General features: G+C 38.0%; 5 protein-coding genes across 6 annotated transcripts in view; 1 reads left to right on the top strand and 4 right to left on the bottom strand.

The window, feature by feature from the left end:
* The first annotated feature begins 16,201 nt into the window (after positions 1-16,201).
* On the top strand, positions 16,202-19,499 carry LOC126720243 (protein trichome birefringence-like). Its single transcript, XM_050422562.1, has 5 exons — positions 16,202-17,089; positions 17,345-17,537; positions 17,724-17,917; positions 18,001-18,159; positions 18,251-19,499. Exons 1-5 carry the CDS (start codon positions 16,443-16,445, stop codon positions 18,612-18,614), a joined length of 1,557 nt encoding a protein of 518 aa, XP_050278519.1. The 5' UTR covers positions 16,202-16,442; the 3' UTR covers positions 18,615-19,499.
* Positions 19,500-31,704: 12,205 nt separating this feature from the next.
* Positions 31,705-35,292, bottom strand: LOC126720249 (peroxidase A2-like). Its single transcript, XM_050422567.1, has 4 exons — positions 34,985-35,292; positions 33,468-33,659; positions 32,534-32,699; positions 31,705-32,389 (listed from the first exon to the last, which is right to left on the bottom strand). The coding sequence occupies exons 1-4, from the start codon at positions 35,222-35,224 to the stop codon at positions 31,938-31,940; spliced, it is 1,050 nt and encodes a 349-aa protein (XP_050278524.1). The 5' UTR covers positions 35,225-35,292; the 3' UTR covers positions 31,705-31,937.
* Positions 35,293-43,468: 8,176 nt separating this feature from the next.
* LOC126716109 (peroxidase 15-like) lies at positions 43,469-44,078 on the bottom strand. The gene is made up of 2 exons (XM_050417153.1): positions 44,042-44,078; positions 43,469-43,926 (listed from the first exon to the last, which is right to left on the bottom strand). The coding sequence occupies exons 1-2, from the start codon at positions 44,076-44,078 to the stop codon at positions 43,469-43,471; spliced, it is 495 nt and encodes a 164-aa protein (XP_050273110.1).
* A 15,388-nt stretch (positions 44,079-59,466) lies between these two features.
* Positions 59,467-63,152, bottom strand: LOC126720256 (peroxidase A2-like). The gene is made up of 4 exons (XM_050422575.1): positions 62,753-63,152; positions 61,213-61,404; positions 60,330-60,495; positions 59,467-60,191 (listed from the first exon to the last, which is right to left on the bottom strand). The coding sequence occupies exons 1-4, from the start codon at positions 62,981-62,983 to the stop codon at positions 59,740-59,742; spliced, it is 1,041 nt and encodes a 346-aa protein (XP_050278532.1). The 5' UTR covers positions 62,984-63,152; the 3' UTR covers positions 59,467-59,739.
* A 2,534-nt stretch (positions 63,153-65,686) lies between these two features.
* LOC126720263 (peroxidase 15-like) overlaps positions 65,687-71,881 on the bottom strand; it is a 7,592-nt gene continuing 1,397 nt past the window's right edge. For both annotated transcript variants that reach the window (XM_050422591.1, XM_050422587.1), the window contains 3 exons: positions 67,958-68,149; positions 66,433-66,598; positions 65,687-66,309 (listed from right to left, as the gene is read on the bottom strand). In XM_050422591.1, coding sequence (XP_050278548.1) covers positions 65,852-66,309; positions 66,433-66,598; positions 67,958-68,149 — 816 coding nt within the window. In that variant the 3' untranslated portion in view covers positions 65,687-65,851. The remainder of the gene's footprint in view (positions 66,310-66,432; positions 66,599-67,957; positions 68,150-71,881) is intronic.

The raw sequence follows: 71,881 nt of genomic DNA on the forward strand, positions 1-71,881 counted from the left end.
TTGCAACAAAAATAACATCACTCTCTGTCTCTGTCCTAATTAAGGTGTATTGTTTACTGCCTAAAGCCTTGAACCTGCTGCTTATGTAATCTCTTTTTGTCATTATCCTTCGATTATAAAATAATTACCTGTACATGTTAATTTGACTGTACATGCAATCACATTTTAGGAGGCATGATATATTCACAAATCAAGGCAAATTACAGATTCAATTTGTTTTTTTCGTGAAATACTATTTTAGTTCTTAAATTTTACCAAATTTTTTTTTATCCCTAAACTTTAAAAAATTCTTTGTTCATGCTTAGACTTTGTAAAGAGTTTTTTTTTTTTTTTTTAAATAGTTTAGAGACAAAAAATAGGAAAGAAAAAAAAAAAAAACTTCTTTCAATAGTTTAAAAACAAAAAACAAACTTTTAGTAAAATTTAAGGACATAGAGTAAGTTTAGGGACGAAAAACAAATTCAAGATTAAATTTTCCAAGAAGTTTTGTAGATTAACTGACACCTCTGGTATTTTCAACAGAAACATCCTGGATTTAAATGTCTTCTCCCCCCACTATTGAATTGTCTTTATAAAGAAAAAAAAGTTCAAGCTTAGATTTAAAGCCAGATTAATATCAAGAGTTTTGTAACTTAATTAATATTTTTTAATATTTTCAACAAAAATATTCATGGTTTAAATCTCTCGTCTTCATATTGTGACAATTTGAGAGAGAGAGAGAGAGCATTCAATGTATACATTTGTGAAGTCCCACATAGCAGAAAGGTCTTCCTCCAAATTTATCAATATACTACCAGATTCAAATCCAATTTTTCTTCCAAGAGAATTAGACCATAAAAATAAATTACATAATTCACATATTTTTTAATCTAGAGTGACTAGGCTTGTTGACCTCACATGTTAGGTCTTGTTGTAATGTTATTGTTTTTTTTTTTTTTTTGGGTAAAAATTGTAATGTTATTGTTTAATGAGAGAACCCATCTTCTTGTTTATTTTCATTGAAAACGCCAAAAAGTATCTATTAAGTTATAAGATTCTTGATTACTTTAATTAAGTCTATGAATAAAGTATTTAACAATTTTAAAAATAAATAAATAAAAATTAAAGTCGTAACTATTAAGAATCAAGCACCAGGCAAGCGTTCGGCTTAGGTGGTCCATCACATTAAATATCCAAATAAATAATTAAAAAATCAAAATACTTTATAATATTCAACAGACAAACATTCTTTCTTACCCATCATAAACGCTGAAAATGATAGTCAATATTATAATATATAATTAACCTCAAGAGCACCTTCTAATTATAGGAAAAAATATTTTATTGGACAATTTTATGAGACCTACCTCGCACAATAAATGTAAATCTTATACATATGAATCTTATATGTTATGAAAGGGTCCTAATTATACCCCTATTGTTATATGGTACGAGATGTTGCATTCCAACTATCTAATTCTAAGAAGTTTCTAATTAATATATAGGAAATGCTAATGAGTGCCCTTAGGATATTTAATTAATAATCTATTTTAGGAAAGTTTTGATATCACTTTTTATGAGAAATGAAAAAAACTATCAAAATATTAATTGTTTTTTTTTCTTTTCTTATAAAAATTTCTTTAATTGGATTGTTAACCAATGCTCTAAAGGCACTCGTAGCATGACCCTTAATATATATAAGGTTATGCTAACGAATGCCTTTAGAGCATTAGTTAATAACCTATTTTCGGAAAGTTTTGACGCTACTTTTATAGGAAATGAAAAGAGCTGTTAAAACATTAATTGTTTTTTTCTTTTCTTTTATTTTCTCATAAAAACTTTCTTTAAATGAATTGTTAACCAATGTCCTAAGGGCATTCGTTAGCATTTCCCATACACACACACACACACATATATATAAAGTAAATATCTCATGCAGAAAAGTATGAGGACTTGCCAAATGACGCTCTAATTTTGCATTTAGCCGCTTTTTTACCTCTTTCATTAAGTTTTTTTTACTGTTACCCAAAAGTTCACAATAACTTATTTTACTGTTATCTCATTAATATCTTATTAATTACCTAAGTTTACACCACATATTTATCTATTATTCATGTCTTTTAGTATACCTACCATTTTAGTATTGCAAAAAAAAAAAAAAAATTAAATAATAATAATAATAATAATAATTTAGGACTAATAGTTATAACTAACCACATAAGGCCCTACAGATAGAGAGATACAAAAATTTCGTGGATTGTTAAATAAAACATACTGACTAAACATTTGAAAGAGAGAGAAAGAGGAATCTAAAAGGTCACCACCTTTGTTATACTGGTCTCCCATTACCATCAAGACGTCGAAAACTCCTACAGGTAATTTTTTTTTTCTTTTTAAAATTAGGGGTTTAAATATGATTTAGGTTTGGGTAATTTAGTTGGATTGTTTTTATATATATATATATATATATATATATATATATAAGTAGAGAGAATATTTGGTGCGCAATGTAAAAGCATATTCTACCATGGTTTAATTTTAAATCATTTATAAGACACATGAATACATACTTGCCTATATCATGTTTTAATGTCGCACTATTGATGAACAGAAGACGGTGAGAGAGTTGGGCATACTTTCATTTCATTGTATAATATATGGAACATAACACAAATTAGTTGATTTTCATGGTCCTATTATTCTTTTGCATTTATCTTTGGTTTTATGATTTAAAAAAAAAAATTAATCTTACCTTGAGAAGGCTACAAATATGTAGTGAAGTTACTAAACTAATTTTTAATATCTCAAAACGTATATATTTCTTTACTCTAATTTAGTTTACATTTTCTTTATAATATATGTAAAACATTTTCCAAAACCGTCTTGTATAAAATATATCACAAAATTATCCATGTATCACATGGACAACTTACTAGTATCAATAAATTTAGATAATGTATCTGTTTGGATAACAAACTCAAACATATTGTGTATTTGACACATGCCATTCATTAGAAGAAAAAGAAAAGGAAAAAGAAAAAAAGAGAGGCTTTTTAATGGGAGAGGAGCTGAACCCATTTGGTAAATATTATAAAGGATATAATTTTTGTTAAAAATGTGACAAAAAGTTAAAAGTTAACTTGTTTTCAAATAAGCAAGTTTTTTTAGATTAATTTAAAAAAAAAAAAAAAGTAAAAGGCTAAAATCTGAAAGTTTTTATCAAGCAAGACTAAAATGGTTCACAACTTTATTAATAATTTTTATTTAGTTTAACTGTGATTTTTTAAGGGTTATGTGGGGGTAAAATTCGCCAGTCAACGTTGGGCCATGGTACTCGTACGAAACCCAACCATAATAGGAAGCGAAGACACGGGTAGAGGACCCCCCAGCCCAATCATGTTGGGCCGGGCTTGCTTAAGGGGCGTCCGAGGAGGAGTACCTCCTCGGACGCACCAAACGGGAGTCCGATTCACACCTTTTACATGGTGAAAGGTCATCCAAAATCAAGGAAAAATGCAGGACGTTCAGGGGGCAACCACAACTGCCGCATTAAATGCAAGGAAGCTACTTTTCCAGCCGCATTAATGTGGAAAGGACAGGAGAACAGTATTATCTTGGCCAGTGCAACTCATAGAAAAGAAGGAGGATGTCCTATGGGACAGGCACTCAAGTAGAGGCCCAGATGATTAACAAGTGTAGGGTCATTATCGTTCGAAAGATGCTATATAAGAGAAGAAAATCCTCATGACCAGGGGATCAAAAGGGGAGAGAGGAAAGGAAGAAAAAGAGAAAAAGAGAGAGGAGTTCTGTAAACAAAGCATAAGATACAGTCCCACGAACTGTTGTCCCAGGAAGCTTAATGGAATATCCCCACGTTCAAATGGTTGCATGGCTTACTTATAACTATGTTTACTCTGTCAAGACCTAGTTCTGTGACCCACTCTCTATAAATTCATTGTTGAGGGTCTTTTGGGCCAGAATTGCTTGCTTGCTGGGCCTGGGCCCCAAAAACAGCCCTTACAATTGGCGCTGTCTGTGGGAAGAACTTGTGTCTCGACAAGTGAAACAATAAGGGATGGAAGGATCAGGTCCGCGCCAAACCGGACGTGTAGAATCTCAACGACAGGACAACTTTCTAAATCTCGAACGAGCGAAGGACCAAGATAATCAACGAGAGGGCAGTGTAAACACCTCTCACACGAATAGAAGCCGCTCAAAAGGAAAGGATCACGCGTCCCACAAGCACAACGAGCGAAAGGCTCTACAGCAAGAGATTGATGATTTGAAGAAGAAGCTGCGTCGAGCCCAGCGAAAACATCCTTCACCCAGCTCGGACACTAGCAGTGGTGAGGATGGCGAATACAGACGAAGGTCAAGAACCCCTCCGAGCGAGACGTTTTCCTATGAGGAAGAACGGCCTCGCAAACGCGGCCGCAAAAGCCCGTCTTACCAAAGCCTGGCCAATGACGCCATGAGCAAGGCCCTGGATCGCATCTCCCAGTCGCCATTCACACGTAGAATAGAGAGGGCAGTGCTTCCTCGGCGATTCAATCAGCCAATGTTTGCTATATACAATGGTCGAACTGACCCAGTGGAGCACGTGAGCCAATTCAACCAAAGGATGGCCGTCTACTCCAGGGACAAGGTGTTAATGTGTAAGGTGTTTCCATCCAGCTTGGGACCCTTGGCAATGAGATGGTTTGATGCCCTCCCGCCGAATTCCATAGATTTCTTTAAACAGCTGACGCAGGCTTTTGGTTCCCGCTTCATCACTAGCACTAGAGTCCCTCGGCTCCTCGACTCCCTCTTATCCTTATCCATGCGGGAAGGAGAAACGCTGAAGGCCTACTCGGACAGATATTGGGAAACATACAACGAGATAGAAGGAAACTATGATGACGTCGCCATTAGTACATTCAAAAGGGGCCTGCCGACAGAGCATGGCTTAAGAAAGTCTCTCACTGGGAAGCCAGTCACCAACGTACGACAACTCATGGACAGAATAGACAAGTACAAAAGGGTTGAGGAGGACCATCAGATTGGGAAGGGAAAGGCGAAGGTTGTCCCTCAGGAGAGGAGGGACTTCAAGTCGGACCGCTTTAGCAGCAGTAACAAGCCGAGAAGAGATTACATGGAACAGTCCGGACCTACTGGGGCTCAGGTAGTCCACGCTGTGTTCCGAGAACCATTGCACGAGATCTTGGAGAAAGTGAAGTGCGAACCTTTCTTTCAGTGGCCGAACAGGATGGCGGGCGACCCCTCAAAACGCAATCAGAATCTATACTGCGCGTACCATCAAGAGCCCGGTCACACCACCGACGATTGCAGGAACTTGAAAAACTATTTGGATCGGCTTGTCCGAGAAGGAAAGCTAAGGCATCTATTGCACCGCCCTGAGCAATCGAATGTCAAAACCAGATAAGGCGCATTGAGGCCACCCATAGGCACGATAAATGTCATTCTTGCCGCACCTGGGAGAACTGATTCCGGTCCGTTCAGAGTAATGTCAGTGGGTAGGTTCCCGACGGAGCCAGGCGAAAGGGAATCCAAGAGAGCCAGAGTGAGTGCCCCGCCATTAATCGGGTTCACAGAGGAGGATAAGCAAGGAACTATTCAACCCCATGAAGATGCCCTAGTCGTGACGCTCAGAATAGGAGGTTATGACGTGAAAAGGGTGTTAGTTGATCAAGGTAGCGCCGTGGAGATAATGTACCCAGATTTGTATAAGGGGCTGAACTTGAAGCAGGAAGACCTGTCGCCATACGATTCACCCCTGCTTAGCTTTGAAGGAAAAATCGTCATCCCGAAAGGCATGATTAGGCTGCCTGTGCAAACAGACTCAGACGTAGTGGAAGTGGACTTCATCGTCGTAGATGGATACTTCCCCTACACAGCTATTGTGGCCCGGCCATGGCTTCATGCACTAGAGGCTGTGTCGTCAACCTTGCACCAAAAAGTGAAGTATTCGTCAGAAGGTCGAATCAAAGAGATAGTAGGGAACCAAGGAATGGCCAAACAATGCATGGTGTCGGCAATTTCACGACGATCAAGCAGCGAACCTTCCACTTTAGCCGGGAATAGCTTATAGCAATCAATGACCCCGGTCCCAACTGCGGGTAATGGAGGACCGGTCATGGAGGTGAGCTGTGAGGAGCTGGAGAAAGTGCTCGTCGGATCAGACCCTGAGAGGTTTTTTCAGATCGGTTTGGAATTACCAGCACAGGAGAAGTCAGTGCTAATTAATTTTCTTCGACGGAATGAGGACGTATTCGCCTGGGATCCTTACGAAGCCCTCGGGGTTGACTCAGACCTCATACGCCATCACCTTAATGTTAATCCGGCTATAACACCGAAGAAGCAACCTCCTCGGCGCTCGTCAAAGGAACATGCAGACGTTGTGAGAGAGGAGGTCGCAAAATTGAAGAGAGTTGGGGCTATCAAGGAAGTATTTTACCCCGAATGGTTAGCAAACACAGTCATGGTAAAGAAGAAGAGCGGGAAATGGTAGGTCTGCGTGGACTTCACGGACTTAAACAAGGCCTGCTCGAAGGATCCTTTCCCAATGCTGCGGATAGACCGATTGGTAGATGCGACTGTCGGACATCCCCGAATAAGTTTTTTGGACGCTTTCCAGGGCTACCATCAGATATCCCTGGCTGCCGAAGACCAAGAAAAAACTGCTTTCGTCACCCCAGTTGGCAACTATCATTATAAGGTGATGCCTTTTGGCCTGAAGAATGCCGGGTCGACCTATCAAAGGATGATGACTAGGATGTTTGAACAACAGATGGGCAAAACCGTTGAAGTGTATATAGATGACATGGTAGTAAAGAGCAAATTGGTGGCCGACCACATCAGAGACCTCGACGAAGTGTTTCAAATCCTGAGAAGGTACAAGCTACGACTGAACGCATCCAAATGTTCATTTGGGGTGGGATCAGGAAAATTCTTAGGCTATATGGTAACCCACCGAGGAATCGAGGTTAACCCTGACCAAATAAGAGCCATTCATAGCATGCAGCCTCCTCGGAATCCTAAAGAGGTCCAGAAGCTTACCGGCATGATAGCTGCTTTAAACCGTTTCATCTCCCGCTCAGCGGACAGATGCATGCCTTTTTTCCTCCTATTGCACAAGTGGAAGGGTTTCGAGTGGACTGAAGAGTGTGCTTTAGCCTTCCAACAGCTCAAGGAATACCTCGCCCGACCACCGATCATGTCCAGTCCCGACGCCAACGAGGTGTTGTTCGCATACATCGCAGTCGCCCCTCATGCGGTGAGCTTAGTGCTAATCCGAGAGGACAATGGCACGCAGCGGCCCGTGTATTACGTAAGCAAATCGCTGCAGGAGGCAGAGACCCGATACCTCCCCCTCGAAAAGGCTATATTGGCCATCGTTCAAGCCACGCGAAAACTTCCCCACTATTTTCAGGCACATACAGTAGTTGTGCTAACCCAACTTCCACTGAAATCAGTCCTCCGTAGCGCCGACTACACAGGAAGAATAGCTAAATGGGGAACAATCCTGGGCGCCTTCGACATTAGATACATGCCTCGCACCGCCATAAAGGGTCAGGTCCTCGCTGATCTGGTAGCTGAATTTACGGAGCCCACCCTAGAAGGGGTGGAAGTGTCGGGATCACCAAGTGCCGATGGGAAACTGGTCGGCACGGTCTCTCGGCAAGAGCACGATAGGTGGAGAGCACACATCGATGGTGTAGCAAACCAAAGGGGCTCCGGGGTGGGACTCGTTCTAGTCTTTCTCGAAGGGATAACCGTAGAAAAGTCGTTGAGGCTCGGATTATCGGCAACGAATAACGAAGCCGAGTATGAGGCACTGTTGGAGGGGATGTCTATGATCCGAAAATTGGGTGGGAAATGCGCGAGCATATTCTTGGATTCGAGACTCGTAGTGGGACAAGTAAATGGGGAATTGGAGGCGAAGGATGAAAGAATGCGAGGGTACCTTGCCCGGGCTAAACACCTGCAGACCTATTTCGACGACTTCCGTTTAACGCATATACCCAGAAGTGGGAACACCCATGCTGATTCTCTCGCAACACTGGCCACCTCCTCGGCTCAGCCCCTTCCGCGGGTTATTTTAGTTGAAGACCTCTGTCGCCCAACGGAAGAGGAGCCCAACAGTATTCGGGTACACAACGTCGGGGCAGGACCTAGCTGGATGGACCCTCTGGTGCTGTTCTTAAAGCACGACTCCTTACCGGATGATAAGGTTGAGGCTGACAAAATCAGGAGGAGAGCTTCTCGATTCTGGCTGTCCGAGGACTCTAAACTCTACAGACGCTCGTTCTCAGGGCCATACTTGCTGTGTGTGCACCCAGGGGCTACGGAACGTATCCTGGAGGAGTTACATGAAGGGATTTGTGGAAGCCATACGGGGGCCGGTCCCTCTCCCACAGGGCCATGACGCTGGGTTACTGGTGGCCGAGCATGCATAAAGAGGCTTTGGAATACGTGAAGAAGTGTGACCAATGCCAAAGGTTCGCCCCGAACATACATCAGCAGGGCGGAGTACTTAACCCATTGTCCAGCCCTTGGCCATTCACACAATGGGGCCTAGACATACTAGGGCCGTTCCCCAAAGCGGCCGGGAACAAGAAGTTTCTTCTCGTCGGCACCGATTACTTCACGAAATGGGTCGAAGCTGAGGCGCTGGCAAACATCAGGGACGTCGATGTTAAGAAATTTATCTGGAAAAATATTATCACTAGGTTCGGGACCCCGCACACCCTGATCTCGAACAACGGCCTCCAATTTGACAGCAAGGCTTTTAGAGAATATTGCAGTGAACTGGGGATTGTCAACCGATACTCCACACCAGCCTACCCGCAGGGTAACAGACAGGCGGAAGCCATCAACAAAACCATAGTGAATGGACTGAAGAAGAGGTTGGACGACGCGAAAGGGAGGTGGGTTGAAGAGCTAGCCCACGTCTTGTGGACGTACCGCACCACGCCTCGCAGGTCCAGGGGAGAAACCCCCTTTTCATTGACCTACGGAGCCGAGGCCGTCATCCCACTAGAGATAAACTTTCCCACCCAGAGGATTACTGCATTCAACCCCATTGCTAACAACGGCATTCTAGAGAAAAGCCTGGACCTCCTCGAAGAGAGAAGGGAAAGTGCGATGGTGCACCTAGCTTATTATCAGCAAAAACTCAAACAGGGCTACGACGCCAAGGTGAAGTCAAGGCCCTTGACGCCCGGGGATCTAGTGCTGAGGAAAGTCCTGGGCACTGCGAGGAACCCTGCATGGGGAAAGCTTGGACCAAACTGGGAGGGCCCATACCATATCACATCCGTAGCCGGCATTGGGGCGTACTTTTTGGAAGACTTGGACGAACATGTAGTGCCACATCAGTGGAATGTAAATAACCTGAAAATGTACTGTTATTAATGAAAGACCCCACGCTTGCTGCCGTGTTACTATACAACTATTTGGGATAAGTGTTAAACAGAACCCAAATCCTGCATGGCTCCTCGGACCACAAACTTGGGGGAAATCAACCGTGATACGATTCTCAATAGGTGTTAAATAGAACCCAAGTCCTACATGGCTCCTCAGCCACAGACTTGGGGGAAATTAACCGTGATACGATTCTTAATAGGTGTTAAACAGAACCCAAGTCCTGCATGGCTCCTCGGCCACAGACTTGGGGGAAATTAACCGTGATACGATTCTCACTAAAGTGTTAAACAGAACTCAAATCCTGCCTGGCTCCTCGGACCACAGACTTGGAGGAAATTAACCGTGATACGATTCTCACTAAGTGTTAAACAGAACCCAAGTCCTGCCTGGCTCCTCGGACCACAGACTTGGGGGAAATTAACCACGCCACGATTCTCAATAAGTGTTAAACAGAACCCAAGTCCTGCATGGCTCCTCGGCCACAGACTTAGGGGAAATTAACCGTGATACGATTCTCATTAAAGTGTTAAACAGAACCCAAATCCTGCATGGCTCCTCGGACCACAGACTTGGGGGAAATTAACCGTGATATGATTCTCACTAAGTGTTAAACAGAACCCAAGTCCTGCCTGGCTCTTCGGACCACAGACTTGGGGGAAATTAACCACGCCACGATTCTCAATAAGTGTTAAACAGAACCCAAGTCCTGCATGGCTCCTCGACCACAGACTTGGGGGAAATTAATCGTGATACGATTCTCACTAAAGTGTTAAACAGAACCCAAATCCTGCATGGCTCCTTGGACCACAGACTTGGGGGAAATTAACCGTGATACGATTCTCACTAAGTGTTAAACAGAACCCAAGTCCTGCATGGCTCCTCGGCCACAGACTTGGGGGAAATTAACCGTGATACGATTCTCACTAAAGTGTTAAACAGAACCCAAATCCTGCATGGCTTCTCGAACCACAGACTTGGGGGAAATTAATCGTGATACGATTCTCACTAAGTGTTAAACAGAACCCAAGTCCTGCCTGGCTCCTCGGACCACAGACTTGGGGGAAATTAACCATGCCACGATTTTCAATAAGTGTTAAACAGAACCCAAGTCCTGCATGGCTCCTCGGCCACAGACTTGGGGGAAATTAATTGCGAAGCTATTCTCACTAAGAGTTAAACAGAACCCAAGTCCTGCCTGGCTCCTCGGACCACAGACTTGGGGGAAATTAACCACGCCACGATTCTCAATAAGTGTTAAACAGAACCCAAGTCCTGCATGGCTTCTCGGCCACAGACTTGGGGGAAATTAACCGTGATACGATTCTCACTAAAGTGTTAAACAGAACCCAAATCCTGCCTGGCTCCTCGGACCACAGACTTGGGGGAAATTAACCACGCCACGATTTTCAATAAGTGTTAAATAGAACCCAAGTCCTGCATGGCTCCTCGGCCACAGACTTGGGGGAAATTAACCGCGAAACTATTCTCACTAAGAGTTAAACAGAACCCAAGTCCTGCATGGCTCCTCGGACCACAGACTTGGGGGAAATTAACCGTGATACGATTCTCACTAAGAGTTAAACAGAACCCAAGTCCTGCATGGCTCTTCGGCCAGTGACTTGGGGGAAATTAACCGCAAATACTATTCTTACTAAGTGTTAAACAGAACCCAAGTCCTGCATGACTTCTCGGCCACAGACTTGGAGGAAATTAACTTCGCAGCCGTTTTTGTCTAATTATGAACTATCATTATTTTCACGTATTCATTCATTTATACTTAACTTTCAACAGTAAATGACAGAATAGATATCCATTCATGATGAAAACAAAAGAGAATAAAACAATGATATTTGAAAGGAAATAACCTTTATCATTCAAGCCCAAAAGTGGTTCTGTTCACAAACATTAACAATGCAAAACAGTTGAAAACACGAAAAGTAAAACAAATAAATTCCTATACTACTTTCCTAAGAGCCCTGAGTCGGAGCGGGCTGATCATCTGCTGCTTGGTTCTCCGGGGCAATCTCCTTGGCTTGTGCAAGGATCTCGCTGATACGAAGGCTGTCCTTGGGTGACTTGCCCTGCGCGGCCTGCTTCGTGCCCCCAGCCTCGGGAATAGAGGAGTCTGTTGGAAGAGGCTCTGTGGAGGCAACCTCGTCAGGAACCTCGCGTATGTCTTCCGGGAAAAAGATGTTTTCAGCCTTCCTGAGGTCAGAATCTGCTGGGACAGCTGCCCGGTCCAGGGCTACACCCCAGGACATGGTGATGTATTCCCTGCAGATGGTGGCAACTTCCTCGGCCAGCCGAACCTCAGTATCATGGACTCCACATTCATATGAGGCCGCCACGGCCTTCTCGGCAGCTTCCCTGGCCAAGCGGGCCTCCTCCTTGGTCCTTGCAAGCTCAGCCTTGAGCTTTGAAACCACCTGCTGCTCCGCTATAAGTTTCTCCTCAGATTGGCGGAGTTGTATGCGCAGATCGTCAGCTTGCTTTTCGGCATTCTTAAGGCCGGCTTCTGCACTCGCATGAGCCTTCTTCACCTCCTTTATTTCATTATTCTGGCGATCAAAATCCTGTTTGAGATTGCCAGCGGCCTTCTCGGCGGCAGAGCGGGACTGAGCCTCCCTATGCAAGTCCTCACGAGCCTTCTTGGCCCATTCCTCAGTAACAAAAATTTGTTGAGTGACCTACGCTCGGAAGGAAATAAAAACCTTATTAAAACATGACGATAAGAGGGTACACAATATAGAGACGAGATAGAAGATTCTACTTACTATGGCCATGTCCCTCTTCAATGACATGAAAAGGTCTGGCTGACGAGTCTTTCTGAGACCCTCCATATCACGAGGCAAGAGAAGAGGCTGCTGCAGGGCCTCGGCCAAGAATGATGCCTCCCCTCGTTGGGATTCCCATAGGGTCGCATCCCAGGGGATTAGGGCGCCGTCTAATTCGATCCGAGGCGACCATGTTCGTTGTTCCCTACGAATGGCCGCCTTGTCTCGGCTCAGTGGACCTAGTCCTCTTCTCTCGGGGCTCTTTCGTCTCCTTGCCCTTCTTTTGAGGCTCGGCCTTTTCACGGCCAATCTCTCCCTCCTCCGTTTCTTCTACAAGCCTTTTTCGCCTTAAGTTAGGCATAGGCTACAACGCCGCATCCGACGAGGGAGGGAGAGGAGGAGCAGGAGCCTTAAGGGCAGTTTGTTCCTTCGAGACGTCCTTAGAGGACTGCCCCTTGCTCCTGTTAGATAGAAGGCCCTTGAGGCCAGTCCTTGGCTTCAAATCCATTCCTTCTTCTTCAGTATCTTCGCTGATATCAGCTTGTGCGATGACTAAGCCAGTATCAGGAGCCGCTGAGGCACGGTCTAAATCGGCGTCGGAGTTCGAGAGCTCTACTACTCTGGCCGACACCTTTCCTTCCTCGGTAAATTGGAACTGGTCTATTTGTTCCTCTAAGGATGAATGCGAAGAACCAGCCTCCTCCTCCGGGATAACCACTGGGGGAAAGGCACGTTGGGGAGGCAGCTGAATAGGAGGTAAGTCTGTTGCAGCGAGGAACCCTGGTATGGATACGTCAATGCGTGCCAATCTTGGACTGCCAGCCCTTATAGCTTGGCCGGCGTCTACCAAGGATCGAGTGAGGGGAATGTAGTCCAAAATCAAAGGAGCCGATCGTAGTTGTCCGTCCTCGCTTACGAAAATCTCAGATCTTAGGTAGGAATTTAGAGCCGGGACGTTGACCAAGCTCAGCCGAGGGGATGTTCGCTCCTTGTCTGCAAAGGCCGTTAAAGGGTTTACGTTAGTCCGAGGAGGCATGCAACCAAACCAACAAGTTTAAAATAAAAAGAAAAAGGGGGGGAGGGGAGCTCAAAACTAAGGTCCTCCCCATGGAATCTAGTTTTATGACACCCCACCTGGCGTTCCCGCCCTAGTCGGACAGTGAAGGCCGTCATGCCATGGTCCGGAGACGATCAAATGGTCGTCCTTCAAGCCTTTGCTGGACTTGGGAAGGTAGGATATCAACCTCATTTCGTCAGTCCTGGACTTTAGGTAGTATGAGTCGCCGAGCTTATGGCATTCATAAAGATGAACCACGTCGTGCCATGAAAGGCTGAGGTTCATCTGGTCGTTTAAGGCGTTGGCACACCCCAGGATCCGGAACAGGTTCGCGGTGCATTGGTGGGGGGCCAATCTATGACCACGTAGGTAGTCCCTAGTTATTCTCTCCATTGGAATCGTCATTCCTCCTTCCACGAAAGCTATCATTGGAATTGCGACTTCCCCTGTTCTCCTCTTGAACAAAATGTCCTCTTGGTGGCAATACTCTAAACCTACCTCCGATGGAATACGATACTTCGCCCTGAAGCCCGCCATACCGGCCGGAGAGTCTACCATTTTTTCAAGCCTACCCATCCCCTCTAATCCTAGACAACGTGAAGGCAGTTTGTCTAATGAAGAATAACGAAGAAGAAGCGCGCACTTACGGGTAAGAAACTCGACAGACTCTTCAAGAGAATGGCGGCGAAGGTAAGAACGGGCTGAAGGAGAAGGCTCTGAGACGTTCTGAATACTGGAGTGTTCGTCAAAAGTGAGGAATGAACGCCTTCAAAACCTTATATACTCAGAGGGAGTTGGACAGACATACTCCCGTCTAGAGCAAATGAAACGTTGTCCACCGTTGATCCGATCTCCAACTGTTGGATTGAAAGAGTGTAAAACTCCAAAAAGCTGCAATTACTTTCCCCCGGGTCATTAAACGCCTTCAGCATTAATGAGGCGCGTGAAGGCACGCCCCCGCACGTGTGAAGCAGGAATCCACAACGAACTGTCCAGTAGGCATCAAAATCCCGTCTTTCCTCCTCGGACCAAGAAGAAAAAGCCGGAATTTTGAGGGGCTATTGTGGGGGTAAAATTTGCCAGTCAACGTTGGGCCATGGTACTCGTACGAAGCCCAACCATAATAGGAAGCGAAGACACGAGTAGAGGACCCCCCAGCCCAATCATGTTGGGCCGGGCTTGCTTAAGGGGCGTCCGAGGAGGAGTACCTCCTCGGCCGCACCAAACGGGAGTCCGATTCACACCCTTTACATGGTGAAAGGTCATCCAAAATCAAGGGAAAATGCAGGACGTTCAGGGGGCAACCACAACTGCCGCATTAAATGCAAGGAAGCTACTTTTCTAGCCGCATTAATGTGGAAAGGACAGGAGAACAGTATTATCTTGGCCAGTGCAACTCACAGAAAAGAAGGAGGATGTCCTATGGGGCAGGCACTCAAGTAGAGGTCCAGATGATTAACAAGTGTAGGGTCATTATCGTTCGAAGGATGCTATATAAGAGAAGAAAATCCTCATGACTAGGGGATCGAAAAGGGAGAGAGGAAAGGAAGAAAAAGAGAAAAAGAGAGAGGAGTTCTATAAACAAAGCATAAGATACAGTCCCACGAACTGTTGTCCCAGGAAGCTTAATGGAATATCCCCACATTCAAATGGTTGCATGGCTTACTTATAACTATATTTACTCTGTCAAGACCTAGTTCTGTGACCCACTCTCTATAAATTCATTGTTGAGGGTCTTTTGGGCCAGAATCGCTTGCCTGCTGGGCCTAGGCCCCAAAAACAGCCCTTACAGGTTACAATGGCTTTTTAGTTATTTTTCTTTTTTATAAATAGGTTTATAGTGATTAGTATAGATACTATAGGAAAAAGGTTTTTATGCAACATGGTTGCAAGAATTTTTATGCAACCACCACGTCATGGTTAAAAAATCATTCACTTGTATTATTTAAACTATCCTCAAAGCATGCATGTTGCGCGTGTGCAGAGGATAAACATTTACCCAAAAAATATGATAAACTTTAGAGATAAGCAGCATTTGTAATTTTGTTTTTGAACATATGTTTGAAAGTAGTGTAGTGATGATAATGCTATAGAGAAAAGTTTGGGTTGGAAAAATAAAATGAACATGAGTGCAAAGAAGGCTAAATTTTAGGAGTTCTCTTAATTTTTTATTTTTTAAATTGGGGTGTTTTACTTTTATTCGAATGAAAAATGAATAAAAAATGCTAAATTTTAGGGAATAAAAATGAACATGGAAGGAAAAAAAAAAGATTCCTAAATTTTAGGAATTCTCTTTATGACCCTATTTCTAAGAGAAGTTAACCTTAATTAATGAACATATTTTTAAACTACAGAAAAGTCAATTTCAAGGAGGGGAGTCCTTTTTTAGATAGTAGAGATAGATAATATGACATGAAGGTGAATTTGAAAACTAACGTGAGTGTGATCCTATTTTGTAGATAGTGTTTTACATAGCATGGGAGTTAAAGAAGTATTTTTACCAAGTTTTACCTCTACTTTAACCTACGGTGTAGAGGTGTTTTGGATCCAACAAAATGTTCATTCCAAACAGAAAAAATTCCTTAAATAGTAGTATAAATAAATCATATAACTCATTAAAAATATCATGTGACTATAAATATATATGAATAGATTTTTTTAACCGCCACGTAGTGGGTTATATAAAAACTTTTTCCTTTAGAAAAAAAAAAAAAATTTCCTCTAAGAAATAAAAATTAAAAAATTGGGAAAAATTGGCAAGACCTTTTTTCTTTTTGGTTGATAATCTATTAATCTTCAATTTAATTCAAACTACAAAGCAAGAATTATAGTTGACCTCACAGACAGTTCTTAAAACTTCTGGAAGACGTTAGTGTATTAAAATCGAAAGACTCAACTGAATTAGAGGAGAATTTAGCGGCCATATAGGCAATCGAATTTCATTCTCAACTGACCGAACAAAAAACAGCTAAGAATAGATTCTTTTAGACAAAAAATGTTACAAATTAAGTTAGCATACCCGTAAGGAGGAACATTCAAAGAAAGCAAGCTTCTCGTATTACCCTCGTAAAATTATTCAAGAATGGCAATTCTGATATTAGCATGTACTCTTAAATGTACTTCCTCTCTCTTTGTGTCTCAGTTCTTCACTCCAAAAAGCATCTCCCCAATCTCTCTCTGTGTTGGGGTTTCTAAATCACACTCCAATGGCAGTTTCACCATCATCGTCGCCAGCAATCACAACAATATCAATACCATATTCAACCCCAAAACCAGACGCTATTAAGCCTTCGTTCTTTCCCATTTTCATCTCAAGAAAAGCCATGGCTTTTGCCTATGGATCCACATTTATCTTTGTGGCCTTCACTGTCTTCTTGATCATAAACCTTTCTGGCTACTCTTCCCCTTGGTTCAAGAACATCTTCCACACCTCCTCCATTTTGTCTCACCTTTTCCCTAACTCTCCTCTGCAAAACTCATACTCTCAAACCCACCTTCCTTTTTCTCCTCCCTCAAATACCCAGTTCCCTATTTCCAGTAAAGGTTCATCTTTTTCTGGGAAAAACAATGGTAGTGACAGTGATAATGTAGAGGTTGGTTTGAGAAAGAATGGTACGAAAATTGGGGTCTTTAGCGAGGCATTGTCTGAGAAGCAAAGAAAACGGAGTTGGTTGGAGATGATGAATGGTTGTGATGTTTTTGATGGGGAATGGGTGAGAGATGATACATACCCTATTTATGTGCCGGGTTCTTGTCCTCATATAGATGAGCCTTTCGATTGTTTCCTTAATGGCAAGCCTGATAATATGTATGAGAAGTATAGGTGGCAACCCAAGGGTTGCAGTATTCCAAGGTAATTTTCAAAGCTAGTTATAGCTCACAGTTGTTATCTTTGTCTTGCATTGTTTAAAATGTTTTCTATGCATTAATCATGCTAAACAATAAAGCCCACGTCTTCTTTTAGCTGTTTATTTATGTATTTGAATGCTAATATATAAATGACACACAAACACACACAAAATGCTTTGGCCGGATTGTTTTTTATTTTGAAACTAGCTTGTGCCCTTTCTGGTCAGGGAGATTGATTTCAGATGAATCTGTTATGCAGGTTGAATGGTAGGGACATGTTGAAATTGTTGAGGGGAAAGCGTCTGGTTTTTGTTGGGGATTCTCTAAATAGGAATATGTGGGAGTCTCTTGTTTGCATTCTTAGAAATTCGGTGGAAGATAAAACTAGAGTTTTTGAAGCCTCTGGTAGATATGAATTCCGGTCAGAGGGTTCTTATTCTTTTATATTCCAGGTACGCTGATCATCATGCATTTTGTTTTATACTGTGAAGTTTGGAAATTGAAATGTTCAATAGTTAGGACCTGAGAATACACAAAAATACAACAAAATATGATGAAAGTACATGGACAGTGAAAGAAATCTCTTTTGTCAATGTGTTTTATTTATTGCTTGTGGTTGTATACTTGTATGAATATAGGATTATAATTGTTCGGTGGAGTTTTTCCGATCACCATTTCTTGTTCAAGAATGGGAAATGCCAGACAAGAATGGTTCAAAGAAGGAAACACTTCGCCTTGATGTGGTTGAAACATCCTCTGATAGGTACAAAGGTGCAGATGTTCTCATCTTCAATACAGGGCACTGGTGGACTCATGAGAAAACTTCCAGAGGGTAATGCCAATGACCTTCTCTCTTTATATCCCTGATGTTAGGACACTGAAACTGGAAACCACAATAATGTAATAATCTTGCAGGAAGGATTATTATCAAGAAGGAAACCATACCTATGGTGAAATGAGTGTTGAAGAGGCATTTAGGAAAGCTTTATCAACATGGGCGAGATGGGTGGACACCAACATTGATCCAAAGAAAACCGTTGTATTTTTCAGGGCCTATTCTCCCTCTCACTTTAGGTAAATAGAACATAAAAAAAGTGTACTTAGTTCTATAATTCCATAATCAATGAGGAAGAAGCCTCTTCATTCTCTTTTTGTCCATTTACAGAGGTGGAAGATGGAATTCTGGTGGGGAGTGTGATAATGAGACTGTGCCATTTAAGAATGAGGCATATTTGTCAGAATATCCAAGTATGCTGGGGATTTTTGAGTCAGTAATGAGGGGGATGAAGTTTCCAGTCTTCTATCTAAACATTACCAGAATGAGTGATTTCAGGATTGATGCCCATCCATCAATTTACAGGAAGCCGAATTTGACAGAGGAGGAGAGAATATCGCTTTTGAGATACCAGGATTGCAGCCATTGGTGCCTCCCTGGTGTTCCTGATACATGGAACGAGATCATATATGCTCAACTCCTCAAACATAACCAACAGCAGCATCAAGAACTGCAGAAGACACCTGCAGTATAAATAAAAACAAACGTAGCTTCTCTGCCATGGGTATAAGCATGATAAATTAATACTTATCCAAAAACTTCACCATAATGGAAAGTAGTAACCCAAGTTATTGCCCAAATTAGCAGTTGCATTGACCTAGACTAGATAGAATGTTGAAGAGGGGTGCTATCTAAAAGTTGCATTAAGCAAAGGAGTTTAAATCAATTTCCAAAGGGCAGATAGATATTGTGAATTGTTGGCTGGTTCCCATAGCTAATGACAGAATCTCCAACTATTTATGGTTGCCGACGGTTGAAATTACAGAACTAGGTAACCATAAAATGTTGAAGCTTTTTTAATACTCCCAATATCAGCCAATGATACTGTACTAGTTCAGTATAAGGACAGATAGATATCAAGAAGTATTTTCTTGCTCCCAGAGCTAATGACAAAATCCTCAACCATTATGCTTTGAAGCTGGTTCAAATTGCAGCAAAGGCCACTAAAATATTGAAGCTTCTTTGTCCAGTTGTCCTCCCAATACAATGGATGATACTGAACCAGTTCATACATGTTGAGTATCCTGTATTCACCCTCAAAAACTGTTATTGAAACACCTTTGCTTTATGCAGCTCATAATTCAGAAAGCATCCATTCCTTTGTGAACCTTTTTCTTTAGCAGAAAGCAACTGCCTTTAGGCAATAAACGTGGTTTTGAGTTATACTGCTAGTTTTAGGGATCAATGGCACTTTATTATTTATAGTGAAACGTTAGGAGCGTTTCAAGAAGTATAGAAGACAAAGTGGGATTCTTGGGTTGGGGTTGGTATGACAAGCTGTAACAAATATTTATTTTTTTGTATTTGTAGGAAAGGGGTTGGTGGTATGACAATGTGTAGCATCATGAACTTGTGTATAAATCTGTTATGATTAGCTATTCAATTTAACTGATGAATGAATTGAAAATACAATTACTATTTGGTTTATGAACAATCCGTCTACCAATTGGTTGATTACATCTCTAGATTATCTCTGATTAGCTGTTTCTTTGAAAAGTGGATGAAGTATTTCTTTGTAAAATTATGTTTTTCATGCTTCTAGATCATGCCAAAATATGTTGTTTAAATTATATATTTTGTTCATTGAGTACTCTCCAGAAGGTACTTTCAAACCCTGTAACCCTGTATCAATTATAGCATATAATGCTATAACCACAACAAATTTTCACAACTTTTTTCTTAACTTCCAAGATGGCAAGTTGAAAACCAGTAAAATTTTGGAATACAAACCATCCCCTATCTACTTTCCAAATCCCTGCACCAATAAATTATTTTCTCTTTAGCTACCCTCTTCACAACCCACCATGTATTTTCCAATTGGATTCTGTGGAAGTGAATCCAAGGGAGAGGAAGAGAAATTAATGGATAATGTTTTTAGGAAAAGAAAACCCTGATGAGCAAGCCAATATTCATATGTTTAAGGTGGGAACATATCATGAATATACTTTAGATTTGTATTATTTAATATGAACCCTGAGAATTTTTCTTCAAGGAAATGCATTAGTGTCGTATACTGGATATAATATCCAACAGGAGAGTATAGAACGAGAATGTTTGACATTTTGCAGCTTATCTTCTAACAGAACTCTCACTGGAAGTCATGCAATCTGAAATATATAGTTATATACTACAGGGAAAAAAACATCATATAGAATTTTTTGCAATCAGCAATCAGGATATATAGTAATATACTATAGGGAAAAAAACATCATATAACATGTTCTTATCCTACCAACCATTATAAGTTTTTTGCTCAGATGAAATATTCATTCAAAGAACACCAAGGGACAAAGACCACACTAAAAAAAACATCCATCAAGTTACACAACTAACACAACTCAGATACAAAATAGCCTCACTTATTTAAATTGAGCTATATAGAAGAGCATCTGATCCAGCAGGGTTGTCATTAACTTTTACACAATTCAATCTAATCTCTCCATCCGTTCCCCATTAACGGGCTAATGTTCCCCATTTTAATCATTGACAGCACAAAGCTTGCAAAGAAGGCTCTCTGATCAGCAGTAAAGCTGTTGACAATGTCAATGCGTATCTGCCCCGGTAACTGAAATAACGCTCAGGTGTGTGCAGTCGAGATTCGCCACAACAGTAGAATCTCCATTCTGGGGGCATTTTCCCCGCAGAGTTTGTGAGTAGGTTGTGTTTAAGGTCGGATCAGGATTACCAGTGCTGTTAAAATTGTATAACCGGTTGATGAAGAGGGCACATTGAGCGCGACCAAACGTGTGAGCACCTGAAAATCAATCATGAATGCCAACTTTAAATCAAAACTCAAGCAATTCTTTCATCACAATATGTCATCAACTCATTATCTATACTTCTATTTAAGAGATTTCTCTTGTTTGGGATGAACATTTTGTTAGTTCAAAAATACTCCTACACTCTTAGGATTAAATACGTACAAAATTAAAGGATAACCTGATAAAAATACATCTCTAACTCTCATATATAATATTACCTACAAAATATGACTACTTTCCCGTTTATTTAATATATATATATACACACACATATATATTACAATTTGTTATAGGATTCCTTTACTAGTAGCGCAATAACCACAAGTAACTTCTACTAAACTCAAGCTGTCAATTAAGGGTTTTTTTTTTTTTTTTTTTTTTTTTTTTTAAAAACGTGTATTGCCTTCCATCAAAATTTTATTACTTATCCATTTTTTTAGGAGTCTAATTTAGATATTCTCACACAATTTCTATAATTTAAAAAAAGATATACCTCACACATGTTTGATATATATATTTTCTAATTTTTGCCTTCCATCAAATTTTTACTACTTATCCATTTTTTAGGAGTCTAATTTAGATATTCTCACACAATTTCTATAATAATAATAAAAAATATATATATCTCACACATGTTTGATATATATATATTTTTACTAAAAATTAGCATACACTATTTTTATTTAAAAATATCTCACACCTCTCTTTTTTTGTTTCTTTGCACGGACTTTTATATTGTCTCTCCATTCTTTCCCATCCTCATTTCTCTATGTTGCCAAAACTGTATTCAACAAACTTCTCTAACTGAATTGATATGAAATTGTGGAACCAAACCAAAAATTATGGTTTATTAAATTGTTGGTTTTTAGACCCCTTAAACAATTAATTAAACCTAGGTAATTAGCCAAGTTGTTACTTAGTCCAATTAAACAAGTCTAGGTTATCACAATAATAAAGATCAAATCATGCAAAGCAGCGGAAAATAAATAACACAAGATATGATCACCCAGGAAACCAAACCGGTAAAAACCTGGGGAAGATTTGACCTAGCTATCCTCAAGGTAAACTTGAATCCACTATCTTGAAAGAATCGAAGTTCATACAAAAGGACTTACAAGCACCCCCGCTTGACTTCCTAATACTATCAACCAGTAGAACTTACTGACATGACCACGTGTAAGTTCCGAATTCACGGACTCTTTCTTTCTTTGGATTCCCACCAGCTACAAGCACCCCCGCTTGTATATTCTTTAAGCTTTAATGGCAGCAACTGAATTGATCATCAAGGTGTAGAAAATATCTCCTCCTTGAAAACCCTAAGTTTGTGTAAAGAAAAGCTCTTCTAGATCTCACAAGAGATTTACACAAACCGCAATATGAGCAACCTTTAGAGAGCCTTTGGGTACAAAACCCTAAAAATAAAAAGAGGCACAAGGGGCACTCTAATCTCTCTAAAAACCACCTTAAAAAACGTTCTAGGGTTTCCCTTATATATAGGAGAGTTTTACTTGAACCCTAATACGTTTAAGTAGAGTTTGGGCTGAACTGGAACTCTGCGGAAAAATAAATCTGCACGTGGTTCGATCGATTGAGTCTAATTTTCGATAGATCGAGCCTTGCAGATTTAGTCCAATAAATTCTGCAATCACTCGATTCCAATTTCACAAATAAACATACTTTGAGCAAGCCTAAACCTAGACTCTATGTTTTGATCATGGTTTGCCAACATAATACAAATTGAAGTTCTAATACATTAGTTCCTAATTTCTTAGAACCTAACATAAATTATTAGTAGTTTAGTACTGATTGATAGATGGGAAGAAGAAACAGTTTATTTTGTTATCGTCTTTTTATTTTATTGTTTTTTTGTCTTTTTTTTTTAAATTTTTTGTATTAAATATTTCATTTTATTACTTGATTTGGTTTGAAAATGTATATTTATCTTTTAAATTGACAGTTCTAATGTGAAAACGTAGAAGAAGAATCATTATCACCAATGTGATTGTGCTTTTTTTTTTTTTTTTTTTTTCAGGAACTTGGTCTATACCTTTACAATTTGGATAGAACTGTGGAAGGGTATTATTTTTGCAATCAATGGTTAATATGGATTTTGCATTGAACTAAAAGAAATGAATGAATGGAAAATTATGACATAGTTTTACTTTTAGTTGGTATGTGATGCAAACAATATAATATTATTTGAAATATTAGCAATAGTTGAAAGGTAGTTCTAGCTTTTCACTTTGGTTTAGGACAGTTTTCTTTTAGTCCCAGGACCTACTTAGGTAACTAAATTAAAATGTGTACAATCTTATGAATCTCATCACATAATAAGTTAAAAATATTCTTTCCAAACTAATTTGTTTGACAAAAACTTTATCCTTTTAGTTTAGCTATCATATTGTAAGATGACATCATTTTAGCATTGCATGTAAATTAAGGTAACAAACATTTAGGGTTCATTTGAGAACCGCTTATTTTGCTGAAACTGAAAACTTTTTGTTGAAAGTATGTAGAAAAATAAACTAACTTTTCTCAAATCCTAAATGAAACCTTAGTTTAGATACTTCAAAGTAGGTGTTTAAGTTATGTTACATTGGCATTATATTACATTCAATTGAGGTGATAAGTTGTAATTGGTCTAATATCACTTTTAAACATATTCACCATTGACACATTTTTTACACCCTAATCACAATCTACCATCTTAGTCTTTGCAAGTGTAAAATTTTGTGTGAATGAGTGTGTTCCAAGATTTTAGATCTCTCAAACTCTATCAAAAAATGGCCTAATTACTGTTATTAGTCCTTGTTTTCAATAAAATGTCCGTTGTTTATTACACTTCAGCATTTGAGTTTTAGTTTCCTTCTTCTTCTTCTTCTTCTTCTTCATTTTTTTTTCACTAGAGTAAAAGAGTTAATAAGAGAAAAGATTAAAGGGAAGAGTTTGTTGTTATTATACCAACTAGTAGCAGACTTGCGCGATGTGCGAGAAAATTTGATATGAATATGTTTTATTGCATAATTACTGAATTAATATATTAGATTGTATATTGTATATATTTAAAAGTCAATATGTGTTATTTGAAATTATGTTTTATATTAGAAATTTTTGTGGTGCAACAACTAACAAATTAAATATATTTAATAGTTTTTTTTTTTGAGAAAGAAATATATTTAATAGTTGGATATTACATATAGTGAGATGTGTATGAAAATACAATGCAATAAATTTTATATAAAAAAAATTTTCCATGTGAGAACTATTAGATCAAGTTCTAACCATGTATACTTTGTTTATTACTATACAGATATATGCGATTCAACACTTACAAGTATATTTTTCTCCAAAACAAAAATCTACATCTCTTTCTTTCACACAATTGAAACTAAGTGAAAAAGTATATAAAGATAACTATGCAATAAATCATAATCAATATATCATAAAGTGGAAATATAAAATAAAATAAAATGTAAAGAGCAAACTTTATTTCATTATATGAACATATGAACAAATCCCGCAAAATATAACTCTTCAAATTCATAAACTACATGATTACTTATATTTTATAGTAAAATAAGATCAATCCATCCATCATGACATTGTATTATAGTCTAGATATAATTATATAAAAATCAAGTTTTGTTGATCATGTTTCATAAACCAAAAGTACCATCCATACATCTAATAAAATCTTTAAAGAGTAACATGTGAGAATTCTTAATTTGAACAGCCGATAATTTATATTTATATATATATATATATATATATATATAGAGAGAGAGAGAGAGAGAGAGAGAGAGAGAGAGAGAGAGAGAGAGAGACATGTAGATGGGTGGTGGAGGAGGGATGGTGGGTTTTGAACCACAAATAGGGGACACCATAAAGAATGTTACTAGGCTATCACTTGAACCCCCCAAAAATTAATTTAAGAGGCTAGAGGTAAGGATAATAGGAATTTCAATAAAGAATTAATCAAATTCCTTAAGGCTCAGTTTGGGAATTCATAAGGGAAGAGAATGAAATGATCATAAGGGAATGGAAATGAATGGAATGTATTTAAGTAAGGGAAAGGAATGGAAAAAAATGAAATGGAATGGAATTAAGTAACCTTGATTGGATGTTTTAAAATAAAAGAATGAAAATGAATGGAATGTAAGTAATCTTGTTTGGGAGCAACATGGAAGGAATGGAATAGAATCATTTTATGACAATATTACTATTAGACCTCTATTTTAAAATAAAGAGTTGAATATACAGGGGTATTTTGGGAGTTTTAGTAAAAAATTCATTAAATTTAATTCATTTCCCTCCCATTCCTCCCAATTTTGAAGGGAATGAAAATTTGAGGTTTTAAGGGAATAGAGAGGAATAAGTGTTCCCTCCTACCCATTCCATTCCCTCCTACTTAAATTCCCAAACAAGGGAATGAGTTTTCCATTCCCTCCATTAAGGTTTCGTTTAGGAGTTGATAAGGGAATGAAATGATCATAAGAGAATGAAAATGAATTGAATAGAATGTATTTAAGTAAGGGAAATGAATGGAATGTAATGAAATTAAGTAACCTTGATTGGATGTTTTAAAATAAACGAATGGAAAGGAATGAAAATGAATGGAATGTAAGTAATCTTGTTTGGGAGTAATATGGAGGGAATGTAATGGAATCATTTTATAACAATATTACTATTAGACCCCTATTTAAAAATAAAATGTTGAATATATAGGGGTATTTTGGGAGTTTTAGTAAAAAATTCATTAAATCTAATTTCATTTCCTCCCATTCCTCCCAATTTTGGGGGGAATGAAAATTTGAGGTTTTAAGGGAATAGAGAGGAATGAATGTTCCCTCCTACTCATTCCATTCCCTCCCACTTAAACTCCCAAATAAGGAAATGAACCTTCCATTCCCTCCATTAAAACTCCCAAACAAGAGAAGAAAAGAATATTCTAAAATTATTCTTTTCATTCCTTTCCATTACATTCCATTCTCTCCTCCAAAACGAGACCTAAAACTCCCAAATAAGGGAAGGGAAGGAAAGGGAAGAATATTCTAAAATGATTCTTTTCATTCATTTTTATTCCATTCTATTCCCTCCTCCCAAACAAAGCCTAATTAGTATCTATACATAAAAACATTGATAGCATAATGATGCTCTAGAGTAAAAAATATTTTGTCTTATTCTCTTTTTGGATTTTTCCTTAAATATGATCAACTAAACAAAGTAAAAGTTTACCAAGAAAACTCAAATTAGCTAAAAATTTAATGGTATGGAGATGCCTAGTATTTGTAATAGAATGAACAAAATAAAAATCACAAACAGATTTGAGAAAAGACGCATAAGATTTCTAAAAAAAAATTTACCAAACACATGGGATGCAAAAATAACAAAATTACTACACTGAAAACTTTTGACTTTTTGACACTACAAATAAGCATAAAAAATTTTCATTATCAATATGTTTCATATCAACATTAGGAATTTCCACAACAATGATAGGCCAAATAAAACTACATTGACAATTCTAAGTCTCAATTAAAAATAACAAAATTCAATATCATTGAAAATTTTGGAAAGGAAAACAAAAAAGTCACTTCAAAAAATGCAAGAATACTAAAAAGAAAGGAAAATGAAAAAAGAAAAAAGAGATCATTTTTGATTGTGTGTTTTGTTTACCTCAATTTCCTATTGTTGCCTTAACTTTGAAAGTTTATGACAAAAATAATTGATGTCTTATCAAAATAGTGAAAACTAAAACTTGATTAAAAAAATATGGAGAACAATTAGTATTGTGCTAATATTTTTTTGTTGTAGATGATAGGTGATTGTATCTAGAATGTGCATTGGTATATATAACATTGTAAAACTTAAATAAATAATCAATGTATGAGTGAGGGAGAGATAAGATTGTGAAAAACCGAATTTTTGGAAGAGAAAACACTATAATAGTAGATAAACAAAGAGACAATGTTTGATGTCTTCTCAAAATGGTGAAAACTAAAGCTTGGTTGAAAAATATGGAAAACAATTAGTATTGTGCTAATTTTTTTTTTTTGGTAGATGATGGGTGATTGTATCTAAAATGTGCATTGGTATATCTAACATTGTAAAACTTAAATAAATAATCAATGTATGAGTGAGAGAGAGATAAAGTTGTGAATAACTGAAATTTTGGAAGAGGAAACACTATAACTATAGATAAACGAAGAGACACACTTAAAATGTTAATTTAACCCACTAAAAAGATAATGAGTTATTTAACTTTAACAATTACTTGAAATTAAAAAGAAGAAAACGAAAAGTTGAAATCAATTAGGGTATTTGAATGGTCAAGTATTTGTATTTAATGAATAATAATGTTTGTCCATGATCTGTATTTAATTATTTTATATAAAAAAATTTTAAAAAAAATCATAAAGAGAAAAATGATTTAAAAAAGAAAAAGAAAAAGAAAAAGAGTATGATATGACTGATGAGGTGGCTCAACAGGAGCATAACAACATTAAATGCCATGTCTTTGCTTTTAGATATATATATAGATGAAATTGATTCTTCAGCTGTAATGGTGAGAATATCAGCATAGGATACAGTGGCAAGACAAGCAGTTTCCAACGCAGTCTATATGTTATCAACAACATCATGACCTCTTGCTGAGTTATTAACTTATTACTAGTAGGTTGCCCGTGCAATGCACATAAAATTTTGTAATATTTTATGTAAAACGGTTTTGGATAATGTTGTACATATATTATAAAGAAAAAGTAAACTAAATTAGAGTAAAAAAACATATACATTTTGAGATATTAAAAATTTGTTTAATAGTTTTATTGCATATTTATTGCCTTCTTAAGGTAAGATTAATTTTTATTTAAATCATGAAACCAAAAATAAATGCAAAAAAGTAACGGGACCATAAAAATCAACTAGTTTGCATTGTGTTCACATATTTCATACCATGAAATAAAAGTATACCCAACTCTCTAACCATCTTCCACTCATCGATAATGCGACATTAAGACATGGAAGTGAAGCCTTTGTTTTCATTTTATTCTTCTTAGTCTTCTTACTATAAAACGGTTTCATTTTAGTGTCTTATGTGAGCATTCATTTCTCAGCAGCCTTAACACTCCCCCTCAAGTCCTGAATATCTTCAAGTTCTATGACTTGAACTAGAGAACAAGATTTAGAAAATTTAGGAGTAAAGATATCAATCAACTCCAACTTAGTCACTAGTCTATAGTAAAAGCTAAAATTCCCAAAGTTTTAGTAAAAACATCTGCCACTTGGGAATTATTGGCTAAATGAAAAGTCTTAACAACTCCCTCTTGAATTTTATCCCTCACTAAGTGACAATCCACTTCTATGTGCTTTGTCCTTTCATGAAAGACAGGATTGTCTACAATATACAAAGTAGCTTAGTTATGACAAAATAACATGACAGGTTTTGGATGATTGATTTTCAAGTCTTTAAGCAGTTGAAGTACCCAAGTTATTTCACAATTAACACTGTCATGGCACTATATTCGACTTCATCTGAAGACCTTGAAACCATGCCTTGTTTCTTTGATCTCCATGAGACTAAAGCTTCTCCTAAGGAAACATTATAACTTGTCTAAGACCTTTGCTGTTTGGACAACCAGCCAAATTTACATCACAAAAAGTTTTAACCTGTAAATCAGATTCACTAGGAAAGAAAATTCATTTTCCAGGTGAACCCTTTATGTATTGAACCACTTTATGAACTGCTAACATATAGGGCTCTAGGTTGAGTCAAAAATTGACTTAATCTGTGAACTGCATAAGCAGGGGTAGAGCTAGGAATTTTTTTGTTTGGAGGACCAAATTGTGGTACTAATATATTAGTCAAAAGTCAAGATAAAGTATCACACACATGCATAAACATACACACACATATATAAACCTTAATATTTTGACAGTAGAGAAGATCATAATTTATAAGGATAATTATACTTTACCCACCTATGGTTTTCCTCTAATTTGACTTGCCTACCCGTGGTTTCAATTTTGACACTTTACCTACCTGTGATTCCCTCCGTTACTAATCTGTAACCCACCTCTGTTAAAATTAAGGGTAAATAGGTATTTTTGCTCAAATTTTATGTCTCTCTCCTCCCAAAACAAAAAATAGCACAAAAATACAAGAGAAATAAGATCAAAAGGTGGTATTTGTCTCTCTCTTCATTCACATAAATCTTGAACATGAAGAACATACCCAAAAAAAAAAAAACCCAGATCAACCTATACAAGATCACTGACTTAATGAAACATCTTCGAAAAGATTTAAAAGCCACACGTAACTGGGACAGGTTGTTTGTCATGGACTGGAAGCTTAATTGACCCATAGATATTATCTAGCGGCAAAGTTGATCTTTACATTCAGGTTGCCCATTCAGAACTTGGTGAGTCGATTTTTCTTCCATCTTTAACCCAACCCCTAGAAGGTCCTCAGCTCTTCAAGCTAATGAAATCCATCTTTAACCCACTCTACTTTATCCTTCCATTATTTTTTTTTTTAAATAAAAGATTTTATTTGTTCTCTAAATACCTACAATTCAACGTATAATGATCAAGAACTAGCACACTGTTTGGCTACTGAGAAAAAAAGAAGGTAAAAGAAAGACGATTTGAAATATTGAGTCATATGCTCTATAATGCTATAATGCTAAAAAGGGCATTGAAAAATTGGATTAGCCAAATGGTTTAATGTAGACCCAGTCCCTAAAAATATGGAAATTTAGTTGTTCTCGACCTCTGGTCCTTTTACCATGGTGTTAGTTTTTGTTATTATTGAAATTTAATTTATATATAGATTTCAAATTTTGGGTTTTTTAGAGTTAAGCTGTAAGATTAGAACCCAATTTTCATGGAGGGACAAGGAATTGATTCAGCTTTAGTGGCGCCTCTTGCCAACTGGAGAAATGATTTTTCGAAGATGTTTCATTAAGTCAGTGATCTTGTGTAGGTTGATCTAGGTTTTTTTTTTTGGTATATTCTTCATGTTCAAGATTTGTGTGAATGGAGAGAGAGAGAAATACCACTTTTGATCTTCTTTCTCTTGCATTTTTGTGCTATTTTTTGTTTTGGGAGGAGAGAGATATAAAACTTAAGCAAAAATACCTATTTACCCATAATTTTAACAGAAATGGGTTACGGATTAATAACGTAGTGAATCACAGGTAAATAAAGTGTCAAAATTGAAACTACGGGTAGGTAAGTCAAATTAGAGGCAAACCATAAGTAGGTAAAGTGTAATTATCCCTCATTTATAAATATAATGTATACAATACTATAAATTTCACATATGTATATTCACTAAATAATACTTTTAGGAATATTAATTATATTTTAAACGCTAATGAGTATACAAAAGTTATTTAGTTTGATACTAAACATATACAAAAAAAGACCATGACCCCCAAGCTTAGCTGTAACTCCACGTACCCCTGCATAAGTAATGTCCGACCTTGTCAAAGTCAAATACAACTCATACAAAAGTCTTTCTATCAACCTGATTTGGGTCTACTAAGACTTTCCCTTCATTTTTTGGAAAGTCTCAAGTTTTGCTCCATTGGAAGTTTTGATGGATTTGAACCCAAAAAACTTGTGTCTTTGAGAATCTAAAGAGCATACTTTCTCTGGTTTGGACTTATACCTTTATCATTCCTTGCCATTTTAAGATCCAGAAAGGATCTTAAATAACCAAGATCCTTTAATCCAAATTTCTCATCAAGGTTTGTTCCTCAAAAAAAAAATTTCTCATCAAGGAGCTTTCTAATTTTTCAACACAATCAACATCATTACCTCAAAAACTGGATTGTATTCACCCTCAAAAACAGTTCTTAAAACACCTTTATTTTATGCAGCTCGTAATTCAGAAAAGCATTCTTCCTTAGTGGACCTTCTTCTCTGGCAGAAAGCAACTGCTATTTTAGGCAATAAGCGTGGCTTTGAGTTATACTGCTAGTTTTAGGGATCAGTGGTACTTTATTCTATATAGTGAAACGTTAGGAGCGTTTCAAGAAGTATAGAAGACAAAGTGGGATTCTTGGGTTGGGTTTGGTGGTATGACAAGCTGTAACAAATATATAAATAAATAAATATATATATATATATATATATATATATATATATATATATTGTATTTGTGGGAAACGGGATGGAGTTGGGATTTGGTTTAGTGTGTTGTTTTCACCATGAACTTGATGATAAATCTGTTATGATTTTGCTATTCAATTTAACTGATGAATGAGTTGAAAATACCATTAGTATTTGGTTTGTAAATAATCTTTCTACCAATTGGTTGATTACATCTCGAGATTACACTTACACCTTTGATTAGCTGTATCTTTGAAAAGTGAATGAAGTATTTCTTTGTAAAATTATATTCTATTCATTTCATGCTGCTGGATCATGCCAAAATATGTTGTTTAAAATTATATATTTTGTTGATTGAGTACTCTCTAGATGCTTGTAATCTCAAACCCAGTATCAATTATCTTGAAATAGACAAAATATTTAGATATATTGTTATGCATGAGAGGGACAGAAGTTACAACACACAACATGGATATGTCTTTCTCAGACTGTTTCAATTCAACAATCAAGATATATACTACAGAAAAAAAATAATAATAATAATTAAAAAAAAAAAAATCATAACATGTTCTTATCCTACAACCATCATAAGTTTTTTGCTCAGATGAAAGATTCATTCAAAGAACACCAAGGAACAAAAACAACACTAAAAGAACATCCATCAAGTTACACAATTAACACAACTCAAAACAAAATAGCCTCATAACATGTTCTTATCCTACCAACCATCATAAGTTTTTTGCTCAGATGAAAGATTCATTCAAAGAACACCAAGGAACAAAGACAACACTAAAAAAACATCCATCAAGTTACACAATAAACACAACTCAAAACAAAATAGCCTCACTCATACTGACCATCATTACCATTGTAACTTAGCACACATTTTATTTATGCTTAGACTTAGCCATAACACTTATTTACATTGAGCTATATAGAAGACCATCTGATCCAGTAGAGTTGTTAACTTTTCCACAATTCAATCTAATCTCTCCAGCCGTCCCCGTTAACGGGCTAATGTTTCCCATTTTAATCATTGATACCACAAAGCTGGCAAAGAAGGCAGTCTGATTAGCAGTAAAGTTGTTAACAATGGCAACGGTTTCATCCCCGGTGGTTGAAAATAGTTCTTGATCGCTCTGGAGTAGACCCTCTAGAGATTGAAGATTAGAGAAGTACTTATTGTCAAAAACATCAGGTGTGGTGAGGTCGAGATTGGTTACAACAGTAGTATTTCCATTCTGGGGGCATATTCCCTGTAGAGTTGATAAGTAGGTTGTGTTTAAGGTTGGATCAGGATTACCAGAGCCGCTAAAATTGTATAACCGGTTGATGAAAGTACTACATTGAGCACGTCCAAACGTGTGAGCACCTGAAAATCAATCATGCATGCCGACTTATATATATCAAAACTTAAAAGCAATACATTCATCATAATGTTATTAACTCATTATATTATATATATATCAATTGTGATTGGAATTTGTAAGCTTATGTGCGAATAAATAATAATTACCAGAGAGGGCAACAAGATCGGTGCTGTTGAGGCCCACGGCTAAGAACTTGGCTTTCAGAACACTAAGGGCTTCTGTGGGACCAGGAAGGAAAAGACCAGCAGCTGTTCGGTTTGCTGTAGTGCTATCCCTTCTTCCCAGTGAAACATTCCACGAGGGACCTCCTGCCTGTGAGCGTGGATTACTTTTACTTTTAGTTGGTATGTGATGCAAACTATACATGTTATTTAAAATGTCAGCAAATGTTGAAGGTAGGACTTGCTTTTCACTTTTGTTTTAGTAATATATATTGTGGGTCTAGTAGAAGGACATAGTTTTCTTTTAATCCGGTGGCTTACTTATTAGTTTTTTTTTTAACTAAAAGTAAAACGTGCAAGAATCAATCGTCACAGAATAAATGAAAAGAGATTCCTCCAACCTTGTCCTTCTAGTTGAGCTGTATCATATGGGGATGCCATTATTTTAGCATTGCATGTAAAGCAAGGTAATGTACATAAATTTAAAAACAAAGTATGCGGTTATGTTATATAGGCATCTTTTTACTATTGAGGTGATAAGTTGTGATTGGTCTAATATCGATCATAACTTTCACTTATGTCCACCGGTGACATTTTTCACACACCAATCACAATTTACAATTAATCTCAATAAGTATGAAAAATTTCACACACCAATCACAATTTACAATTAATCTCAATAAGTATGAATATGGTCGGAATAAATTGTGTCCCTAGATATTAGGTCTCTTTCAAACCCTATAAAAAATGGCCTAATTATTATTATTAGTCCTTGTTATTTTCAATAAAATACCCCTTGTAATGTTGTTTATTTACACTCCAACCTTTGAGTTTTAGTTTCCTCTTCTTCTGTTTTTTCACTAGAGTAGAAGAGTTAATAAGAGAAAAGATTAAAGAGAAGGGCTTGTTGTTATTATACCAATGAAACTGATTCTTCAGCTGCAATAGCAAGAATATCAGCGCAAGAAACAGTGGCAGGACAAGCAGTTTCCAACGCAGTCTTTATGTTATCAACAACACCAAAGCCCCTCGCCGAGTTATTATTTGGAGGAGCCTCTTTCTCACTTTGTATGGTAGCGGAGTTGTTCAACAAAAGTGATCCATCACATCCCTGCAACAAAGTTAAAACATATGTTTATTAGACAATTCAGACAATTTAACAGTAAAAAGCCCATTAAAGCAACATGTTCTGGCTGCTAAGAAATTAGAGGGGAAATAATTAGAATTTGATTTTGTTGTTTCACAAAATTTTCAAGAATTGTGTTTAGATTAGCTCTTTGATTATTTGCTGAAAATGGGTAAAAGTTTAGTTGTATCTAATAAAATTGAATTTTAAAAGCTATGAATAACTAAATAAATTAAAAAGTTGAAAGCTAATGAAAGTGAATTTTATATTTGTTCATAAACAAAATAATTTAAAATCTTAAGGCTAAAAGCTAATCCAAACATACTAAAATGTCTTCACAATAAAACTTGAATATGTTCTACTTTTGGATCAAGGTATAGAAAGGTAAGGTTTCAAATTATCTTTCATTTTCATTTCATCAATTGTCTTCCTTTATGGTTTTTTTTTTTTCCTTAGATTGTTGGTAATGGATATATGCATTTCTTGTAGAGTGTGCTAAGATTGACGTAAGTTGATAGATTGTAACATCTTTGGACAATATTCTGAAAGAGTTCCCTAGTATAGCACACTAGTGCTCTTTTCTCTTTTGGCTTATACTACTTTTTCAAGCTTAAGGCAAAGGTGAGAAGCTAGCTAGCTATAGCATTAGTCCCTTTCTAATTAAGAAGGTAAATGCATGCCAGTTTGCTAGCTCAGGCGCTCTTTAGAAATAGAGAGACGGGTGTGTGTGCAATTAAAAAGTTCAATGAAAGATAGGTTTGGGTCACTTTCCACAAGTAGTTAGTATTTAAAAAATAATAATAATAAAAAAAAAAAAAACTTTATTTGATATGATTCAGAATAAATCTTGAAGTAAGCCTGCTAAGTTTTCTCTACTAGGATGAATTAATGGTGTGTGACGTGTGCTGCAATAAAACCTTACTTTTTTCCTTCATTATTTGCTTGAGCTTTTTTTTTTTTTTTTTTTTCTTTCAGACTTACTTTATTTATGTACAACTTTTTAGAGACTTTTTTTTCTAAGTACATCTTACTTTTTTTTTTTTTTAAAAATAAGCAAATAAAAATAAACTCACCCAAGTACTAAAATGGAATAAACTCAAGTAAATGCAAAGAGAACTATGAATTAGCTAGTATATATGCGCCAAGTTTTATGGCCTCACTTCCATCATACTCTCAAGAAAAAGAGTAGTAATATGAGTTTAAACTCATTAAAACAGGCAAGAGTGAAAGACTGTTTTTTTTTTCTCTACTGTTAAACTTTGTGAAGGTAAATTCTTAAGAGGAAACAAAGCAAAAAGTTAGAGAAATACATTGACAAAGCAGTCATGGAAGTGAAGCCTAATGAGGCTACCGCCAATTCGAGCATCTGTCTTTAAAGCCTCTGAGATGATTCCACGTACGATGTTGGACGCGTTTGGACACGTTGAATCATAGAATGTTGGACTCAGCTGGCCATGAGACAAAGATCCTCCAAGCAAAACCACACATAAAAGACCTATCAGTAGCGTACAGCAAGAAGAAGAAGAAGAAGAAGAAGAAGAAGAAGACATTCTTTTCTGCAATATTATTTCACTCTAATAAACAAGAATAGCTTCAATGTCTGAGTGTTCAACAAACCAAATTGTGAGCCTATTAAAATGTCCACTGCCCATGCAACAACGTACAACTAGATATTTTAGACTATTATGACATTGTTGAATATATTGTAAATATCTAGTCTTGTAGATATTTGTCACATAGAATATCTTGTAGATATTATCTTGTAGATATTAGTTTAGTAGTTTTATACTTAGTTAGTTAGGCCACTTGTCATTTTGTATTGGCTGATTGTAGAGCTTGACTTGGTCCTCTGTTTCTACTATATAAAAGGAACAGAGTCAGTTATTTTAATATACGAAATCATTTCACACAGAAGCTCTAGAAGATTCACTTTCTCTCTGCATGCTTTCCTTCACGTCTCTGCATGCTTTCCTCCATTGTTGATCCTTCTTCGAGCTTGGATTCTTGATTTCAACATGGTATCAAAGCCGAACTAGATCAGAGTCTTCATTCTTGGTACACTCTATATTTGCTAGTTCAATTTCTAATTCAATTCTTTCTCTTCTTTGTGCATTTTTTCAGATCGAGTAGATATCTCTTTGTATTTTCTCTTGATTTGCGCACAATTTTCTTTCCCCTATGTTTTGATTTTCTTTGCAATTCTTAGCAAATTAAAATCAGAAATTAGGGTTTCAATAATTGAATTTCACTTGGATCTTGATTTGATTGTTGAAAATTCAATTCTCGATTCTTATAATAGAGACTTAGAGTTTCTATGATTGAATTCATTGTCTAAATCTTCAATTCTTCAAAGATTTACATACAATTCTTGGTTCAATTCTCATTCTAAGAATCTTGAATCTTTCGTTACTGTTCTTATTGAATTCTGGGATTTTTGAGGCCTTCGTTGTTGTTCTTGTTGAATTCTGATTTAGAATTCATCATTATTAGCTGTGGAGTATTTGTTCCTAGCCTTGTTTGTAGTTCATCAATTCTTGATCTTTGATCTGAAGAAATGAGTGATGGCACTCCAAGAACCACAGCCACAATTCCAACCATTCAGCCATGGGAGAACTCTTCCAGCCCATATTTCTTGTCAAACAGTGACAATCCTGGTGTATCATTGGTTGTGCAACATCTCACTGAGGAGAACTACAGCACCTGGAGTAGGGCTGTTCTCATAGCTTTGGATGCCAAATCCAAAATAGGTTTCATTGATGGTTCTCTGTTGAAGCCTCAATCTGTGGATCATCCTCTTTACACTACTTGGTGCAAATGCAACAGCACTGTTCTAGCGTGACTATTCAATTCTGTGTCTAAGGATCTTCAACCAAGTGTGGTTTATTTCAAAACAACTAGGGAAGTTTGGTTGGACTTGCAACACAGATTCTCTCAAGGCAATGGACCACGCATCTTTGAGTTAAGACAAGAAATTTGCTCCTTAGCACAAGAAGATTTGAGCATCAGTAGCTATTACACCAAGTTTAAGTCACTGTGGCAAGAACTTTCAGATTATAGGACTTGCTCCTGTGGTCATCAGGCTGAAGATTGTGTTGTCTTTTTTTATGGGGTTTAATGAAACTTATATCACAGTTAGAGGGCAAATTCTACTGATGGATCCCATTCCTCCCATGGGCAAGGTGTTTTCTCTCTTGATTCAAGATGAGAAACAAAGAAAGGTTGGCAAGAAGAATACTATTGAGTCTTCTGCTCTAGCAGTCAAGACTAATGGTTCTTGCAGGTCATTCACCAAAGCTAAGTCTGGCAGACCACAATGCACTCATTGTGGTCTTTTAGGCCATGTTGTTGACAAGTGCTACAAGCTTCACGGATACCCCCCTGGTTACAAGTTCAAAAACAAGGCTCCACAAGCAGCTTCCTTTGCCAATAATGTTGTAACAGCTGATGCTTTTCTTGATGAAAGTGTCAACTTAACCCGATCCGAGTATCAACAATTACTTGGCTTGCTGAATTCTCACAGTCACTTTGGTACACAAGCAACACTAGGAGGTGGTTCTGACACACACCAAGTTGCCAACATCATCACTCAACCTACTCAATCTTCCTTTGCTCTTCAGGGACATGAGGTTTCAGGTATTTGGTCAGCTCCTTCTTTAGAATATTCTGTTTTTTCTTCCAGTACAGTCACAACTCACATTAGTTCCAATGACTGGATTTTAGATAGTGGTGCTACAGACCATATGATTCATTCCATCCAATTCTTTACTTCCATTACCTCTATAGTTCACATCTCTGTTAGATTGCCCAATGGTGACATGGCTAAGGTTTCACATATTGGAATTGTTTAAGTTTCTCCCACTTTGCTATTAGAAAATGTGCTTTGCATTCCCACATTCTCTTTCAATTTAATCTCCATTAGTAAACTGACTCAATCCTCTTCTTGTTGTTGCATCTTCCTCTCACAATTTTGTCTAATTCAGGACTTACAGCACTGGAAGATGATTGGGTTGGGTAAAAAGTAAGGTGGGCTCTACACATTACAAAGAAGTCAGTTTACTGCTTCATTACCTGAATCCGTGTCTACTGTACTTGCTAAAGTTTCTAAAATTTCTTCCTTTTGTTTCAATTCTTGTACATCTGATGTTGACAACACTAGTCTATGGCATTGTAGGTTAGGTCACCCTTCCCCACAAAGATTAGTCTTGTTGCATTCTCTTGTACCAGATGTCATTAATTGCAATATCAATAAAACTTTCGACTGTTCTGTTTGTCCTCTAGCCAAGCAAAAAAGGTTGCCTTTTCCTGCATCTATTTCTTCTTCTTCTTGTTGTTTTGATATAATTCATGCTGACATTTGGGGCCCCTATTCTACTCCTTCTTTAAATGGCTCCAAGTATTTCCTAACTTTGGTAGATGATCATAGTAGGTGTACTTGGGTCTATTTAATGAAACACAAGTCTGAGACTTCATGCTTAATTCAAACCTTTTATAATATGATTTTTACACAATTTAAGGTTCCTATTAAGATGCTTAGATTTGATAATGGACCTAAGTTTGCTTTAAACTCTTTTTATGCTTCTAAAGGCATCATACACCAGCTTAGTTATGTAGAAACACCACAGCAAAACTCAGTGGTTGAAAGGAAGCATCATCATCTTCTTGCTGTTGCTAGAGCTTTGAGATTTCAAGCTAATCTTCCTTTGAAGTTTTGGAGTGATTGTGTTCTCACTGCAACTTACCTAATTAATAGAATTCCTAGTCCTATTTTGCATGATCTTACTCCATTTCAAATATTGCTAGGTAAGCCTCCTTCATATATTCATCTTAAATCTTTTGGATGCCTTTGTTATGCTTCTATCTTGGCTAGAGACAGGTCCAAATCTGATCCCAAGGCCAAGGTTTGTATTTTTCTTGGTTATCCTTTTGGTACCAAAGGATACAAGCTTTATGATTTGGCTTCTAGGACTTGTTTTGTCTCCAGGGATGTTGTCTTCAAAGAGTCCTGTTTTCCTTTTAAACATTGGACTTCTAAATCCAACCCCATTCCTTCTTTAACACCATCTGATTCAGTCTTTCCATCCCAACCTATTTCTGCAGAATCTTTCACTCTTCCTGTTTCTGCAGAATTCACTCCTGCTTTTACCATAAACATTGCAACCCCTCCTGATGAGTTTCCAGATCTTGTGTCTCCTCCTTCTACCTTAGAGCAACCTCATTCCGATCCTACTTTACCTGTGCTTCCCACTTCTGTTTCTCCTCTTTTACCTCAGCCTCAAAGAAAGTCTTCTAGACCTCATAAAGCACCCTCTTATCTCCTTAATTATCATTGCAATCTAGCTTCTTCACATGTGTTGGCTTCAGCTTCACTTACTCAACCTCTTGATTCCAGTACTTCTGCTCCTTCAGGTATTCTCTACCCCATTTCATCCACTTTGACTTATGATAAACTTTCTACCTGTCATAGAGCTTTTGCCATTTCCCTTTCTGTTTCTAAGGAGCCTGATTCTTATGCTGAAGCCATCTTGGATCCTAGATGGCAAGAGGCAATGCAAGTTGAGTTTGATGCTCTTAAGGCTAACAACACTTGTGTATGGACTTAAACAAGCTAGCAGACAATGGTTTGCCAATTGTCTACCACAATTGTTGATCATGGGTTTGTACAATCCAAATCTGACTATTCAGTCTTCACTAGAGTTCAGGGATGCTCTATCATTATCATTTTGATATATGTTGATGACATCTTGATTGTAAGCAATGATGTGGATGCAGTGAATTCTTTCAAACAGTTTTTGGATAGTAAGTTTAAGCTTAAGGATCTTGGTACATTGAAGTATTTCCTTGGACTTGAGGTGGCTAGGACTACCAAAGGTATCTCTTTATGTCAGAGAAAATATACCTTGGATCTTCTTGTTGATACAGGTTTGTTGGCTAGTAAACCTACAAGCACACCTATGGAGCCATCTACAAAATTCAGCAACCCTATTGGTCAATCCGTTTCAGATGTGTCACAGTATAGAAGACTAATTGGCAAACTTCTTTACTTAACTTTGACCAAACCTAATATATGCTATTCAGTGCATAAATTAAGCCAATTTCTTAGCTCTCCTAAAGTCCCTCATTTACAAGCAGCATATAGAATCATCAAATACTTGAAGAAAACACCAGGGCAGGGTTTGTTTCTCTCTGCAGATTCAAGTATACAACTAAAGGCTTACTGTGATACTGACTGGGCAGCTTGCATTGATATAAGAAGATTTGTTTCAGGTTTTTGTGTTTTTCTAAGGGGTTCTCTAATTTCCTGGAAATGCAAGAAACAACAAGTTGTCTCAAGATCCTTAGCCGAGTCTGAGTACAAAGCTATGGCCACAGTAACTAGTGAAATTGTATGGTTAGTTGCTTTGTTCAAAACCTTTGGGGTGCATCATACACAAGCTGCTTACCTGTATTGTGATAGCAAAGCTGCTCTGTACATTGCTGCCAATCCGGTATATCATGAGAGAACAAAGCATGTGGAAGTAGATTGTCATTTCATTAGAGAGAAAATCCAAGCTGGTGTTATCAAGACTTTCCACATTCCAACAAAGCACCAGATAGCAGATTGCTTCACTAAAGCTCTTGGACAAAGGCAGTTCTTTTATCTTCTTAATTTCCAAGATGAACCTGATGAATATATACGGTTCATCTTGAGGGGGAGTATTAAAATGTCTACTGCCCATGCAACAACGTATAACTAGATATTTTAGACTAGCATGACATTGTTGAATATATTGTAAATATCTAGTCTTGTAGATATTAGTTTAGTAGTTTTATACTTAGTTAGTTAGGCCACTTGTCATTTTGTATTGGCTGATTGTAGAGCTTGACTTCGTCCTCTGTTTCTACTATATAGGGTCTGTTTGGATAGAACTTATTTTGCTGAAACTGAAAACTGAAAACTGAAAACACTGTAGCAAAATAATTTTTAAATGTGTGAATAGTGCCGTTAGATCCATTTTTAATGAAAAAGTTGTTAAAAAGTGAAATTTGTGGGTCCATGAACAGTGCACGGATGCACTGTTCACGGACAAAAAGTCAACAAGTGCAGCTACCAAAAAAAAAAAAGAGCTGAAACGCATTGAAAGCTAAACGTGGACGCAAGAAGCCGAATCCAAACAGTCACATAAAAGGAACAGAATCAGTTATTTTAATATACGAAATCATTTCACACAGAAGCTCTAAAAGATTCACTTTCTCTCTGCATGCTTTCCTTCACGTCTCTGCATGCTTTCCTCCATTGTTGATCCTTCTTCGAGCTTGGATTCTTGATTTCAACATAGCCTTTATTTATAAGGTGACAAACAACATTACATTAAGGTGAAAAACAAAGAAAATGAAATCCATCACGTTTGGCAGTTGAGGTGCAATGCACGCTTTGGAAAAATTCACGGGATTTGAAAAAGTCTAAAGTTGATAAAAAAGATGGTTACATATTCTGTCGCATCAAATAAGATGTAGGGATGCATTTCATTGTGGGAAAAAGTAAGCCGGCGCCACCAACGATTTTCACAATTTTGCCAGAACTTGTCGATATAATAACTTATGAGCGGGACCGAGCTCATCATTTTTTTACTATTTACAATTTGTCACTAAGAGAATTGTGGTGAAATTTGTAGAAATGGTTGAGTTAATAAACTTACTTGTGAAAAAAATAAAACTGTCGGTGGAAATAAGGCTGGTGAGCACTAGAACCATGCGTACAGGCACGTGTATGAAAAATCAGAAAAGTTTATCAGGCAGATAATTGCTTTCCCTGGATTCTAGCTAATTAGTACTTACTATTCTTCTACGCTACATGGACTGTGTTATTTAATTCAAAAGGTAATGGTTTAGACTTGGCTTTATGGTCGTGGAAAAATAATAAAATATTGCCATTTAGGTGGGTTTGAAAGACCAAATAAGACTGCCAGTCAACAAATTGCTTTTGTCCGTTTGTTATTATGGTAAGATGTAGAATTTTCTTACGGTGGAGTTTTAACTTTTAAGGGTGGAGTTTTTAGTTTTCACAATATAATATTGCTAGCTTTTTTGAAAATATCTCTAGCTTTTGTATATTCAACAAATTACATACAATGAGTTAATAAAAAATAACTTCCAGACATGAGTACTTGAAAATGGCGAATTTCATCCTATATGTTATGAAAATTGCGATTTTATTGTTTATAGTAATTTTTGTTTTCTTAATAATTTTTTGCTCAAAAATTAGAATAAGGTTTCATTTGTTTTGGAATGACTCTTAAGGTCAATAATTTATGATTTTGTATTTAATTCAATTTTGTCATTTTTGATAAATTTTGATATTTTTTCACTTAATTGCGTAATTAGTATGAATTAGAGTTTCAAACGTTTAGCTATCAGAGGCAAATCAGATTATAATCAATAAACATAGACATTTTGTCAATTCTTTCTCTGGTGGATTCCAATTTTTGTCCCATCAAGAGAGTATCATGTATGTATTCTTCAGGCTTTTACGACATCAAAACTAAGATCCTTTAATTCAAATTTCTCATCAATGAGCTTTTTAATTTTTCAACACAATCAACATCATTACCTCAAAAACTGGATTGTATTCACCCTCTAAAACTGTTATTAAAACAACTTTACTTTATGCAACTCGTAATTCAGAATGCATCCTTCCTTAGTGGACCTTCTTCTTCAGCAGAAAGCAAATGCTATTTTAGGCAATAGGCGTGGCTTTGAGTTATATAGCTAGTTTTAGGGATCAATGGTACTTCATTCTATATAGTGAAACGTTAGGAGCGTTTCAAGAAGTATAGAAGACAAAGTGGGATTCTTGGGTTGGGGTGGGTGGGGGTATGACAAGCTGTAACAAATATTTATTTTTTTGTATTTTGTGGGAAAGGGGATGAAGTTGGGATTTGGTTTAGTGTGTTTTTTTCATCATGAATTTGTAGATAAATCTATTATGATTTTGCTATTCAATTTAACTGATGAATGAGTTGAAAATACCATTACTATCTGGTTTATAGATAATCTGTCTACCAATTCGTTGATTTCATCTCTAGATTACACATCTGGTTAGCTGTATCTTTGAAAAGTGAATGAAGTGTTTCTTTGTAAAATTATATTCTATTCATTTCATGCTTTTGGATCATACCAAAATATGTTTTTTTAAATTATATATTTTGTTTATTGAGTACTCTCCAGAAGCTGGTACTCTCAAACCTTGTAAACCCAGTATCAATTATTTTGAAATAGACAAAATATTTTGATATATTATTATTCTTGAGAGGGACAAAGGTTACAACACATAGCATGGATATGTCTTTCTCATACTGTTTCATGTTATAATCCTAGTGTCCCACATGGATTAAGTGTAAACTTAATTACGTGTTTATAAGCTCCTGGACACCCTTCCTTTGCAAGCTGGTTTTCAAAGATGAGCTCTACTCATGAGTTTGTAACATTTAGTATCAAAACTAACCACCACCTCAAGTAATCTGGAGTTTGTAACATTTCAATTCAACAATCATAATATATACTACTAAAAAAACATCACTTAGCACACATTTTATTTATACTTAGCCATAAAACTTATCATAACACATTTTATTTATGCTCATATGAAAGATTAATTCAAAGAACCCCAAGGAACAAAGACAACATTAAAAAAACATCTATCAAGTTACACAGTTAACACTGCTCAATACAAAATAGCCTCACTCCTACTGACCATCATTACCATTGTAAATTAGCACACGTTTTATTCATACTTTAGATTTAGCCATAACACTTATTTACATTGAGCTATATAGAAGACCATCTGATTCAGTAGAGTTGTCATTAACTTTTCCACAATTCAATCTAATCTCTCCAGCCGTCCCCGTTAACGGGCTAATATTCCCCATTTTAATCATTGATACCACAAAGGTGTCAAAGAAGGCAGTCTGATTAGCAGTAAAGTTGTTAACAAGGGCAACGGTATCATTATTCTCGGTAGTTGAAAATAGTATTTGATCGCTATTGAGTAGACCCTCTAGAACTTGAAGATTAGAGAAGTACTTATTGTCAAAAACATCAGGTGTGGTGAGGTCGAGATTGGTCACAACAGTGAGATCTCCACCCTGGGGGCATATTCCCTGCAGAGTTGATAAGTAGGTTGTGTTTAAGGATGGATCAGGATTACCAGTGCCACTATAATTGTATAACCGGTTGCTGAAGAGGGCACATTGAGCGCGTCCAAACGTGTGAGCGCCTGAAAATCAATCATGCATGCCAACTTTATATCAGAACTTAAAGCAATACTTTCATCACAATGTCATTAATTCATATTATTTCTATGTGTGTGTGCGCGAATAAATAGTAATTACCAGAGAGGGCAACAAGATCGGTGGTGTCGAGGCCCATGGTTGAGAACATTGTTATAATAACATCAAGGGGTTGTGTGGGACCAGGAAGGAAAATACCGGCAGCTGTTCGGTTTGCTGTAGTGCTATCCCTTCTTCCCAGTGAAACATTCCACGAAGGACCTCCTGCCTGTGAGGATGGATTAGTTCTACTTTTAGTTGGTATGTGATGCGCGCAAACAATATATAATATTATTTGAAATGTCAGCAGTAGTTGAAAGATATGACTGACTTTTCACTTGTGTTCCCCTCAAAAAAAAAAAAAAAAAAAAAAAAAAGTTTGATATTAAATATATACAAAAAAAAGGAATTTAAGAAAATAAAAACCAACTTGTCTGTATAACTACTAGGTAAATTGACAAATTCTATTGTTTTTAAGAGTATCGTGGGACTAACTTAAATATTTAGAGAGACAAACTTCTATTTTTGTAGCTAAATAAAAGTATTTTTTAAAATTTTAGAAAGACCATGGCCCCCAAGCTTAGCTGTAACTCCACGTACCCTTGCATAAGTAATGTCCGACCTTGTCAAAGTCAAATACAACTCATACAAAAGTCTTTCTATCAACCTTCTATACTGATTTGGGTCTGCTAAGACTTTCCCTTCATTTTTTTGAAAGTCTCAAGTTTTGCTCCATTGGAAGTTTTGATGGATTTGAACCCAAAAAACTTGTGTCTTTGAGAATCTAAAGAGCATACTTTCTCTGGTTTGGACTTATACCTTTATCATTCCTGGCCATTTTAAGGTCCAGAAAGTATCTTAAATAACCAAGATCCTTTAATCCAAATTTCCCATCAAGGTTTGTTCCTCAAAAAAAAAAAATTTTTCTCAACAAGGAGCTTAATTTTTCAACACAATCAACATCATTACCTCAAAAACTGGATTGTATTCACCCTCAAAAACAGTTCTTAAAACACCTTTATTTTATGCAGCTCGTAATTCAGAAAGCATTCTTCCTTAGTGGACCTTCTTCTCTGGCAAAAAGCAACTGCTATTTTAGGCAATAAGCGTGGCTTTGAGTTATACTGCTAGTTTTAGGGATCAATGGTACTTTATTCTATATAGTGAAACGTTAGGAGCGTTTCAAGAAGTATAGAAAACAAAGTGGGATTCTTGGGTTGGGTTTGGTGGTATGACAAGCTGTAACAAATATATAAATATATATATATATATATATATATTTTTTTTTTTTTGTATTTGTGGGAAAGGGGATGGAGTTGGGATTTGGTTTAGTGTGTTGTTTTCACCATGAACTTGCAAATAAATCTGTTATGATTTTGCTATTCAATTTAACTGATGAATGAGTTGAAAATACCATTAGTATTTGGTTTATAAATAATCTTTCTACCAATTGGTTGATTACATCTCGAGATTACACTTACACCTTTGATTAGCTGTATCTTTGAAAAGTGAATGAAGTATTTCTTTGTAAAATTTTATTCTATTCATTTCACGCTGCTGGATCATGCCAAAATATGTTGTTTAAAATTATATATTTTGTTGATTGAGTACTCTCCAGATGCTTGTACTCTCAAACCTAGTATCAATTATCTTGAAATAGACAAAATATTTAGATATATTGTTATTCATGAGAGGGACAAAGGTTACAACACACAACATGGATATGTCTTTTTCAGACTGTTTCAATTCAACAATCAGGATATATACTACAGAAAAAAAAATAATTAAAAAAAAAAATCATAACATGTTCTTATCCTACTGTAGGGGCCTTTTTTGTGTATTGTGTGTTGGGCTGGGCTGCCTCCTGCGGTATGGGTCCGAATGTTTCTGAGTAAGGGAGTTGAGACCGGTCCAATTGTAACTCAACTTGGGCCGGTTTGTGCACAAACTTATGCCTTATTTGCCAAGAGCAGGCTTACGGCAAGCAGAACTGTTTCAGACGAGTTACGGCAAGCAGATATAATGATAATAGCTAAAACAGAGTATTCTGACTAGTTAAATAAATGGCTAAGTAATCCCTAATTATAAAACATGATTACAGTCGTGACAATGTCATTCACAGAGAAAGTAAAGGAGAAAGAAAATAATATGAACTAATCGAGAATGGGTATTGTGGGGGCCGACCCAAAATAATGGGCTAGTTAAATACGGGCCCATCCGAGAAGCATCACGTCCGAGAAGAAGTCAACGCCAAAACATTATTCAAGCCCAACTTCGGTAAAAGAAACCTGTCCGAGGAGTAACACCTCCTCGGACATTACGAAGTCTGGACCAAGAGCTCGCCCCGACCATTGCAGTTCATCCTTCAAGCATATAAAAAAGAATAAAACCCAAAATATCTCATGGAAAGCTGCTACCACCACATTAAATGTGTCACAACCACCCTCTTGGCCGCATTAATGAGGAAAAGACCCCTGAACAGTACTACCTTGGCCACTGCAACTCACAAAGGAGTGGTAAGGGTGTCTGATGGGACAGGTGCTCAAGTGGAAGCTTAGATGATCAACAAGTGTAAGGCTCAGATAAGAATGGGAGAGATATATATTGTAGTGGAGTCCCTCTAAGAAAGGGGACGAAAAATGTATTCGGCACTTAGGAAATAGAATCTTCTGTTGAATATCCATTCTTGTGTTTTTATTCCTGCAACAATATTTTCCATGCATCAAACCGATGAAGCTCACTGAGGCTAAGTTCTTTGACCCATCCTCTACAAGTATTTATTGTGTGTTGCGCCTCGGGCTAAGGCCTGATCAATAGGATTTGGGCTAGGAAAATCGTGCAACTACAATTGGCGCCGTCTGTGGGAAGAACTAGGGCATCAGCTAGCACAACGGTCGAGTATGGCAGAACTAGGCCCACACCAGGAGAATCCTCACCAGGCTAACTCCCAACAGACACAACCCGCCGAGTCCCAGAGGCAAAATAACCCCACCAACCCAAGCGGCAGGGGAAATCGTGAGGGAAGTGTGTATACTATCCGGACGAGCCAGAGTCACACTCAGACAGGTAGTCACGTGTCCCAGAGGCAAAATAGTCATCAGGCCATGCAACAAGAGATAGATGACCTGAAAAGGGAGTTACGACGTGTGCGGCGAAAACAATCTCCCTCTGACTCAGACGAGTCTTCTAATGCGGAGGATGCGAGTTACCGACGGAGGTCAAGGACCCCCCCAAGTGAAACCTTTTCCTACGAAAGGGAACCACGCCCTGTACGGAAGTATGAGAACCCATCCAGCAAGGGTTCGGGGAACGATGTTATGAAGAAGGCGCTGGACCAGGTTTCAAGGTCACCCTTCACGTATAGAATTGAAGGGGCTAAGCTGCCTCGACGCTTCAACCAACCGGCGTTCGCCATCTATAACGGCCGAGCAGACCCGGTAGAGCATGTGATCCAGTTTAACCAGAAAATGGCAATCTACTCGCAAAATGAAGCCCTAATGTGCAAAATCTTCCCATCCAGCTTGGGATCAATGGCGATGAGGTGGTTTAACAGCCTGAAGACAAATTTCATAGGCTCCTACAAGCAGCTCACTCAGGCTTTCTGCTCCCGTTTTATCACAAACACCAGAGTCCCTCGACCCCTTAGTTTATTATTATCCTTATCCATGCACGAAGGAGAAACCCTGAAAGCATACTCGGATAGATATTGGGAAGTGTATAACGACTTAGATGACAACCATGATGATGTTGCTATCAGCACGTTCAAAAGCGGCCTCCCCACCGAGCATGGCTTAAGGAAATCCCTCACTGGTAAACCAGTTGCCGACGTTCATCAGTTGATGGATAGGATCGACAAGTACAAAAGGGTGGAGGAAGATCAGCTGCAAGGAAGGGGAAAGGAGAAGGTCGTCCCCCCCAAAGCAAATGATTTTAGATCGGAGCAGTATAACCCTAGCCAGCCGAGGAGAGATTTTTCGCGACAGGCTGGACAGAGCAACCCACAAACAGTGAATGCCGTATTCAGGGAGCCAGTACAACAGGTGCTGGAGAAAGTAAGGAACGAGGCCTATTTTAGATGGCCAGGAAAGATGGCCGGAGACCCTTCCAAACGTAACCAGAACCTGTACTGCCACTATCATCAAAACCATGGGCATACCACCAAGGATTGCAGGAATCTATGGAATCACTTGGATCAGTTGGTCCGAGAAGGGAAATTACGTCACCTTTTGCACCCCTCGAGCGGCCACACTGGTCAAGCAATACAAGAGTCCCGAAAGGATGTATCTTTAAGACCCCCCGCCGGAACGATACATGTCATCCTCGCCGCACCAGGGAGAACTGGGCCACCCATCCCCAGGATACTGGCTGTTGATCGACTTCTATAAGGACAAACAAAGGGAACCCATAAGGTCAAAAAAGCGAAGCTCTTTGATACTGGGATTCTCGGACGAGGATAAGAGAGGAACTATTCAACCTCATGACGATGCCTTGGTGATTACGTTAAGAATTGAAGGCTTCGATGTTAAAAGGGTGTTAGTAGACTCGGGAAGTACGGTAGAGATAATGTACCCTGATCTATAAAAGGGGCTGAACCTGAAGCCGGAAGATTTGACGGCCTATGACTCCCCCCTTCTCAGCTTCGAAGGGAGGATTGTCATGCCAAAGGGGCAGATCCGACTACCCATACAGACTGGGTCGGAGGTGGTAGAGGTAAATTTTATCGTGGTCGACGCTTACTCACCCTACACCGCAATAGTTGCTAGACCATGGATCCACGCCCTAGAAGCCGTATCCTCCACACTTCACCAAAAAGTAAAATACCCATCCAGGGGACAAGTAGAAGAGATCCGAGGAGATCAGGCCGTAGCCAGGAAGTGTATGGTGGCCGCCATCTTACATCGGCCCGATGCCGAGTCCTCGGCCCCACAGAGCTTATAGCAACCAGCCTCCTCAGCCAGGCAAGGCGACGGGCTGGCCGAGGAGATAAGGTGTGAAAGTTTAGATAAGATCGCTGTCAACAACGACCCGGAGAAGTTTTTTCAGGTCGGCTCTGAGTTGCCTTCTCAAGAAAAAGAGGAACTGGTCAGATTTCTTAGAGGAAATGTCGACGTGTTTGCATGGGACGCCTACGACGCCCCGGGAGTTGATTCTAGCCTTATTTGTCACCACCTGAACGTCAACCCCTCTTCCACTCCGAAGAAGCAGCCACCCCGATTCCCTTCAAAGGAACATGCTAGTGCCGTAAGAGACGAAGTGGCAAAACTGAAAAGAGCAGGGGCTATTAAAGAGGTCTTTTACCCCGAATGGTTGGCAAACACGGTAGTGGTAAGGAAAAAGACAGGGAAGTGGAGGGTCTGCATGGACTTCACGGACCTGAACAAGGCGTGCCCAAAGGACCCATTCCCCCTGCCCCGAATCAACAGATTGGTGGATGCAACTGTGGGTCACCCTCGAATGAGTTTCCTGGACGCCTTCCAAGGCTATCATCAGATACCCCTTGCGCTAGAGGACCAAGAGAAGACGGCTTTCATGACGCCCATCGGAAATTATCACTATAAGGTGATGCCGTTTGGGCTGAAGAACGCAGGCTTAACTTACCAAAGGATGATGACCCGGATGTTCGAGCCACAGCTGGGCAAGATCATTGAGGTTTACATAGAGGATATGGTTGTAAAGAGTAAAAGGGTGTCCGAGCACGTGAAAGACCTTGAAAAAATCTTCGCTATCTTAAGGGAACACCGGTTGCGGTTGAATGCTTCCAAATGTTCATTCGGGGTCGGGTCGGGGAGATTTTTAGGGTACATGGTAACCCACGGGGGAATAGAAGTGAGCCCCGATCAAATCAAAGCAATAAACAGCCTACAGGCTCCTCGGAACCCAAAGGAAGTGCAGAAGCTCACTGGTATGATTGCAGCATTAAACTGGTTCATATCGCGGTCAGCGGATCGATGTCGACCTTTTTACCTCCTGATAAATAAGTGAAAAGGGTTTGAATGGTCGGAGGATTGTGTTCGGGCTTTCCAGCAGCTTAAGGAATACCTGTCACGACCACCCATCATGTCCAGCCCTGAGGCAGACGAGGTGTTGTTTGCGTACATCGCTGTAGCTCCCCATGCTGTAAGCCTGGTACTGATACGGGATGATAATGGGGTGCAGCGACCGGTTTACTATGTGAGCAAATCATTACATGAGGCCGAGGTGCGATACCTACCTCTAGAAAAGGCAATTCTGGCAGTAGTACATGCCACCTGGAAGCTCCCTCATTACTTTCAGGCGCATACGGTCATCGTTCTAACTCAGCTTCCCCTTCGAGCAGTGCTTCGAAGCGCTGACTACACAGGAAGGATCGCCATGTGGAGTGCGCTTTTAGGGGCCTTTGATATTAAATATATGCCCAGATCCTCCATCAAAGGTCAGGTCCTCGCAGACTTGATAGCGGAGTTTGCTGAACCCTCTATAGAAACAATAACCGAGAAGAAAGACATGGATGGAAAATCGGTTGGTCTAATTTCAGCAGGGGGGACCTTGCATTGGAAGGTCTACGTGGATGGCGCGGCCAACCAGAGAGGGTCTGGAGTTGGGATAGTTTTAATATCACCCGACGGTGCCGCCATTGAAAAATCACTGAGGCTCGGATTTTCGGCTACGAACAATGAGGCCGAATACAAGGCCTTACTTCAAGGGATGACAATGGTTCAAAGATTGGGCGGAAGAGTAATAGAAGCATTCTCGGACTCCAGGTTGGTCGTCGGACAAGTGATGGGTGAGCTGGAAGCCAAAGATGCTAGGATGCAAGAGTATCTAGGACAAGTCAAACGCCTGCAGACGAGTTTTGAGTCATTCAATCTGATGCACATTTCCAGAAGTGTAAACACTCATGCAGACTCGCTGGCCACTCTTGCCACGTCCTCGGCGCATAATCTGCCACGAATGATCCTTGTTGAAGATCTAGTCCAGGCAAGTCCCATCAGCAGAAACCCGGCCCAAGTCCATCAGATCAGACAGAGTCCCAGCTGGATGGACCCCATAAAGAACTTCCTCCAAAACGACATCTTACTGGAAGAAAAACTAGAGGCCGAGAAGATACGTAGAAATGCTCCTCGGTTCTGGCTATCAGAGGACCACAAACTATATCGACGCTCCTATTCTGGACCGTACCTATTCTGCGTACATCCAGAAGAATCCGAGTCTCTACTTGAAGAATTACACGAGGGAATTTGTGGAAGTCACATCGGAGGAAGGTCGCTAGCGCACAGGGCACTCACCCAAGGATACTGGTGGCCGAACATGCAAAGAGAGGCCCAAGAATACGCTAAAAAGTGCGATCAGTGCCAAAGATTTGCCCTGAATATCCACCAACCCGGAGGGGTTCTCAACCCACTCTCTAGCCCATGGCCGTTCGCATAATGGGGTCTTGATATTGTCGGACCTTTCCCCAAAGCTGCGGGGAACAAGCGATACATAATAGTCGGAACCGATTACTTCACTAAATGGGTGGAAGCTGAACCTTTGGCCAACATTAGGGACGTGGATGCCCAGAAATTCATCTGGAAAAACATTATCACCCGCTTCGGAACTCCACGTACACTCATTTCCGATAATGGTCTTCAATTTGACAGTAAGAGCTTTAGGGAGTATTGCCGCGAGTTTGGGATCATTAACTGATATTCCACCCCCGTCTACCCTCAAGGAAATGGGCAAGTCGAGGCCGTGAACAAGGTCATAGTGAACGGACTGAAGAAAAGACTGGATGAGACAAAGGGGAGATGGGTAGAAGAGCTCCCGCACGTCTTATGGACCTATCGGACAACGCCGCGACGTTCAACCGGTGAGACCCCCTTTTCGATGACTTATGGGGCTGAGGCCGTGCTCCCAATCGAGAACAACTTTCCCATACTGAGGTCTAACTCGTTTACCCCAAACGGTAACGACGAGTTATTGGGAAGAAGTCCAGACCTAGCCGAGGAAAGAAGGGAAAAAGCAACGATTCATATGGCCTATTATCACCAGAAGCTGAGACAAGGGTATGATGCCAATGTTAAGCTGCGACCTCTAGGTCCAGGTGATCTCGTGATAAGGAAGATTCTCAGCAGCGCAAAAAACCCCTCTTGGGGCAAGTTGGGGCCCAATTGGGAAGGACCATATCGTGTCACATTCGTGGTCGGGATAGGCGCTTACTACCTAGAAGATTTGGATGAAAAAACCGTACCTCGACCATGGAATGTAAATAACCTCAGAAGATATTGTTATTAATGAAAATGGCTTAGCCCATGTTTTGTTTCGTGATTATCCTCTGCCTACTGATCTATCTACGACTATTCATAGTTTTAAACAGAACCTAAATCCTGCATGGCTCCTCGGACCACAGACTTAGGGGAAATTATTACTCAGGACAATTTATACAAGTTTTAAACAGAACCTAAGTCCTGCATGGCTCCTCAGACCACAGACTTAGGAGAAATTATTACTTATGGCAACTATTCATAGTTTTAAACAGAACCTAAATCCTGCATGGCTCCTCGGACCACAGACTTAGGGGAAATTATTACTCATGACAATCTATACAAGTTTTAAACAGAACCTAAGTCCTGCATGGCTCCTCGGACCACAGACTTATGGGAAATTATTACTTATGGCAACTTTTCATAGTTTTAAACAGAACCTAAGTCCTGCATGGCTCCTCGGACCACAGACTTAGGGGAAATTATTACTCATGACAATTTATACAAGTTTTAAACAGAACCTAAGTCCTGCATGGCTCCTCGGACCATAGATTTAGGGGAAATTATTACTTATGGCAACTATTCATAGTTTTAAACGGAACCTAAGTCCTGCATGGCTCCACGGACCACAGACTTAGGGGAAATTATTACTCATGACAATCTATACAAGTTTTAAACAGAACCTAAGTCCTGCATGGCTCCTCGAACCACAGACTTAGGGGAAATTATTACTTATGGCAACTTTTCATAGTTTTAAACAGAACCTAAGTCCTGCATTGCTCCTCGGACCAAAAACTTAGGGGAAATTATTACTTATGGCAACTTTTCATAGTTTTAAACAGAACCTAAGTCCTGCATTGCTCCTCGGACCACAGACTTAGGGGAAATTATTACTTATGGCAACTATTCATAGTTTTAAACAGAACCTAAGTCCTGCATGACACCTTGGACCACAGACTTAGGGGAAATTATTACTCATGACAATCTATACAAGTTTTAAACAGAACCTAAGTCCTGCATGGCTCCTCGGACCACAGACTTAGGGGAAATTATTACTTATGGCAACTATTCATAGTTTTAAACAGAACCTAAGTCCTGCATGACTCCTCGGACCACAGACTTAGGGGAAATTATTACTCATGATAATCTATACAAGTTTTAAACAGAACTTAAGTCCTGCATGGCTCCTCGGACCACAGACTTAGGGGAAATTATTACTTATGGCAACTTTTCATAGTTTTAAACAGAATCTAAGTCCTGCATTGCTCCTCGGACCACAGACTTAGGGGAAATTATTACTTATGGCAACTTTTCATAGTTTTAAATAGAACCTAAGTCCTGCATTACTCCTCGGACCACAGACTTAGGAGAAATTATTACTTATGGCAACTATTTATAGTTTTAAACAGAACCTAAGTCCTGCATGGCTCCTCGGACCACAGACTTAGGGGAAATTATTACTTATGACAACTATTCATAGTTTTAAACAGAACCTAAGTCCTGCATGGCTCCTCGGACCACAGACTTAAGGGAAATTATTACTCATGACAATTTATACAAGTTTTAAACAGAACCTAAGTCCTGCATGGCTCCTCGAACCACAGACTTAGGGGAAATTATTACTTATGGCAACTATTCATAGTTTTAAACAGAACCTAAGTCCTGCATTGCTCCTCGGACCACAGACTTATGGGAAATTATTACTTATGGCAGGTTGGGAAATTATTACTTGAGGGAAATCATTTTAGGGCGTGCGCGCAGTCTAGCACCATTGCAACCCTCATTCAAATTCGCCGTCCAGCATCCTTTTTAGCTCGACCATTTACATTTATTTATGTCATTGCAAACGTTAAAGAAAAAAAAAAAAAGGGAGCGGTACTAGCATACATCCATAGAAAGCAAAGCAAACATTCTATATTAATATTCCGAGGTCAATACAAAGAGAGGTCCTTACAAAAGAGCGCAAAAATAGGACGACTCTCATTCAAAAAAAAATAATAATAATAAAGAGAGGAAGGGAATATAAAAATTAAAAAGCCTAAAAGCTAAGCCTTGGCAGGAGGATCTTCTTTCTGCTCTGGCTGAGGAGGAGGAGCCTCGATGGTAGGGTCCGTAACAGGATCCTTCGATTTATCAGGCATAGGGACGGCATCAGGCACCGCCAGACCCTGCTCCGAAGCCACTTGGACGCCATCAGGATTCTCTCGGATCTCCTAAGGATAGAAGATGTTCTCGGGCAGTCTCAGCGCCGAATCCGCAGGAATTCCTGCAGCATCAAGGGTGTGAGCCCATGAGATGCTGCAGTAGTCCCTGCACACCTTGGGGATCTCCTTGGATAGCCTGGCCTCCTTTTCTTGGACCCCGAGCTGACGAGAAGCACTTTTTTCAGCCTCTGCAACTTCTCGGATCAGCTGGGCCTCCTCTTTGACCCGCCGCAGCTCATCCTCGACTTTTTGCAGGGTAACCTTGAGATCCAGCACTGCCTGCTTCTCGGTGGCAAGGTTGATCTGGGTCGAGTACAGCTCTTTGCGCTGATCCTCCGCCTGGGTCTCAGCACTTTTCAAACCGGCCTCTGCACTCTTACGCCGTTTCTCCGACTCCTTGAACTTCTCTGTGAGTTCAAGGTGATCGTGCTTGAGGGACCCCAAGGCTTTCTCCATCTCCGTCCGAGACTGGGTCTCAGCCTCAGCTCAACTGCGATTATCACGACAAAATTCCTCAGCCACAAATACCTGCTGAGTAATCTGCGAATGAAACAAGATTGGTTTAAAACTTAGCAGGGTAAAATAAATTAATAAAACAGTGAAAGGATTACTTACCATCGCGAGATCCCTTTTGAGGGATAGGAAAATCTCGGGCTGAGAGAACCGCCTATATGCCTCCATATCCCGAGGAAGGAGTAGGGGTTGCTCCAAGGCATCAGCCATGTACCCTGCTCGGCCCCGGTTGTACTCTAGGATCGACGAATTGTAGGGGATGTCAACCCCATCTAGCTCTAACTTGGGGCTCCATGTACGCGGGGTAGCGCGCACCTCAGCACGATTTTCCTCGTCCCGGCTCTCCGAGGAGTTTGCCCTCTTACTCCTCTGTCCCTTAGTAGCCTTTTGCTGCTTGGCCGGTCGAAGAGCCACTTCACCCTCCTCAGGAATGTCAGCCTGCCTCTTCTTTTTTAGGTCAGGGTTAACCTTGAGGCCAGGGTCAGAAGGGACTTGAGGGGCGATTGAAGGAGGATCCTGGGTTTGTGCCTTGGCAGGCGCCTTTGAGGACTGACCCTTTCCTCGGCTGGACATCAATTCTCACAAAGACTTTCCCATATCACCTACTTCCCCGTCCGAGGAGTCGTCCGAGCAAGTTATTATGATTGGACCGCCAGCCACGGAGTTGCGGTCCTACTCTCCTTCAAGATCAAAAGGCTCAACCAAGGGGGCTTACTGAACCTCCTCCTCGAGATAAAACTCGTCTATCTCTTCCTCAAGGGAAAGACGAGATGATTCGGCTTCCCCTTCAACCGGAACAGCAACGCCAGGCTCGTCTGGCGGAGGTAGTTACTCTGCTAGGTAGGGATCTCGAACGCCGGGTAGTACGACTGGTGGAAGATCACGTCGAGCTAGGAACCCGGTCTTAGACACGTTAATCCTAGCCAACCTCAGACTGCCAGCCCTTATGGCGTGGCCGATAGCTTGGAAAGAGCGGCTTAGAGGTTGATAGCTCAGAACCAGATGAGCCGCACGTAACTGTCCGTCCTCGGTGACGTAAATTTCCGACCTTAGAAGGTAGTTCAACGCCGGCACATTCACGAGGCTTAGCCGAGGAGCGACATGAGCTTTATCTGCAAACGTCCAAGAAAAGTGGGATTAGTTTATGAAATTTTCCAATTGTAAAGAAAGCGAGAAAAATAACCCCCCAATACTAAACCCTTTCCCGAAAAGGATTGACCCTAAAGACGCCGCACCTGGGATTCCTGCCCGAGTTGGACAATGAATACCATCGAACCACTCCCCCGAAGCAATAAGGAAATCATTCTTCACGGTCTTATTGGATATTGGGAGACAAGAGATCAACCTAACGACCTCGGATCAGGATTTAAGATAATACCCTCCGTTCTCGATGTGGTGACACTCATACAGATAAACCACATCGTGCCAGGTAAGGCCTAAATTCATCCGCTCGTCTAGGACATCTACACAGCCTAGTATCTTGAACATGTTTGGGGCACACTGATGCAACGTCAACCTATGGTTGAACAGGTATTCCCTTGTAATCCTACGCATGGGAAGTGTCATCCCTCCCTCTATGAAAGCAATCATGGGGATAACAACTTCTCCCTCGCCTCTGTCTGTCAATACTCTTTCAAGAGGACAGTACTGCAGCCCCACCCCCGGGGGAATGTGGTATTTTGCCCTGAAGGCCTCCATAGCGGCCGGAGTTTTTACTAGTTTTTCGAATCTACCCATCTGAGATGAACTGGAGGAATGAAAATAAAGACCAAGGAGAAAAGTAAAGTCCGAGGAGAGAATCGGAACGGCAAAATGAACGAAATATACCGATACCTTCACGAAACGCTCAATGGGATGCCTAGAAATCTCTCTTGGAGGAGACGCTTCACTAAAAACGGCTATGGAGGCTTAGCGGACGCAAGTATTTGTAGATCTCTGGAGTTCGATGGAGTTCTCTGGAGTCCTCTGGGGTTTATGAGATGCAGATAAAAAGAAAAACTGAACCTCTCTGACGTCTTATATAGCCGGGAGGAGAGAGAAAAGATCGTTCCTGCCTAAAAATTCGAGAAATAATGATGGTCGTTCGATCCACGCCTCACCGTTGGATGAAGGGGACAAAAAGCCTCCGGAAGTAAATGGTTGCGCCTCGTAAATTGTAGCGCGTCTAAAGTAACTGCCCGCATGCGCGCCTTAAGCCATCCTTACTTCCATCCTCTCACTGACATCAAAACCCGGAGTTTTGAGGGGCTATTGTGGGGGCCGGCCCAAAATAATGGGCTAGTTAAATACGGGCCCGTCCGAGAAGCATTGCGTCCGAGGAGAAGTCAACGCCAAAACATTATTCAAGCCCAACTTCGGTAAAAGAAACCTGTCCGAGGAGTAACACCTCCTCGGACATTACGAAGTCTGGACCAAGAGCTCGCCCCAACCATTGCAGTTCATCCTCCAAGCATATAAAAAAGAATAAAACCTAAAATATCTCATGGAAAGCTGCCACCACCACATTAAATGTGTCACAACCACCCTCTTGGTCGCATTAATGAGGAAAAGACCCCTGAACAGTACTACCTTGGCCACTACAACTCACAAAGGAGTGGTAAGGGTGTCTGATGGGACATGTGCTCAAGTGGAGGCTTAGATGATCAACAAGAGTAAGGCTCAAATAAGAATGGGAGAGATATATATTGTAGTGGAGTCCCTCTAAGAAAGGGGACGAAAAATGTATTCGGCACTCAGGAAATAGAATTTTCTGTTGAATATCCATTCTTGTGTTTTTATTTTTGCAACAATATTTTCCATGCATCAGACCGACGAAGTTCACTGAGGATAAGTTCTTTGACCCATCCTCTACAAGTATTTATTGTGTGTTGCGCCTCGGGCCAAGGCCTGATCAATAGGTTTTGGGCCAGGAAAATCGTGTAACTACAGGTATAAATCAAGTTTTAAGTTCGGTCTGCTGAAGCAAAATTAAAGAGGGGAGAACGCCTCTTCTCAATGCAAATAATCTCCTAGGAAAAGATCCTGCCGTGGGGATTAATGGTTTTGAGGGAGTCGGACCTGAATGGTTATTGCCCAAAAGGAGTCATTGTTACGTTTTGGAAGAGAGCAGGATTTGAAAGGGGAGAGAGGGAAAATGACCTACTGATGCATGCCCATTGTATTACCTCTCATTCTTTTCTCCATTTCCTCTCTTTTCTTCTCTGTTTTCTTTCTTATCTTTTTTCTTTTCTTTTACTCTATTTTTCTTTTTACTCCCAGAATACTCTGTTTTTCGGTCCCTCTCTCAGGGCACGGCAAGGCCCCTTTTATAGTGCCTGCCGTGACCAATGTTTTACCACTTTACCCTTTAACCGCCTTTGTCTGGTCTGGGCGTACTTGCCGACCACCAAGTCTGTGCGACATTCACCCTTACTAGACAAAGGCAGATTTGTTTCGTTCTTCAGTCTACTGTAGCACTTCTTTCCTGCCACAGTATAAATGCTTCTCTCTCTTTCCCTCAAGGCATGCACCCAACGGTTCCCCCTCAAACTTGCCTCTTTTGGGTGGTCTATCATCCCAGCAGGACGTACCTCCCAAAAGGGCTTGAGCAGGAGCCACAAAATAGATCTTTTTCCCTCTCTCCACCACCAAACCATACCCCCTTTACCTCTTACCTCTGGCCCATGGCCCCACCACGTCCTATATTGGCTAGGTACAGGCTGGTGGTGTCTGGGCCTTGCGCGTGCTTCCCTTTCAGATATGTCTAAGAGTCTGCCTACTGCTCATGCATTTGCCGTAATCTGGAGACTCTCCGTCTGTGTTTTCTGACCTTTCATGTGGGTTTTTCTTTGGTTTCCCGCTCCATTCAAGAGCTGGGTTTTGTCTGATGATGGGCCTTATATTTCTTTGGTTCACTCTTGATTTTCTTTATTTCTTGTAACGTTGAATTGTTATTCCTACCGTAATAACTTAATCCTGCTGGACCTCTTTTGGACCAGCCGTTTATTCCTTTTCTCAGTGGCTTGTCATGGGCACTGTTTTACTTTTACTTATGGGCTCCTATGTCCCTTTGGGCATCCACGGTCCGATTGCTTTCTTTGGGCTTCCTCAACCCGTTTGCTCAATTCCACACTCTCATGGGCCTTTTACTAACTTCATTGGGTTTTCCCGACCCAATAACCTTATTCTCATCCTTGGGGTTCATGGGCCTGCCATAAACCCCTTACTCTCTTAGTTTGCATTGCCTTGGGCCTGCAGCGGTCCTTTCTCACTTTTCTACCTCATACACTGCCCATGGGATGCTATTTCTTTCTTTCATGGCTTCTTTGAGCCCACTTGCCTCTTCAAGACCCATTTGTTTATTTGTTGGGCCTGTATTCCATTATTTCTACCGCTTGGGTCTAATGATTTTTTGCTATCTATTTTGTCAATTCTTTGTTGCCCTTATTATTGGGCTTTCTTTTTGTCTGTCTGGGCTTCTACAAATGGCCCTCAACACCTACCAACCATCATAAGTTTTTTGCTCAGATGAAAGATTCATTCAAAGAACACCAAGGAACAAAAACAACACTAAAAAAACATCCATCAAGTTACACAATTAACACAACTCAAAACAAAATAGCCTCATAACATGTTCTTATCCTACCAACCATCATAAGTTTTTTGCTCAGATGAAAGATTCATTCAAAGAACACCAAGGAACAAAGACAACACTAAAAAAACATCCATCAAGTTACACAATAAACACAACTCAAAACAAAATAGCCTCACTCATACTGACCATCATTACCATTGTAACTTAGCACACATTTTATTTATGCTTAGACTTAGCCATAACACTTATTTACATTGAGCTATATAGAAGACCATCTGATCCAGTAGAGTTGTTAACTTTTCCACAATTCAATCTAATCTCTCCAGCCGTCCCCGTTAACGGGCTAATGTTTCCCATTTTAATCATTGATACCACAAAGCTGGCAAAGAAGGCAGTCTGATTAGCAGTAAAGTTGTTAACAATGGCAACGGTTTCATCCCCGGTGGTTGAAAATAGTTCTTGATCGCTCTGAAGTAGACCCTCTAGAGATTGAAGATTAGAGAAGTACTTATTGTCAAAAACATCAGGTGTGGTGAGGTCGAGATTGGTTACAACAGTAGTATTTCCATTCTGGGGGCATATTCCCTGTAGAGTTGATAAGTAGGTTGTGTTTAAGGTTGAATCAGGATTACCAGAGCCGCTAAAATTGTATAACCGGTTGATGAAAGTACTACATTGAGCACGTCCAAACGTGTGAGCACCTGAAAATCAATCATGCATGCCGACTTATATCAAAACTTAAAAGCAATACATTCATCACAATGTTATTAACTCATTATATTATATATATCAATTGTGATTGGAATTTGTAAGCTTATGTGCGAATAAATAATAATTACCAGAGAGGGCAACAAGATCGGTGCTGTTGAGGCCCACGGCTAAGAACTTGGCTTTCAGAACACTAAGGGCTTCTGTGGGACCAGGAAGGAAAAGACCAGCAGCTGTTCGGTTTGCTGTAGTGCTATCCCTTCTTCCCAGTGAAACATTCCACGAGGGACCTCCTGCCTGTGAGCGTGGATTACTTTTACTTTTAGTTGGTATGTGATGCAAACTATACATGTTATTTAAAATGTCAGCAAATGTTGAAGGTAGGACTTACTTTTCACTTTTGTTTTAGTAATATATATTGTGGGTCTAGTAGAAGGACATAGTTTTCTTTTAATCCGGTGGCTTACTTATTAGTTTTTTTTAACTAAAAGTAAAACGTGCAAGAATCAATCGTCACAGAATAAATGAAAAGAGATTCCTCCAACCTTGTCCTTCTAGTTGAGCTGTATCATATGGGGATGCCATTATTTTAGCATTGCATGTAAAGCAAGGTAATGTACATAAATTTAAAAACAAAGTATGCAGTTATGTTATATAGGCATATTTTTACTATTGAGGTGATAAGTTGTGATTGGCCTAATATTGATCCTAACTTTCACTTATGTCTACCGGTGACATTTTTCACACACCAATCACAATTTACAATTAATCTCAATAAGTATGAATATTGTCGGAATAAATTGTGTCCCTAGATTTTAGGTCTCTTTCAAACCATATAAAAAATGGCCTAATTATTATTATTAGTCCTTGTTATTTTCAATAAAATACCCCTTGTAATGTTGTTTATTTACACTCCAACCTTTGAGTTTTAGTTTCCTCTTCTTCTGTTTTTTCACTAGAGTAGAAGAGTTAATAAGAGAAAAGATTAAAGAGAAGGGCTTGTTGTTATTATACCAATGAAACTGATTCTTCAGCTGCAATAGCAAGAATATCAGCGCAAGAAACAGTGGCAGGACAAGCAGTTTCCAACGCAGTCTTTATGTTATCAACAACACCAAAGCCCCTCGCCGAGTTATTATTTGGAGGAGCCTCTTTCTCACTTTGTATGGTAGCGGAGTTGTTCAACAAAAGTGATCCATCACATCCCTGCAACAAAGTTAAAACATATGTTTATTAGACAATTCAGACAATTTAACAGTAAAAAGCCCATTAAAGCAACATGTTCTGGCTGCTAAGAAAATAGAGGGAAAATAATTAGAATTTGATTTTGTTGTTTCACAAAATTTTCAAGAATTGTGTTTAGATTAGCTCTTTGATTATTTGCTGAAAATGGGTAAAAGTTTAGTTGTATCTAATAAAATTGAATTTTAAAAGCTATGAATAACTAAATAAATTAAAAAGTTGAAAGCTAATGAAAGTGAATTTTATATTTGTACGTAAACAAAATAGTTTAAAATCTTAAGGCTAAAAGCTAATCCAGACATACTAAAATGTCTTCACAATAAAACTTGAATATGTTCTACTTTTGGATCAAGGTATAGAAAGGTAAGGTTTCAAATTATCTTTCATTTTCATTTCATCAATTGTCTTCCTTTATGGTTTTTTTTTTTCCCTTAGACTGTTGGTAATGGATGCATTTCTTGTAGAGTGTGCTAAGATTGACGTAAGTTGATAGATTGTAACATCTTTGGACAATATTCTGAAAGAGTTCCCTAGTATAGCACACTAGTGCTCTTTTCTCTTTTGGCTTATACTACTTTTTCAAGCTTAAGTCAAAGGTGAGAAGCTAGCTAGCTATAGCATTAGTCCCTTTCTAATTAAGAAGGTAAATGCATGCCAGTTTGCTAGCTCAGGCGCTCTTTAGAAATAGAGAGACGGGTGTGTGTGCAATTAAAAAGTTCAATGAAAGATAGGTTTGGGTCACTTTCCACAAGTAGTTAGTATTTAAAAAATTAAAAAAAAATTAAAAAAAAAACTTTATTTGATATGATTCAGAATAAATCTTGAAGTAAGCCTGCTAAGTTTTCTCTACTAGGATGAATTAATGGTGTGTGACGTGTGCTGCAATAAAACCTTACTTTTTTCCTTCATTATTTGCTTGTGTTTTTTTTTTTTTTTTTTTTTTTTTTTCAGACTTACTTTATTTATGTACAACTTTTTAGAGACTTTTTTTTCTAAGTACATCTTACTTATTTTTTTTAAAAAAATAAGCAAATAAGAATAAACTCACCCAAATACTAAAATGGAATAACTCAAGTACATGCAAAGAGAACTATGAATTAGCTAGTATATATGCGCCAAGTTTTATGGCCTCACTTCCATCATACTCTCAAGAAAAAGAGGAGTATTAATATGAGTTTAAACTCATTAAAACAGGCAAGAGTGAAAGACTGTTTTTTTTCTTTCTCTACTGTTAAACTTTGTGAAGGTAAATTCCTAAGAGGAAACAAAGCAAATTAATGGGTTTAAAATTAATGAAAAGTTAGAAAAATACATTGACAAAGCAGTCATGGAAGTGAAGCCTAATGAGGCTACCGCCAATTCGAGCATCTGTCTTTAAAGCCTCTGCGATGATTCCACGTACGATGTTGGACGCGTTTGGACACGTTGAATCATAGAATGTTGGACTCAGCTGGGCATGAGACAAAGATCCTCCAAGCAAAACCACACATAAAAGACCTATCAGTAGCGTACAGCAAGAAGAAGAAGAAGAAGAAGAAGACATTCTTTTCTGCAATATTATTTCACTCTAATAAACACGAATAGCTTCAATGTTTGAGTGTTTAACAAACCAAATTGTGACCCTTTATTTATAAGGTGACAAACAACATTACATTAAGGTGAAAAACAAAGAAAATGAAATCCATCACGTTTGGCAGTTGAGGTGCAATGCACGCTTTGGAAAAATTCACGGGATTTGAAAAAGTCTATAAGTTGATAAAAAAGATGGTTCAATATTCTGTCGCATCAAATAAGATGTAGGGATGCATTTCATTGTGGGAAAAAGTAAGCCGGCACCACAAACGATTTTCACAATTTTGCCCGAACTTGTCTGTATAGTAACTTATGAGCAATGAAATCATAGACCGAACTCATACTTTTTTACTATTTACAATTTGCCGCTAAGAGAATTGTGGTGAAAATTGTAGAAATAGTTGAGTTAATAAATTTAAAAGGTGTTTAGTAGAAGGGTTTGAATAATATTGTTTGAGTGTTTTTAATTTATATGTAGATAAGAAAAAGTATATCAAAATGTGTGATAGTGCGTTTAAAGTACTCTAAAAATGGCTTAAAATGGCCTTCCAAGCCCTTACTTTTGTGAAAAAAATAATACTGTCGGTGGAAATAAGGCTGGTGAGCACTAGAACCATGCGTACAGGCACGTGTATGAAAAATCAGAAAAGTTTGTCAGGCAGGTAATTGCTTTCCCTGGATTCTAGCTAATTAGTACTTATTATTCTTCTACGCTACATGGACTGTGTTATTTAATTTAAAAGGTAATGGTTTAGACTTGGCTTTATGGTCGTGGAAAAATAATAAAATATTGCCATTTAGGTGGGTTTGAAAGATCAAATAAGACTGCCAGTCAACAAATTGCTTTTGTCCGTTTGTTATTATGGTAAGATGTAGAATTTTTAAACGGTGGAGTATTAAAGATGGAGTTTTTAGTTTTTACAATATAATATTGCTAGCTTTTTTGAAAATATCTCTAGCTTTTGTATATTCAACAAATTACAATGAGTTAATAAAAAATAACTTCCAGATATGAGTACTTGAAAATGGCGAATTTCATCCCTTTTTATGTTTTGAAAATTGCGATTTTACCATTTATAATAATTTTTGTTTTTTTATTAATTTTTTGCTCAAAAATTAGAATAAAGTCTCATTTGTTTTGGAATAACTCTTAAGGTCAGTAGTTTATGATTTTACATTTAATTCAATTTTGTCATTTTTGGTAAATTTTGATATTTTGTCATCTAATCATGTAATTAGTATGAATTAAAGTTTCAAACGTTTAGCCGTTAGAGGCAGATCAGACAATAATCAATAAACACAGACATTTTGTCCATTTTTTCTCCGATAGATTTTAGTTTATCTTCTTGTGGATTCAGGGAAACTCCTCGTAGATTCAAGGTTTACTACCAGAAGCTAATAGTTTAGTTTATGTCCCATCAAGAGAGTATCATGTATGTATTCTTCAGGCTTCTACGACATCAAAACTAAGATCCTTTAATTCAAATTTCTCATCAAGGAGCTTTTTAATTTTTCAACACAATCAACATCATTACCTCAAAAACTGGATTGCATTCAGCCTCAAAAACTGTTATTAAAACACCTTTACTTTATGCAACTCGTAATTCAGAAAGCATCCTTCCTTAGTGGACCTTCTTCTTAAGCAGAAAGCAAATGCTATTTTAGGCAATAAGCGTGGCTTTGAGTTATACAGCTAGTTTTAGGGATCAATGGTACTTTATTCTATATAGTGAAACGTTAGGAGCATTTCAAGAAGTATAGAAGACAAAGTGGGATTCTTGGGTTGGGGTGCGGGTATGACAAGCTGTAACAAATATTTATTTTTTTGTATTTTGTGGGAAAGGGGATGAAGTTGGGATTTGGTTTAGTTTGTTTTTTTCATCATGACCTTGTAGATAAATTTGTTATGATTTTGCTATTCAATTTAACTGATTTTGCTATTTGGTTTATACATAATTTGTCTACCAATTGGTTGATTTCATCTCTAAATTACACATCTGGTTAGCTGTATCTTTGAAAAGTGAAAGAAGTGTTTCTTTGTAAAATTATATTCTATTCATTTCATTCTTTTGGATCATACCAAAATATGTTTTTTTAAATTATATATTTTGTTTATTGAGTACTCTCCAGAAACTGGTACTCTCAAACCTTGTAAACCCAGTATCAATTATTTTGAAATAGACAAAATATTTTGATATATTATTATTCTTGAGAGGGACAGAGGTTACAACACACAACATGGATATGTCTTTCTCATACTGTTTCATGTTACAATTCTAGTGTCCCACATGGATTAAGTGTAAGCTTAATCATATATTTATATAACTTTAGGACACCCTTCCTTTGCAAGCCGGTTTTCAAAGATGAATTCTACTCATGAGTTTATAACATTTAGTATCAAAATTAACCACCACCTCAAGTAATCGGGTGTAGCTCATTGAGTATGGGGTCAAATGAGCTATTGTTTTGTCGTCAGCTTTGTGATCAAATGAGTTGAGCCATTATAAACGTGAAGGTATGTTATAATTCTAGTGTGAGTTCTACCCATGAGTTTGTAATAGTTCAATTCAAGAATCGTAATATATACTACTAAAAAAATCACTTAGCACACATTTTATTTATACTTAGCCATAACACTTATCATAACACATTTTATTTATGCTCATATGAAAGATTAATTCAAAGAACCCCAAGGAACAAAGACAACATTAAAAAAACATCTATCAAGTTACACAGTTAACACTGCTCAATACAAAATAGCCTCACTCATACTGACCATCATTACCATTGTAAATCAGCACACGTTTTATTCATACTTAGACTTAGCCATAACACTTATTTACATTGAGCTATATAGAAGACCATCTGATTCAGTAGAGTTGTCATTAACTTTTCCACAATTCAATCTAATCTCTCCAGCTGTCCCTGTTAACGGGCTAATATTCCCCATTTTAATCATTGATACCACAAAGGTGTCAAAGAAGGCAGTCTGATTAGCAGTAAAGTTGTTAACAAGGGCAACGGTATCATTATTCTCGGTAGTTGAAAATAGTATTTGATCGCTATTGAGTAGACCCTCTAGAACTTGAAGATTAGAGAAGTACTTATTGTCAAAAACATCAGGTGTGGTGAGGTCGAGATTGGTCACAACAGTACGATCTCCATTCTGGGGGCATATTCCCTGCAGAGTTGGCAAGTAGGTTGTGTTTAAGGATGGATCAGGATTACCAGAGCTGTTAAAATCGTATAACCGGTCGATGAAAGTGCTACATTGAGCACGTCCAAACGTGTGAGCACCTGAAAATCAATCATGCATGCCAACTTTATATCAGAACTTAAAGCAATACTTTCATCACAATGTCATTAACTCATATTATTTCTATTTGTGTGTGCGCGTGTGCGCGAATAAATAGTAATTACCAGAGAGGGCAACAAGATCGGTGGTGTCGAGGCCCATGGTTGAGAACATTGTTATAATAACATCAAGGGGTTGGGTGGGACCAGGAAGGAAAATACCGGCAGCTGTTCGGTTTGCTGTAGTGCTATCCCTTCTTCCCAGTGAAACATTCCACGAAGGACCTCCTGCCTGTGAGGATGGATTAGTTTTACTTTTAGTTGGTATATGATGCGCGCAAACAACATATAATATTATTTGAAATGTCAGCAGTAGTTGAAAGATATGACTGACTTTTCACTTGTGTTCCCCTCAAAAAAAGAAAAAAAAGCAAAAAAAGAAACTTCTCCCTTGTGTTTAACTATTAGTTAGGGGCATGCATGATCGGATTAAGTTAGGAGGACAGAGTTTTTTCAGCCCAACCTATTATGGTCGGTTAAAAAAAATATAATTCAATTCAATTCAACTCAACTCATCATAAGAGTCTAACTTAACCCAATTCAACTCACATGGATTGGGTTGGATCAAATTAGACTTTTGGGTTTGACTTTTTTTTAATTACTATTATTATTATTAAATTGATCAGTATTAGAATAACACCACCATAAATAAGATCTTATTTATAACCAAATAATTATAAACATAATATCAAACAAACACATATATGAAGAAAACTTAGGATTTGAGTTTTATTTCGGAAAAGAAGCAAAAAAGTAAATAATAAAATTGTATAATATATTTTTTTAATTTTAAATATATATTAAATATAGGTGGGTTTGGTCAGATTATACGGATTTGTGAATCTTATGACCCGAACCCAACCTGACCCATTGTAAAAAAAAATTCATAACCCAACCTAACCCACCAAACCTTAAAAACCGATCTAACCCTGCAGGTTGGGTTGGATCAGGTTGGTTTTGGTGAGTTGGTGAGTTCGCTGCACAGCCTTATTTTTAGTAATATCTTTGGGTACAGTAGAAGGACAAAGTCTTTAGTCTAGTTACCGACTGATATGTTTTCAATGACACAATTTCTACATCTAAAAGAGATTGTATTTTTTCCTTAAAGATGGAAATCTAATATCCAAATTAATATATGAAATTGAAATCATGTTTTTAAGACTCAAATTCTATATAACATGAATAAGATTATATTTTTTGTCCTTGAAGATAAATGTCTAATATCCCAACTCATACATAAATTGAAATAGAGTTTTTAAGATATGATTTGAATATAAAATGAATACTATTGAATTTTTACGTTAGAGGTATCTAAACTTTAAAGGTTCTGATGTATGTCTGATATCCAAACTGAAATCATGTTTTTAAGACACAATTTCTACATAACATGAGTAAGTGTGTCCCTAGATTTTAGGTCTCTTGGACCCTATCCAAAAATGGCCTGATTATTGTTATCGGTCCTTGTTTTCAATAAAATGCCCGTTGTTTATTTACACTTCAATCTTCGAGTTTTAGTTTCCTTCTTTTATTCAGCTGGGTAAAAGAGTTAATAAGAGAGAAGATTAAAGAGAAGGGTTTGTGGTTATTATACCAATGAAACTGATTCTTCAGCTGCAATGGCAAGAATATCAGCGCAGGAAACAGTAGCAGGACAAGCAGTTTCCAATGCAGTCTTTATGTCATCAACAACACCAAAGCCCCTGACCGAGTTATTATTTGGAGGAGCCTCTTTCTCACTTTCTATGGTAGCGGAGTTGTTCAACAAAATTGATCCATCACAACCCTACAACAAAGTTTAACATATGTTTATTAGACAATTCAACAGTTAAAAGCCCATTAAAGCAAAATATTTTGGCTGCTAAGAAATTAGAGGGAAAATAATTAGAATTTGATTTTCTTGTTCACAAAATTTTCAAGAAGTGTGTTCAGACTAGCTTTTTTATGATTTGCTGAAAATGAATAAAAGTTCAGTTGTATCTAATAAAATTGAATTTTAAAAGCTATGAATAACTAAATAAATTAAAAAGTTGAAAGCTAATAAAAGAGAATTTTATATTTGTACAAAAACAAAGTAATTTCAAATTATCTTTCATTTTCATTTCATCAGATGTCTTCCTTTATGTTTTTTTTCCTTAGATTGTTGATAATGGATGTATTTCTTGTAGAGTGTGCTAAGATTGACGTAAGTTGATAGATTGTAACATCTTAATTTGGACAATATTCTAAAAGAGTACTCCCTAAAATAGCAAACGAGTGCTCTTTTCTCTTTTAGCTTATACTACTTTTTCAAGCTTAAGGCAAAGGTGAGAAGCTAGCTATAGCATTAGTCCCTTCTATTAAGAAGGCACATGCATGCCAGTTTGCTAACTCAGGCGCGCTTTAGAAATAGAGAGACGGGTGTGTGTGCAATCGAAATGGCCAAGGAAAGATAGGTTTGGGTCACTTTCCACAAGTAGTTAGTAATTAAAAAATAAAAATTAAAAAACTTTATTTGATATGATTCAGAATAAACCTTGAAGATAGCCTACTAAGTTTTCTCTCCTAGGATGAATTAGGATAAGTTTAGTTCAGCTTCTTGATACTGTACTTTTTTAAAAATGGATGGCTTTAAAAAGTGCAATATGAAATTACGCTTTTTTAAAAGGCAAAGTGTTTGATAAAAGCTATTAAAAAGTGTTTTTTCAAAAAATTGAGTGTTTGATTAGCACTTACAAAAATAACAGTTTGAGTTATAAATAACCAAAAATAACAAAATGTATATATAAGGGATTTTATTTTATACTTAGTATCAACTTCTTAATAATAATAATAATAATAATTACTTCTTGTTAAGAATAAATGACTCTCTTAATAAAAGATTTTGTAAAAAAGTACTTGGCTTTAGCATTTCTCTTTTTAAGAAATGTTATATCCATAATATTTTCTCAACACTTTCACAATAAATCTTATGTGGTAAGCTGTTATTAGTTCTAACTAGATATTGTCCCACGCAATGCGCAGACTACTTCATAATATTATTTGAAATTATTTTTATGTATATTAAGAACTACATATAATATTTATTTTGTTGTATAATATCTATGTTTGCCTACAATATTGTTGAATACTTTGAAACTTAATTTTAGTAATTCATATTTTATTGAAAAAAATTGTATAACATTACAAGACTATAAAATATTATAATATTTACCGTTAAAAGTAGATTTTACTTGTTACATAGTTTAAATGATTTTGAAATCTATAAATAAGAATGTAAAGCATAAAATACTTTTATATTCTAAAATTTCATAAATTTAGGCAACCTCCCAAACACTTCCTCAACCACTCTATTCTCACAACTAAATATGGAAACCTCAATCGCAAACACCCAATTCATTATCTCAATGAAATTAAGGAAATCATTTGTAAGTATGAATATAAAGAGAACATGATTAAACATAGAGAAATTGGCTAAAAAAACATCCATTTATCAAAATTTAAATGTTTTTAGTTTGGCTTCCGTATTTTTTAAAAAGAAAAAAAGGAAAATACTTTAAATTTATCCTATCAACTTTTGTTTTTATCACTAAGGCTCATGCCACACAAAACAGTAGTAAAAAGCCTACAAAAAAAACCTACAAATTATGAGTTCTAACACAAAATAATAATTTAAAAAAAAATAACAAACTTCATACATTTATGACTTTTCCAAACCAAAATCCCAAACACTCAAGACTCAAAGCAAACGAGCTAATCACAACCTTCACAAAATCCACAACGTCCGACTCCCATATCAAAACCGTAAGCTACCATCACTGAATAAAAAATGCAAGGCTCCTTTCTTGTTCATAGCTTACTCATATGAGTTAGAATCAAATGGTACCACAATGTTGGAATTATATAGGTGTTGTTGAAAGGCTGAAGATAAATGACATCGTTTTTTGCTTAAGTATATTTGAGATGGGGATAGCATGAAAGGTTGTGGAGTGTGGACATGTGTATATAAAGGAGTAAAAGTGAAAAGGGTGATTGGAAATGCAAAGAGTTTTTTGTAGGTGGGAGAGAGGAAAATTCTTGAAACATTGAACCAAATAGTAGTCTTAAAACATTGAATAAAAAATGTAACAAAAAGTAGTCTTGAAACATTGAACCAAAAGAAATAAAGAGTCCATATTTTTAAATTTGTTCTTATCTCTAAGAGTATTTCAATCTTTTTCATAGAGTGCGCCACATGACAGAACCTCAAACTTTCCCGTATGAGGTCTCTGCTTTTATATATATAATATTGATTGATGATTTGAACCTATCACTTAAATTAATTTTTTACTCATCAATAACAATCAATAACAACTTGCCACTTAAAATTTGTTATGGAAGTATTGTGAAAATAATATTTTTCTTTTTCATGAAGAATACAAAATTATTATCTTAAAAGTTGAAAGTTGAAACCCAATAATTTTGGTAGAATTAATCTTTATAAAATAAAATTTTATTAATACTTATTTTTTAAATGGGTTGTTCTAGGATTACAAACTATTTCACAGTTTTTTTCTCTACCACATACTCTACAGCATCACAGTTGTAAAAAATAAAATTTTAAAAAAATTGTGAAATAATCAGTGTTTTTACTTCCTATATTTTCTTTCACGCTGTTTTTCCCAAACCTAAAAACTCTTTTTTTTCCTTTCTTTATTTCCTTTTTTTCTTTCACTTTTTTCTCATCCACTCGTTCACTTCTTCCTCGTCTTCTTATTTTCCTTTTCTATTCCTTTCCTCCATATACAGCCACACAGGTTTCATCTTCTTATTTATTTTCCTTTTTTGTTTTACTTTCCTCCACACAAAGCCCCACACACACAGGTCTCTCTCTCTCTCCCTATCTCTGCTGCATATTTTCCATCTATCAAAAACTCTACTGAATTCAAAAAGTTTTTTTAAGATTAGTTATGTAAGACGTAAATTAAAAAAAAAAAAAAGAAAAAAAAAAAACAATAGAGAATAGAAGAAGAAGACAGGATGCCGCAGCATAGCAAACGGTAATATTTTTTTTTTAAAAAAAACGTCGTTTGTTGCGTTTTGCAACTGCGGCTCAAAGCTGCCGGCACGAAAACACAGGAGCCTTTGAGCTGAAAAACGCATTTTTATGGGTCCGTTTAGTACATGTGTTTAAAAATTAAAAATTGTTGTTTGAAAATATTTATGAAAATACGTGTGGGTGAAAAAGTACGTTGAAATACGTGAAATATTGTTTAAAAACTGAAAATGGTTGTTTAAAAACACAAACCAAACACCCCCTATATATCGCATTTTTCAAAAAATTTACCAAACACCCCCTATATATCGCACTTTTCAAAAAATTTACCAAACACGCGTGTTTGAATTTTAGGCTGGAAAACGCGTTGTGGTCCCTTAATGGTGTGTGACTTGTGCTACAACAAAACCTTATTTTTTTTCCTTCATTATTTGCTTGATCTTTTTTTTTTCTTTTTCAGACTTACTTTATTTATTTTCAACTTTTTAAAGACTTTTTTTTTTC

This window comes from Quercus robur, chromosome 1 (genome assembly GCF_932294415.1).
Source record: "Quercus robur chromosome 1, dhQueRobu3.1, whole genome shotgun sequence".
Classification (NCBI taxonomy): Eukaryota; Viridiplantae; Streptophyta; class Magnoliopsida; order Fagales; family Fagaceae; genus Quercus; species Quercus robur.

Excerpts from the sequence above, each read along its gene's own strand:
- LOC126720243 (XM_050422562.1), top strand. The coding sequence starts at position 16,443 with ATGGCAGTTTCACCATCATCGTCGCCAGCAATCACAACAATATCAATA. Across the intron at positions 17,538-17,723 it reads CTTATTCTTTTATATTCCAG|GATTATAATTGTTCGGTGGA; the intron begins GTACGCTGATCA and ends GTATGAATATAG. Across the intron at positions 18,160-18,250 it reads TATTCTCCCTCTCACTTTAG|AGGTGGAAGATGGAATTCTG; the intron begins GTAAATAGAACA and ends GTCCATTTACAG.
- LOC126720249 (XM_050422567.1), bottom strand. The coding sequence starts at position 35,224 with ATGTCTTCTTCTTCTTCTTCTTCTTCTTCTTCTTCTTGCTGTACGCTA. Across the intron at positions 33,660-34,984 it reads TCCATGACTGCTTTGTCAAT|GGATGTGATGGATCACTTTT; the intron begins GTATTTCTCTAA and ends ACTTTGTTGCAG. Across the intron at positions 32,700-33,467 it reads CTGAAGAATCAGTTTCATTG|GCAGGAGGTCCCTCGTGGAA; the intron begins GTATAATAACAA and ends CCACGCTCACAG.
- LOC126716109 (XM_050417153.1), bottom strand. The coding sequence starts at position 44,078 with ATGGGCCTCGACACCACCGATCTTGTTGCCCTCTCTG. Across the intron at positions 43,927-44,041 it reads CGATCTTGTTGCCCTCTCTG|GCGCTCACACGTTTGGACGC; the intron begins GTAATTACTATT and ends ATTGATTTTCAG.
- LOC126720256 (XM_050422575.1), bottom strand. The coding sequence starts at position 62,983 with ATGTCTTCTTCTTCTTCTTCTTCTTCTTGCTGTACGCTACTGATAGGT. Across the intron at positions 61,405-62,752 it reads TCCATGACTGCTTTGTCAAT|GGATGTGATGGATCACTTTT; the intron begins GTATTTTTCTAA and ends ACTTTGTTGCAG. Across the intron at positions 60,192-60,329 it reads CGATCTTGTTGCCCTCTCTG|GTGCTCACACGTTTGGACGT; the intron begins GTAATTATTATT and ends ATTGATTTTCAG.